At 38.5% G+C, this 51,328-nt stretch overlaps 2 protein-coding genes across 3 annotated transcripts; one reads left to right on the top strand and one right to left on the bottom strand.

Annotated features, from left to right (window-relative positions):
• Positions 1-6,497: 6,497 nt before the first annotated feature.
• Positions 6,498-12,286, bottom strand: LOC139740727 (protein ZNRD2-like). Of its 2 annotated transcripts, XM_071651294.1 has the most exons (5): positions 12,215-12,245; positions 10,043-10,418; positions 9,306-9,498; positions 8,641-8,725; positions 6,498-7,986 (listed from the first exon to the last, which is right to left on the bottom strand). In XM_071651294.1, the coding sequence occupies exons 1-5, from the start codon at positions 12,243-12,245 to the stop codon at positions 7,448-7,450; spliced, it is 1,224 nt and encodes a 407-aa protein (XP_071507395.1). In that variant the 3' UTR covers positions 6,498-7,447. The 2 variants fall into 2 exon arrangements, with proteins under 2 accessions (XP_071507395.1, XP_071507396.1); XM_071651295.1 differs by lacking the exon at positions 10,043-10,418 and having other exon boundaries at positions 9,306-9,478; positions 12,215-12,286.
• Positions 12,287-17,988: 5,702 nt separating this feature from the next.
• LOC139740716 (lactase/phlorizin hydrolase-like) lies at positions 17,989-45,635 on the top strand. Its single transcript, XM_071651281.1, has 9 exons — positions 17,989-18,284; positions 23,080-23,554; positions 23,792-24,353; positions 25,282-25,469; positions 37,194-37,203; positions 38,299-38,521; positions 42,227-42,701; positions 42,960-43,524; positions 44,165-45,635. The coding sequence occupies exons 1-9, from the start codon at positions 17,989-17,991 to the stop codon at positions 44,476-44,478; spliced, it is 3,108 nt and encodes a 1,035-aa protein (XP_071507382.1). The 3' UTR covers positions 44,479-45,635.
• Positions 45,636-51,328: the final 5,693 nt, after the last annotated feature.

Below are 51,328 nucleotides of genomic sequence, written 5' to 3' on the forward strand. Positions count from 1 at the left end.
GCAGTATATGCCACCAATGTCATCCTAGCAAGGACTATGAATGTTATAGAGATATACTATACTTATAATGTATATTGTGTATCTATTCTGGGCTGAGTTGACTACTTTGGTCTATATAGATCTGATAAATTATGACTGTATTTACCATTTGAGTCAGTAAGTATGGCCGTCATGTGTTCAAAGTGGTGACCTTATGACTATTATTTATGTGTAAAGCTTGATATTTGCAGCTGCATCCAAAGCAATGCACAATCAAATGTAAATAATGTAACATAATGATAGTAATTTATTTTAGAGCATTGCTGTTAGTCTCTCATCTGTGGATCTGCTCATTTAATATGTTGATACTTTGTTTACCCTGTACTGCTGTAGTTGTATGTGTAACATCTGAGAACATTGCCTTATTATGTACTCTTCCCATGTAATGGGAAACTCCATGCTTGGACAACTGTCATCCAAAAGTCTTGAATATATTGATTGCACTTTTTCGTACGAGCTCCTAGTAAATTTAGTTTTGTAATTGTGTGCTCTATGTATTTGCCCACTATGTGTTCATGATAATGAGAAAAGAAAGAAGGGGAAAGAGAGTTTTAGAGAGAGAGAGAGAGGGGGAGAGGAGAAAAGAAGATAAATTATGTCCTGTTCAATCTCTTGTCATTTTTAATGCATTATGTAATTAGAAGCTATTGTCCAGGAGTATACTCATTTTAATCGTGCCAATATCATTTCTACGTAAATCAAACGGTAACAATGTAGAAAGACCAGGGAATGCTAGAAACAAAATATACTTGACTACAGTTTAATCTTTTGAATATGTGGCCTCAAGTTATAAATACGTACAACAAATCAAATGGTATAGATTTTGATATAACGAAAAAAAAAAAAAACTGGCGGTGGCAAGGACTTATAGTGGGAGTCCACTATACTATGTACACACACAACAAAAATGACTGAACATAGAAAACTGGAGAAATTTTTGACTTACCGACCCGGTAGCCTAGGGATATACCGGCGGTACAAATGAATAGATCTTTTCTCACCCCCCACCGGGATACATTCAAGAACCACAACTGGTGCCCATGCCACATGTCAGCAAATATGTGCATTGAAGCATACACTCATCTGTAACGGTAGACTCCACTGGAGATTCTGTGGCTGTTTGTGTACAGGAGAAACTCAATATAATAAACACTTCTAAAATGAGATATCAGTTATTATGAGAACTGCTTAGTCCCGACCTTCTCGTTACATCGAGTTTCCCCTGTACTTCACTTGAGATCGGTGATATAAAGCTGTATACAATTTGTTGCAGAGATTCACGATCTTATCTGAGCCAGGCCATCCTTCCCATTCCATGGTATCCCAACACTACCAGGTCTAGAGTAAAACATAACTACAGTGGACTCCCATTATAACGAAGTCATCGGGAACGGCAGTTTCTTTTGTTATGTCAAAATTTTGTTATAACCGAACAAATAAATAATAGAAAAACATACATTTTACTTTGTTGTAACCAGAATTTTGTTATAACCGTGTTCGTTATAACAGGAGTGCACTGTATCACTGGGAGGCTTCAATTAACACTTTGCTTTGCAGCTCTTTCATACTAAGGGGAAGGGGATAGGGGTCTTTTTTTTTTTTTTTTTTTTTTTAATCTGAAGCATTTTCATATGACAGTGCTGGCTAGAATATGCTGGACATACTTGATGCCATGAAATCTTGGTACATACAAATACATCATGTCTACAGGAAAATCTCCAAATATAAACTACAGCACACAATTAAATATGTCAGCAAGGTGATTTACTTTGGCTTACATGGTTACATGTACCAATGCTCAGAGTTTTTTAGAGAAAGAAGAGGTGTGCAGTAAAAATACTGTTAAATGGATATTTTCGCTCGACTAATTTTTTGCGCTAGGCTGGGTAAGAAGAGTTTTGCGTGTATGTAATTCTGCGGAATCCAGACATCAACTAGTGGAACATATGGCAAGCAAAAATATTTGTGTACTTTTATTTTCGCGCTGGTTTTGGATTGTGCCAAATGCGCGAAAATTTGAACTCCGCAAAAATTTCCACTTTAACTTTAGTCATATGTTATCATTATTGTAAGCTCACACCAGTCATAACGAAGTAAAATCAGTGGTCCTTGTGACCTTGTTATGACAGGGTTACAATACATTCCTGGAATACTAGAAAAATGGCCACATATGGTTTGAAACCAGCACATTTGAATTTATCTACAGTCAGTTTATTTTCTCTGATATTTCAAACAAAATATGACATATACAATCTTCCACTATCTTCAGAAAATGTAGTAATATGTGCTAAAAGTTTTACCTGTATCAGCTGACCATCACAAAACTTACCCTGTATCTGCCCAACGTTGGAAATGATTTTAAGGAGAAATGCGTTCATGATCAGTACCATCAGCCTCTAATGCATCAACATAATCCAGGGCTGCACACTAAGCCATTTTTTCTACCGGTCCAACCTGTCTCTGTCGGACCGGTAAATGCCCCGTTTTACCATTATTTGCCGGTCCGAACAGAAAATTTACCGGTCAACAACAACAGCCTAAAAAAACATTAAATGACTTACAAACTTATTTTCTTGTTTTTTATGGACGTACCCCCCCCCCCCCCACCCATGTACATTTTACAGATTAATATCTTTTTTTTTTAAAACTTGCATTATTTATTGCACAAAAAGATTAAAAAAAAGATAGGAAAAAATAGAATGTTTGTTTGTGAATTACAGTGTGAAATGATAATGAACAAAATCAGATTGTATCAAATGCGTTTGCGACTTTTTCTAAACATCGGCACACGAACTTGCTGCGTAACCTGCTCTTGGTGGTCAGTTGGATTGCGACGATTTAATGAATTATTTTAGCTGTGATATTTTCTGATGCACGCGCTACAAGGGGTTCTTTATTTTTCTCCCGATAATCTATTCGCATTTGTGCATGCGTTCTTGAAAGGTACACGACAGGCAGGGCCGAATTCGCGATCCTTTTTGCGGCCATTTCCACCTCAAATATTAGCGGGATTGTGACGATTTCATAAATTACTTCGGCTGTAATATTTTCTGATGCAAGCGCCAAAAGAGGTTGAAAATGTGTCCTTTATTTTTTCCCGACAAACTTTTCGAATTTCGTAAGTGCGTTCTTAAAAAGATGCACCACATGGCCGAATTCATGATACTTTTTTCGCCTATTTCTACCTCAAATATCAGCGGGATTGTGACGATTTCATAAATTACTTTGGCTGTAATCTTTTATGATGCACGCGCCAAAAGCGGTTGAAAATGTGTCCTTTATTTTTCCCCAATAAACTCTTCGAATTTCGTAAGTGCGTTCTTACAGATGTTCCACACAGCCGAATTCATGATACTTTTTGCGCCTATTTCTACCTCAAATATCAGCGGAATTGTGGCGATTTCACGTATTACTTCGGATGTAACTTTTTGTGATGCACGCACCGGCAAGAATGGTTGAACATGTGTTCTTTATTTTTCTCCCCATAATCTCTTCGCATTCCGTACATGCGTTCTACGACACGGCCGAATTCACGATCATTTTTGCGCCTATTTCTACCTCAAATATCAGCGGGATTGCGATGATTTCATGAATAACTTCGGCAGTAATCTTTTATGATAAACGCGCCAAAATGGGTTGAAAATGTGTCCTTTATTTTTCCCGGATAAACTCTTCGCATTTCGTAATGCGTTCTAAACAGATATACGACACGGCCAAAAATCATGATTCTTTTTGCGCCTATTGTTTCCTTAAACTTCAACGGGATTACGATGATTTCATGAATTATTATTCGGCCGTAATCTTTATGATGCACGGGCCAAAAGGGGTTGAAAATGTGTCCTGTATTTTTCTCCCAATAATCTCTTCGCATTTCGTACATGCGTATACGACACGGCCGAATTCACGATCCTTTTATTGCCTATTTCTACATTAAATATCAGACAAATGGTGGCAATTTCATGAATTACTTCAGATGTAATCTTTTGTGATGCACGCACCAGCTAGAATGGTTGAAAATGCGTTCTTTATTTTTCTCCCCATAATCTCTTCGCATTCCGTACATGCGTTCTTGAAAGGTATACGACATGGCCGAATTCACGATCCTTTTTGCGCCTATTTCTACCTCAACTATCAGCGGGATTGCGATGAGTTCATGTATGACTTTGGATGCAATCTTTTATGATACACGCGCCAAAAGGGGTTGAAAATGTGTCCTTTATTTTTCCCCGATAAACTCTTCGCATTTTGTAAATGCGTTCGTAAAAGATACACGACACGGCCAAAAATCATGATTCTTTTGCGCCTATTGTTTCCTCAAACTTCAACGGGATTGCGATGATTTTATGAATTATCACTCGGCTCGATAATCTTTATGATGCACGGGCCAAAAGGGGTTGAAAATGTGTGCTGCATTTTTCACCCAATAATCACTTCGCATTGCGTACATGCCTATGTATATAAGTCACGGCCGAATTCACGGTCCTTTTAGCGCCTATTTCTACATCAAATATCAGCGGGATTGCGATATGTCATTAATTATTTCGGCTGTAATCTTTTGTGATACATTCACCAGAAGGGTTGAAAATGCGTTCTTTATTTTTCTCCCGATAATTTCTTCGTATTTGACGTTTTCAAAATTATACATTGCATGCAGGGCCGAATTCGATATTCTTTTTGCGCCTATTATTGTTTACTCAAATTCCAACGGGATTGCGAAATTTTCATGAATTACTATTCGGCTGTAATTTATATGATGCAAGCGCCAAAAGGGGTGAAAATGTGTCCTTTATTTTTCTCCCGCTAATCTTTTCCCATTTCGTACATGCGTTCTTCGTATCTACAAGGTATACGACACGGCCGAATTCACAATCCTTTTTGCGCTTATTTCTACCTCAAATATCAGCGGGATTGTGGCGATTTCATGAATTACTTCGGATGTAATCTTTTGTAATACACGCACCAGAAGGGTAAAAATGTCTTTTTTATTTTTCTCCCGATAATCTCGTCGCATTTGTGTATGCGTTTTTGATAACCAAGGTGGCATGCATGGACTGAATTCAAGATCCTTTTTTTGCGCCTATTATTTCCTCAAATTTCAACGGGATTGCGTTGATTTCATGAATTGTTATTCGGCTGTAATCGTTTATGATGCACTCACCGAAATGTGTCCTTTATTTTTTTTTTCTTTTTCTCCTCTATAATCTCTTCGCATTTCGTACATAATCTTTTGGAAGATACGACGCGGCCGGTCGAATTCATGATCCTTTTTGGGACGATTTCTACCTGAAATATGTAAGCGGGACTGCCATGATTTCATGATTTTTTTTTTTCTCCCTAGTATTATCTCTTCACATTTTGTGCATGCGTTCTTAAAAAGTACACGGAAGGGCCGATTTCGTGATCCTTTTTGCGTCTATCTTCGTTATGAGAACATTCTGAGAGAATGAAAATATTAATTTGTGAAATGACTGTGCAAAATGAAAATAAACGCAATCAGATCCATTTATTGTATCGCTGAATATCGAATGTGTTTTTACTTTTTCTAAAAATCGACACAAGTAAATTAGTTCTAACATAACTGCCACGCTGCTGCGAAGCCGGGATCGGATCGATTTTGCGTTAAAAAATCATGAGTAAAATGACCCAGAAATGCGTGCGCTTCTTTCAATGCTTCTTGTCTGGCATGACCGCCGATCGCAAGCAAACGAGAAGCAGTTACACTGTACATGCTTTGCATCGTTTGCTTTGCATGTATTGCATTGCATGGCAGTGCGTGAGCAGCGCCAAATGCGCAAGCGAGCACGAATTTAACTGGTCGACTGCTAGTGCTCAAAACTATGTTTACTGTACAAATTGCACCGGTAGACATAAACGAAAACTTGCGTAAAACTTGTTGAACAGTGCGATATCTTGCATTCTGTTTCTCCCTGATTGGGGCTGCTCTTTTCCTTTCTACTGACCCCACCAATGCTTTTTTTTTTTTTTACTGGTCATGTCGGACCGGTAACTTGTGGATTTCCTGAAAAGTTACCGGTCCGACAGTGACTTTTACCGGTCTTTGACCGTCGGACCGGCGCCAGTGTGCAGCCCTGCATAATCACAAACGCCAGGGACATAATGCTATAATTCTATAATTGATATTTCCTGCCTAATAATATCTTAGAAACCCTTAAACAAGGGCATTCTCGCTAGTGCAATGCTGATGCAAAGGTTGTTTATCAATACTTTCCACGAAATGTTGATGGAATTCCAAAGTGGGGAGCAACCGACAGGGTGTATTTGATGACATTTCAGGACCTTTTGGAGTGTTTGCAATGACTACCTTTCATTAAACACATGCCTACACAGGGTGTAACATAAGTGCTTGCCTGATTGCCAGGGGCAAGTGAAAATCAAAGTTGGGAAGTGTTTTGGAACAATGAGAAAAAAATGGCTGCCCAAACTGGGCAAGCCTAATGTTTTGAAGCCACCTTTTTTCACTCCCCTCCCCTTCAAACCAAAGAAGTCAACCATACAGAAGCCCAGAGATAATGACTGTGTAGAGTGTAGTGATGAAACACACTTTAATTTTATCTCAGCAATTTTCTAACATTCACGTGAAGAAGTCCCAATGCAATGCAACACCAACACTCAATCAAACCAAGTTTGTTCCTCCAATGTGTTTAAGCACGTGACCAACATAATTTGCTGTTTATTCAAATTATTGTTTTGTTATAAAGCTCTTGACTTCCAAGTGATTTTCAATATCATTTTCTTATATCTTTGGACTTTAAATTTCTGGCAAGTGAAATTCCTCTTCAGATAAAAAAAAAAAAAAAAAAAAGTTATGTAGCATCCTGCTCCATTTAGCTTGGTGTCAGAAATTTCCACATGGTTTGGCCAACATTAAGGCCCCTTGAGATTGGTGTGGTTGAATTCTGTCAGGGATTTAAATCCTTAGACTCATTTGTCCTTCCTCTTGACTCACAAGGAAGCACCTGACAAAGCTGGGTGATAATGATGTCAAGCCCTCTATGAGAAGAGCACTGACAATAACAAGGCCACCTTGGATGGCTACCAGTAAGCCAAATTATTAAGATGTGACCAAACATGGTTGTCTCAGCCCTAGTGGCTAGGTGGCTGACTTCTTGACTTTCCAGTTATAAAATATAACCAAGAACAAGACCAATCTAACTGTAACAAAGCTCCTACATGATAAAAGTGTCTTGTATTATCAGTTATTGATATTGAACACTGCTTGCTGAGTGCACAAACATTGTCATTAATACATTGTACCATTTATAAAAGCTAGCTTGATTATTGGCGCAGGTATGGAGTCCACAGCTGTTGCAGCACTGCATATGAATTAATACAGCTGAGACCCTATCGTGATGTGGTTGAATGCATGATGCTGTTGTCTTTAAGCCAGCTATCCAGTTTGTGAGGCACCTTTCAAGCTCTCCAAGGCCTCTGCGCATGCCTGAATTAGACGACAGAGCTGAGTGCTAGTGTCCACTGCTCCAGTCTTTCCCAGCTCCTCACTGGCCCAAGTCAGCTTGTCCAGCACTGAGTCCATAGAATGCTTGACCACAGCATCTGCCCTGCTGGGACCATTTGCTGTCCCCTCGGCTCTCTGCAGGGTTTGGTGGCTATGCAGTGGAGGGTTATCTGCTGGGTAGGCAGGTGCTGAGTTGGTGGCCAGCCCAATAGCCTGTGGCAGGACGGTGGCCTGTGGATTTGGGGACGGGGTTGCTAATGATTGTATGTGTTGAACCCTGAGGGCTGGAGTACCCAGGGTGGTCAGTTCAGAATTCTGCATGGCACCAAGAGATGCAGTGGACATACACAAGGATGGGGTGACCAGGTCTCCTCCGTTGTGGTGTTCTAAGATTTGAGCTGTCTCTGGAGGTGTGGCCAGGATCAGCTCACGTTCTCTCACCTGAGACCTCGCTGCTTCGGCACTCAGTGCTGCTCCAAGGTGAAAAGGGGCAGACAAGACATGGGAGAGTCACATCATAATATCTACTTCAACCTTGGTACTGGAAACCTGTGTGCTACAAATTCTTAGCATGCCACTACTTCGCTTCTCAAGACCTCTAATCATTCACTTTATTTCATTCCGAGTGTCATTCTTTCTTTTGATTATACTTGTACATTTCAAGTAAAGGACACTAGCTAAAGCATCATCACACAGTATATGACACATTTCATTGCCTTCCTTCTATACACACACAAACTGAAAAAAGAAAACGACCCGAGGTCTTAGACTTGCCTATATCTAACTCTGTATAGAATCTGTGAAGCGGCTCCCTCAGATTTTTTTCCCAGTAATTGGCACCTAGTTCATGTACCATTTACATTTCATATGGTATATCATCTCTTCAGTGATTCAATGATATAACGTATCATTTATAATGATGTATCATTTATAATGATGTATCATTTAAATGGTGTATCATTTAAATGGTATATCATTTATACGGTGCATCATTTAAATGATGTATCATTTAAATGGTGTATCATTTATATGGTGTATCATTTAAATGGTGTATCATTTAAATAGTATATCATTTAAATGGTGTATGATGTCATCAAACAGCTTGCTATCATTTGAGTACAAACCTGGATCATCCTTGGCGTGTTCTGTGTCCAGCTCATTACAAGCCACACAGTAGTCTCTCTGCTGTTTGTCCCTTAGTAGGATGTTCTGTAAGAGAGAAAAACATGACATCAGATCTTCAAAGTCAAAGAGCCACCCTTCACCTGTACGTCACACATACAATGAAGTCTTCGCCTATCACATCAGCCATACATTACTCCCATCGCACTTTCAATATATCATTCATTTTGTATTCCTCTTCATCAAGTTCTTGAATATGTAAAGCAACTGATGACCCAGGGAAGAATCAGACTGGTTTTGGTCTTCTACTACATCACTGACAAAAATTATATTAGTTTGTGAGTCACATTTTTTTTCCACTTTACATGTTATTCTATCGTAGTTCATTACATGATAAAGGAAACTACAAATGCATTATAGACACATACACTTCTCCTGTACCAAGCATGTAGTTATTTCAAACTACTGGTACTCCAAATCACATTGCGTTCGGGCAAATCTCTTACAAAGTTTATAACACATTTTAATTCACAGAGGTGACCTATCACTTCCCTGTTAAAGGTCAGTGACTAGTGAATTTTCACCAGTGCATCCAACTTCTGATGAGAGCATTCTTATATTCATGCCGCTGAAATAGCTAGTTCCCGACCACTACAGGTCTTCTTACCGAGCAGACCCCACAGGTGGTGGCCAGCATGCGGTAGCCTTTCAGAAGGTAGTCCCCCATCAGCTTACTAATCTTGTCTGATCTCTCCTTCTTGGCTTGAAGGACTTTCATCTCAGCCTCCGTGGGTGGAATCCAGTCTCCATTGCCACCCTCCTCCATCTGCTGCTCACGGCCTGAGGCATTGGGAAAATCACCACAAAAGACACAAGTAGTATAACGGCTGAACCAGGACATATATTTTCTCTATACTTCCAATAATTGCAGCATTTCTTTTTTAAACTGAAAGTAGGTCTCTTTCGAAGGCAATCTATCTGCTACTCTACATTATCACTCTACATTTTCGTTATCATATCAAAAATGAATATGATGCATTTGCAACAGGAGTGGTCAGTTCAAAGGACACATGCACACCACTTAGTTTCTCTGAATGTCTGAAATAAAGAGCAGAAAATACTATGTCTTTTGTTTCTGTTGGGTTGTCATATTTCTTTTCTCTTTTTTTTTGTTTTTTTTTTTTGTGTGTGGTCTTTTTTTTTTTGGGGGGTGGTAGTAGATGGGAGTGTAAAAAGCTACAGCAAATTGAATTGTATCATTTCTTCTTTTTGCCCTATCATCATGAGTGGACAAATGAAATCAAATGGCTGGGGGAAAAAAATGACTAGATGCCAAAATGAAATGCCTCCATTGCCCCAAAGACAGGTGTACAATATGTACCTCCCACTAAATGTAGACAAGGTTCTAGAGCCACGCCCCTTGATCTCAGCCCCCTCCTGGATCCCCCCCTCCGTCTGTCTCCCATAGACACTGCTGCCACTGTAGCCCCGCCTTCTTGGTGTAGCCTCTTCAGCTCTCTTGTGTAGGTTTTCCTGAAGCGCCACACACTAGTGACTGCCACCTTGTGGCCGAGCTCGCGGCTGAAGTGCTGGGCTGCTTCCAGGTCCCCAGCCATCATGGCGTACTTTGCGATGCGGGTGCGCATTTCAGGTGTGTATGAGTTGTATTTGCGGCCATGGGGCTTGATTGAGCGAGGCCCACGGGCGAGTGGAAGGGCATGCTGTACAACAATGTCCATGGCCATCTGGTTGGCAGCTGCCATGTTTATGCTCATCTCACCTTTAATGGAAAAGGAACCAACAAGAGAGGGAATGTATCTCTAAATATTCATTTTGGTGCGATACAGCTTTATTTCTCTCTTTGGTGGCTAACTACAGTTTGTATCATGCAATGACTCACTTTGTTAAAACGTGCCCTTCCACTCGTCACGACCACCACACTGCAGATGACATTTTGCATGTGTGTGTGTCTGTCATGGGCAATTTTTCACACTAACTGCTGACTTGTTCTACAGTATATGTCTTCAAGTATTTGTTACAGGAGCTGGGCAGGTCAAAACTACAACAGTACACGTACCATCAAGTCAACTGTTTATCATTTGCGTCCAAATGGAATGCATGTAGATCTACTTGATTGCAACTGCACATACTCATAGAAGTTTATGCAAACACATCATTCTTTATCGAGGAATACAGGCTTGTACTGTAAGTAGAACATTTAAAAGAAACAGGCTGGAGCTGTGGACTAAGATGTGCCTTGACTTTACAGAAGAGTCTTGATCCACAGTAAAGACATGATAAAGATCTATGCCTTACCACAGGGTGCCTGCACCCACGCTACACATTAGCAATCAAGGTTAGGTTAGGGTTACGGTTGTATCTATGGTTAAATTACTTGAAGGACACTAGGAAGTCTTTCAGAGAATAAAAGGATGAAAGAACAGAAAGATAAAATGAAAGAAAAGAACAAAAAGGAAAGAAGGAAGGACGCAAGATGCTATCCCATGGCCATACTGTGGAAATGGACCCGCTGCTGTATCAATCACGCCTAAACACCATTTGGCATTTTATTTGGCGGGTTCTTTTTCACATGCATAATATAAAGTTTTACTCATTTTACTGTGCAGCAAGAAAGTCTCACCACTCAAACTGTGCTGTACAGTTAAGACTATGTACAATGTAGGCACTACATGTACCATCGAACGAACAAACACACGTGTTTTAATGGGCGCTCTGCATCGGTTGATTAAAACTCGATTTTTGAAAAAAAAAACAGATAGGATTTTTTCTTCTTTTCATCATGGATAGTGGACATGTGTGTGTAACAAAAAATCACCGTGCAAAGTTGCGACAATTTATATGTCAGATGTGAGATGAATAGAAATGAATAGGGGGGCCTCATGAGGCGTTCCCCCCGGGCCTCATGAGGCGTTCTCCCCGGGCCTCATGAGGCATGGGGGCGGTCCTCATGAGGCGGGGCAGTCCTCGTACGCGGGAGCGGTCCTCATGAGCGGGTTTCCCGGACTGACTTAACACGTTACTGTCGTAGGTCTGCCTCTAGATCTCTTTCTAGTTAACATATTTATTAATAACAATAACATTTAACAGGTAAGCTGCCATAATATTGAGTAATTTTAGGCCTACAGACAGACAGTACAGTGGTGGGACCTATTACACGACTATGCCAATGCATTGCGGTCAGGTAAGTTCATGTTTTCATTGCTAATTCTGTCCACACAGGTCTAGGTGCAGCATAACCGCAGCAGCGACCCCATACGGACAAATACGTATGTGTTACAGCGCCCCGCGACGGGGTTAGGTGCAGCACATTCGAGGCACAGGCATGCATACACAACATTCACAGCAGAGCAGAGCAGAGCACACATTTGAACTCGGACCTCACAGCCGACGTATAACAGTACATTATAATGCACGAGTGGGACTAACGAAGGACTTCAATTAACATTTCCATTAGATTTTTTATTTAAAATCCTTTACTATAGCGACAAGTACGGCAACAGAAGGTATCAATACCCATCGGGGCCCCCATCGGTACAGACATGGGCAATTATTTACCTGATCCTGATGAAGATGAGCGGGTGTCCATGACGCCTTTCTCTTATGGTCCACTTTCGTCGTAAAATTCTGTGAACGCGATCCGTTTATCACGCATGCGTGGCCAGCTAGTTTTCGGCGAAAAACAAAGGAGATAATATTACGAGTACAATTAACTCTGTGAAGTGATAACAAAAACATTTTAATCAGGGAGGTAGGCCTATTCGTCTCTCTCCCTCATCTCTGATCTAGCTTGTTTGATCTGTACTGCCATTAAACCATTATTCCTGATTAACCTAAAGGAGAAAATAGTGCACCTTTGATGGTTGATTTTCTATATACATATATTCTTATCATCTAGTAAATTTAAATATCCAGAGATAGATGATAAAGTTGACCTCATGATTGTAAGGCTCATTATTTGTTATCGTTATCATACTGTCACCATCGTTATTATTGTTATTATCATCATTATCATTATCATTATTGTAATTGTTTATCAGTATTGTATTATTATTATGATAAGTGTAAATACACTTGTTTATAATGTAAATAATTTTCTTGTTGAATTTATATATTCTTCTTCTGTATTCAAGGGCCAACGTCCACTAGCGTTGCTATTTGTTGGACCTTTTTTCCAAATTTGTAAATATGTTTGTACTTTCATATTCATATTGTTGATAAGTTTGATTCTATACTTTCATGTCTTGTATTCCTGTTAATTGTATTATTATAATTGTATTCTCAATGATTGTATAGATTATCTGTTATTGCAAACGTGAACTTAAAAATTTGGTAATAAATCATTCATTCATTCATTCATTATCATTATTATTATTGTCATCATTATTATTGTTATCATCATCATCATCATTATTGTTATTATTATTATTATTATTATCATTATTATTGTTATCATTATCATTATCATCATTATTGTTATCATTATTATCATTGATAATATTAGTAGTAGTAGGCCCTACTACGCAGCGTAGCAGCGTATCAACATCTCATCAATATTGCGATAACGTCCTAAGTTCCCTATTACTACTTGACCTATATAGAGCCTACTAGTAGGCCTACTTCATTTCTTCTTAGATATTGAGCTTTTATCGTAAAGGTGATTTTGATTTGTAATGTAGCACCTACAACTTTCATAATCAAAGGCAAATCCAAGAAAATAAAGCTGTATACTAGTAATTCTCACTTGATCGTGGCAAGAAGCAAAATAGTCAACAAATTTTAGTTGTACGACAGGGTGTTTGAGATCCCATTCACACGAGATGCTATGATGAGATCTAGATCCCCCTGACCTAGATCCCCTTCCATAAACTGGTTTTATTGTGATTCAAATACTCTACTTGTATAACATATTTCTGAATGAAATATTATGTCAGTGAGTGAAATAAAACATAACAAATTGATCGTATTTCTCTCATTAGCTAGACTGCTGCAAAGAGTTACAAACTTTAGCAACAATGATTTTAAAGCGAACGGATGACGAGTTGAGCATAGTTGCTGATTTATTCGCGCATATAATAGGTCCTATACCATCTTCTTATATGACTTTTCAATTGGTCTCTGTTTGATTTCACTGTCTGTTCTTATGCAATCATTTGAAGTGAGAAGAAAGTTGTTCCAAGGAAGTGAAATGCCGGTTGAAGGCTGATTTTTTGAGACACGCACGTTATGAGTTGCGGGTTCAAGGTCAATTCATAGATCAAGGTCAAGTATATAAAATTTCACTATTTTTCAGAGTTATTCTCATTTAACCTGGTGTATACATGTATTGTCACAAAGATTTTCTAGGGAAAGATTTGGACTGGGCGGTCCAAAGTCCAGGTTAAAATGGGAAAAAATGCTAAAATTTCATCTTTACTCCATATCTTGGAAGTTGGAAATGGCGCATGGTATATCTCCATAAAACCTGTATATAATGACGCAGGTATATCGCCCGGCAACGACTCACCTTCGGAGCTATTTTCATATTTCATTAGAAGTTTTTCATTATGTCACAAAAACGTTGGAGACCTATACAGCCTGGCCACCTCGACCAAAACTATACCATCCACATTCACATCCTGAATGTCCACATTCAGTAACAATATCTTGCATCAATATCTTTTTTTATGTGTGTGTGTGTGTTGTTGTTAGGGTTTGCATGGTGAAGTAAATGAGGGAGAAAGGTTTGCGGTGACATTGTTCGTCGACTTTGTTCTTCGCTTGGTGTCATGAATCTTCACTTCTCTCTCCTATCTCCATGATTTTCCAACCTTTGACTCCTCCCTCTTCCTCTTCCCTTCCATTTCATCTTTCTCCTCCTAACGATGTCCGAACGTCTTACTTGATTCTCACTCTATTCTTCCTTACCACTCTCTCTGTTCCTTTCTCTACCGTCTCCATTAGTGCAACTTAAACTTCCAGCCCATTACCCTGTCCCCCACTCTTCACTTTTTGCCCTCCTTACAACCCCCATATGTCGCTTCCCTCTTCAATTCTCCTCTTTCTAGGCTCTTCTTCTGCCAAGCAACGATCCGGTAAAGGACTACATACACATGGTGTCACGGCAAACCTTTCTCCCTCATCTTTTTTTTAATGGGAATTTTTAGGAAACACAAGTTGTTATTTGCAATATCTATTGTTTATTTTCATTATCCTAGACTACTTTTTACAAAACAGAGTTCTCTTTTTTGTTCCATTATTGGCTGATTTAATGAGAGGGCAGTCAATATCCTCGGTTTGAATTAATGGGCTTCATTTGGATAATATAAAGATATAAGATATATATTGCCAGAGAGGATTTTAAGAACTTTATACAATAGCATTGTTCTTCCTTATCTGATTTATTGCAATGTTGCAAGGGGCAATACGTTTACGACCCACATTGATAATTTGAAAGTATTACAAAAGAAAGTAATAAGGCTTGTCACCAATTCCAACTTCCGACAGCCGAGTAAGCCATTATTCCTTCAGTTAAAGTTACTACCAATTGATGAATTAGTATCGTTTCATTGTTTGGTTTTTGTGTTTAAACTTTTTGTGTTTAAAGTTTTGTCCACAATTTTGCCAGTTAAAAGAATTATTTGCCCTGAACTCGCGGATTCATAATTACAACACACGTCAAAGAAACCTCTTCCATCGTCCTCATGTAAGGACTACTGTTTCCTTGAATTCTTTCCGAATCACTTGTATTTAATAAAGAGTGGAACCAACTACCTGTTGACATTAGGAACAGTACAACATTTTCTAGGTTCAAAGTTCAGTGCAAAAAAAAATGTCTATTAGACAATTTGAAATGAATTTGTTAAACTACATGTTAAACATTTATTTGATGTTATGTAGATTGGCCAGCCTACTTTAGTTTTGAGTGCTCTGTGTGGTGTGGTTGTGTATGGGGGTGTGAGGGTGTGGGTGTGTATGTGTGTGTGTGTGCGTGTGCGTGCGTGTGTGTGTGTGTGTGTGTGTGTGTGTGTGTGTGTGTTTATGGTCTCCTTTTTTATGTAGGTTTATCTGTTGCCATTACTATATACATCATGATTGTTCTGTTATATACTTGCCATATGTCCTATAGTGTTAGTGTGTGAACTTACGTGGTACCTTGGTCTGCAGTCGGTGGTTTCAGTGACTGATCTGAATGTTCACTCAACTGATTAATATGATGGGGAATGTCACTTTACATCATTGGCGGTTGGCCTTTGTGCTGCTGAGTCCCAACTTATTTGTACCTTGCATAGGTCCCCACTCACAAGCCTTGCTTCTTTCGGGGTCCTAAAAACCATGTGAATTTTTGTATCAGCGATTTGTGTTATCTTGTTATTTATGTTTGGTTTTTTGAATAAAATTGAATTGAATTGAATTGAATCTGAAAGATCCATTTCAGTTTAGATGAATAGGGAAGCATCTACGAAAGTACATTTGAAATTCAATGCGACAAAACAGAATCAAGACTTTAATTGATTTGTCATTAGGCAGGTCCTATGCTTCTGAAGGTGGACTAAGGATTAGATTTATATTGCACTGTAATCATATATAAATATGTATATTTTTTCATGTTGAATTCGAAATATTCTTCTTTTTTGGGGGGGCGGGGGGGGGGGGGGGGGGGGGAGTAGACCCAGAATGCTTTTATTGCATTGAGTAAACGTGTCATAGTTAGTGTTCTGCAATATTTGCAAGACGTATATACTGACATACAGTTATGGCAGATAGCCTATATACAAAATGAATACCTCCACTGTTAACACTTTGTCGTTGTTGTTTGCCGTGGGAGTCTCTTTCTGATTTGATTTGATTTGATTTGATTTGATTTGATTTCGTGGAGGGGAGAGACCAATTGATTGATTATGGGATGTTTTGATTGGTTGTCCTGTGTCCTGTGTGTATCTTTGGTCAGTTTTTGCTGGGAACCGACCTCTACTTATCATTCCCGACAGCTTTTCGACTGAATAATAAGAGGAAATGCCTAACCTCGTGGGAAAGGAAACTTATGTAACACGTGGACGTTTTAATCAAACATGAATTGCAAGTGAGCCCATGCTGAAGGCCAATGTATATCTAACTGCTATTATTAACCATGTTTATATGAGTTACATGTTTATGGACTATGCGATAGCATTGGAAAGACTATGCTTAATCTATTCTTTCTCAGCATTCAATCTGATTTTTTTTTCTCCTACAAGGTTTATCTGCAGACAGGAAAGCATGGTATCTTGCAACCTTAACTACCACTCACTGCTTCTCACTGGTCCTGCCCGCCCGTGGCTATGCATGGACTTCTTAACGAAGCCATATTAAAGCTGTATTTTCTTTATAAGCAGTATAGCCTAGGATAAATTTATGCTTAGTTTATTGAAAGATGGCATAGCGAGCGTCCATAATTCTCAGAGGAGTTGTGAACGCTAACGAACATGGTTTACACTTGAGTGATTCCAGGTTAGGGAATGATGCAAAATTCCTTCCATTATGTATTTCCTTGTAGATATCGTGGTTACAGTTTGTTACTCCGTAGATTCGGAGGTCAAGAGCGAGAGCCTTATTTCAATTTCAGATCAAAGAGCCTTTCGGATTAACGTCACGAGTCAATGTTCAGATTAACGAACCCGTTTCATTTTCGGACTATAACTAACATCTAGGTATATGAAATAGTGTATTTCGGAACGACGAACATCGTCCGTCAATCTTGATTTTGTCTTTTTATCCCCTTATGTGTTTTATTGATTCCCTTTCTTTATATATCATCATCTCCTAACAGGTGCCTTTGTTCTCAGAAACTTTCTTCATGCATGAAGAACAGTGTTCTTTTATCAACTTTTACAAAGAATTATGTACTTTTCTCATTTATCAAGTTCTACAAAGAATTATAATTCTTTGTAAAAGTTGATAAAAGACATGAATGAGAAAAGTACAAGGGCGTGTGTGCTTTCCTCATTATGCACTTTCCTCATTTATCAACTTTTTCAAAGAATTATAATTCTCTGTAAAAGTTGATAAATGAGGAAACTACAAGGGCGTGCGTGCCCGAGATCACAACCCTTCCAACAAAATAACGTTATCAATCTTTTGTGCGATAACGGGCGTTTCCTCCTCCAAATTTACTCGGAAACCGTAGCAAGGCCTACTAGTTACTCGTGGTGTTTTAAAACCACTATCACTAAATGCACTCAGTCCATGAACAGTGACGTATACTGGATAGGCCTATAAAGGGAAGACGGCAGCAAAGTTGTACAACTTTTAGTCTTGCTGGAATCTTGACAGACTGAATTTTCCCTCGTGCTACTTCGATACGCTAAAGCATCATGACGAGATTACCAATAGTTTTAGCCATTTCCATCATCTTCAGTGTCGCTCCGGCGATTTCCGACTATCCAGAGTTCGTGTATCCGGACGTGTTTAACGATCCCGCCAGGGACGCCCTTCTCTACGGGACTTTTCCCGAGGGCTTCGCCTGGAGCTCTGCGACGTCGTCGTACCAGATCGAAGGTGCTTGGGACGCTGACGGTAAAGGGGAGAACATATGGGACACATACACCCATGAAGGCGGGAATGTCTACAACAATGAGACTGGTGATGTTGCCTGTAAAAGTTACGAAAAGTAAGCTACTTTGACACCTGCTGTACTTCAAAAGATGATTATCCTCTGTCACACTCAGCTAAACCTGTCCGCAGCAATTTCGACTTTGAAAAAAAGTGCTACGTTGAATAATGAAAAAAAAAAACAGGTGAAAGTTTTATACATAATTCGAAAGAAAATTGTGCAACTACGGAAATTCGAAGTTAACGCTTTTCGTGAAGTAGCATCAATTCCCACATAGTATGAGAAAAGGTGTTTCTCTATACAGATGGAACTATCATGATAATTAGGTTACACCTCGTTATTCCGAAGGTTCGTTATTCCGAAGGCTCTTTATTCCTAAGATTCGTTATTCCGAAGGTTCATTGTTCCGAATTTCATTTTCGGATTAACCAATCTTCGGAATAACGAACCTTCGGAATAACGCCACAAATTTTCGGATTAACGAACCCTTTTTCATTTTCGGATTAACGAACCTTATATGTAGAGAGAATTTGCGTGTTTCGGATTAACGACCCTTCGGAATAATGAACCTTCGGAATAGCGAACCTTCGGAATAACGAACAGCACCCGATGATTATTATTCCCTTCCTCAGTGAATCATCTAGTAACAGTCTCTTTCTTTCAAGTCATCATTGAATCTTATATGAATTACTTCTTTAAATCTTTTGTCTAGATCACACTGGCCAAAATGTCTATCTTTAGTAGATGAATGTTACATTATACCCCAGAAAGTTGTCACGAACTAACAAAGTGCATAACAGAGGCATTGTTATTTTAGTTCATGGCAACAATTTCTGTCAAGATTAGCTGTCACAGATAAGAGTTTAAGTGATCGTGGATAACAAATACTTATCTGTAGTTTAAATCTATTCGCACTGAGCTCATAATTTGGGTTTAAAATAGTTCTAAAATGTGAGTTATGGATAGAAACAACCACTGTAAAATTTTTAATCCGTATAATCGATGTTAAGTATTGTTGAATACACAAAATGTGAACAATAGTTATAACAAAATGTTTCCAGACTAAACCGTCTACAGTTTATGGTTTAATAAGAAAAATACTGATATCTCCTTATATTTTAGGCTTTATTGCAAAATTTTCGTATGGTCGGATGTTTTGTGGTTCAAAAGACCTACATATGTGCATCAAATGTGATATCTTAAACATCTTTAAATCACATCTCCCAAAAGTAAACAGGAACTTTAATGAAGCCGTCGCTATTCCAGAGGTTTTAACATACTCTCATGGTTAAAGTCAACAAAGAAGCGGATTCGGATTTTTCCCCATGGTAGATTCGGTAACAGTTCGTTACTTGGAAGGTTTGTTAATCCAAAAAGGAAATAAGATTCGAAGGATCGTTATTACGCGCATTATTTCATTTCGGATGTACAAGTATTACGTCACTTTCGGATAATGAAGTTTGGAATAACGAGTCTCATTCATTCTTCTTCTTTTTTTTCGGATAACGAACCTTTGGAATAACGAACCTTATTTCATTTTCTGGTGAATGAACATTAAACGAACATTAAACGCCAAAAATGTCTGGGATTAACAAACCCTTTTTGATCTTCTGAATAGCGAACCTCTGCAATAAGAAAGATTATTAATCAATTTTCGAATTAATGAACCTCCGGAATAACGAACATCACCCTGAGACTCGGTAGATTTGATGGCAAAAGAATGTAGCTCACACAGAATGCCAAGATGTTTAAATTCATTTGACTCCTGTGCTCATGAGTCACGGGAGTCAACATTCAGCAATATCGTCTAGCATTTACCATCAGGCCTTAAGGCAAATAAAAACAAAGCTTGTTTCCTTCAAATGGTTTGATGGAAATGTACAACAAAAGTCGTTTATATACCAAAAACGTTAAATACCACAGTCAAGAGTGCATGGAACGAGTAGTTGCAAACAACGGAAATACAATCTTTTGGTCTGCCAGTAATATCATGTCTAGAAGTAAAGTTCGTTGTCCAGTAACTGTGTGTGGGCACTTTTCTTCATTTTTTGTTATTTCTGTGTTTTACGTTATTGTTGATGTTGTCGTTATTGTTTCATGTGGTCGCGTGTATATCTCCTCTTTTGGTCACATTTCCCTGGAATGCACGGCCAAATATTGTCTGTGCCATAAATTTGCTATTTCTATATATTCTATACAGTATGTTTGTATTCTAAAATCATAAAGTACTGTTTATAGTATCAGGATCATAATTATATCAATGAGCAAAAAAAATGGAATGTACAATGGTAAATAGATGTATTTAATACGAATATATTTTCTTGGTATAATAAATGGGTGCTGTCCTTGTTTTGTTTCCAGTGTTCCACGTCTTATATAAGCTTGGCTTTTTAGTGGAACACTGTTTTCCGTCATGGTAACTTACTTCTTCTTTTTTGAAGTGTGTGTTTCTTTTATATGACTTCATTCGTGCATATACTTTATGGTGCATTCGAAAAAAAAAACTGTTCTCCTCAGATGAATGACTAGAGACAACTTGTACCGCTTTGAATCATGTTTTCTTTTTCTTTTTTGATGATGGAAATAAACAAACTATTGAATTGAATTGAATTGAATTGAAATTCGAAGATAGGCCTATACAGGGTGTATCAAAAAAAAAGTTACACTTTTGAAAAAATTGTCTAAATTACATTTCAAAATATTTTGAGGATTTTTTCATATTTAAGGATTCCCAATATTCTCATCTATCAAGTGCAATCAACAAAACAAATTTTTTGTTCACGCTTGGCTGAACACTGACGCTCTTTGTCCAGAGTGTGAAAAAGGACTTGCGCTAAATTGAAAGAAGATGGAAAATTCAACCAGAAGCCCAAATAAGTGTTCTCATTTAAACAAATTGCTTTTTGCTCACAGTTTTGATTACTAGTATGCTATGTTAGTTTAAGAATTTTCTGGCAATTTTCTGTCACGTTTTAAATGATTCCATTGCGTTATGGAAGGTTGATTAACAACATCAAGATCTTTTAAGCACGGTCATCACAAATCATGCACAGACATATCGAACCCACATGCCAGTCACTCAGTCAAGAAGAAAAGTACAAATTAATGCATCCTTAGATCATTCAATCAATACAATCAATCCAATCAATCTAATCAATCTAATCAATCCAATCAATCAATCGATCAATCCAATCAATCAAGCATTCAATTAATCAATCAATCAATCTATCCATCAATCTATCCATCAATCAATCAAACAATCACTCAGTCACATTTGTATGTATGTTTTATAAAAAGTGGCAGATCGACGTACTTAAAGGCTAATCAATATTTGAAAAACTGATTTATTTGTTAATTTATTCATTCAATCAGCCGATTGATTATTTCAATGACTGAAAAGTGATTAATTGATTACTCAGTTTATTCACTGATTGATTGAACGACTCAATGACTGACTAACTGATATATCGGTTAATGTATTGATGGGTTGATTGATTGATTGATTGATTGATTGATTGGTTGATTGGTTGATTGATTGGTCAATCAATTGAAGAATGATTTGAATGTTGATGAATGTGGTACCACTACCACAATAATGAATAATTGGCATATGGTATTGATGTCTACGTGTATTGTGAAAACTGTGCTTTAAAGATCTTAAAGTAATTACACCCTCTAATTCTCACCAATTGATTTAGAAATGAAATCATTACAATTATGAAAAAGCTAACAAAAAAATCTCAGACTATCATAACATAATCAAAGCTTCAAGCAAAAGAGCAATTTGTTTGAATAGGAGCACTTATTTGGGCTTTTGGCTGAATTTTCCATCTTCTTTCAATTTGGCGCAAGTCATTTTTCACACTCTGAACAAAGAGCGTCAGTGTCCAGCCAAGCGTGAACAAAAATTTGTTTTGTTGGTTGCACTTGATAGATGAGACTATTGGGCATCCATAGATATGAAAAAATCTTCCAAATATTTTGAAAATTAATTTAGACAATTTTTTCAAATGTGTAACGTTATTTTTGATACGCCCTGTATACAAGGCGTGAAGGGTTTTTACTAGCATAATGATTCATGTATATGAGCCATATCTATCACGATTGTTACTTTATCAGTCAGTACACATTAGGTCAATATATACTTTGCGTTGGTAAATCGTCTTGACCCCTGCGTGGCTATTGATGCTATTTCTAGCGTCTATACAGGCAGGTTGATATAAGCAAAGTGGATATACCAGAAGTAAAATACAACAGTACCGGAGAATAGCTGTCGTATTTTCAACAGTCATTCGAGTTAAAAAAAAAATGAAACAAAGATGCAAAAGAACAGTCCATGTGCAATTGATACGCAATCAATGTACGATCAATCTGCGATCATTATGTGCAATCGATAATGTGCAAATTAACATTCCGACTTCCGTCCTAGTGTTCTATTATGTACAAAAACGTTTCTGTGCTTAATAATTCACAAAGTTTATGAAAGTTGAATATTTTGAAAGATGGAACAATAATTTGAATCAGACTCTATCTTACACTTTTTGATAAAAACTAGAGTTGGCAGGTTAGTCAAGTTACTGCTTAAAAAAACACACAATCGAAAACCAAGAAAAAGATAGAAACAATCCTTATATACGGGTCTTTGATTCTTGCTGTCATAATGACGTCCAGATATAAATCTACATTCAACATACCAACAACAAAAAAAAACGCAAAAAAAAAATAAAACACATAAGACATCATACGCCACTATAAGTTGATGATGGAAATGAAGGATGACCAGTCACAGTTTACGGTTGGAGTAAGCTCTTAAAATGATTGTTTACTTTGTCATGTTGACAATGCACGACAGGTATGCTAAGGACGTGGATGCTATGAATGCCATTGGACTCAAGTACTATCGATTCTCGATCTCCTGGGCGAGAATCTTACCCGATGGAACCATCAACAACGTCAACGAAGCAGGCATCGCCCATTACAACGACGTCATCAACGAACTCGTCCAAAACGGGATCACACCAATGGTGACGCTCTACCACTGGGATCTCCCTCAGGCCCTCCAAGATATCGGAGGATGGGACACCGAGGACATCATTGACATCTTCAACGACTACGCCAGCCTGTGCTTCGACAGGTTCGGTGACCGTGTGAAACTGTGGCTCACCTTCAACGAGCCTTGGGTCCTCTCGCTGCTGGGTTACGGCAATGGTACGAACGCCCCTGGAATCAAAGACCCTGCTGTTACCGTCTACAGGGTGTCTCATAATATCATCAAGTCTCATGCTAAGGTCTACCACACCTACAACGACACCTACAGGAGCACGCAGGTTAGATTTCAATTCTGTCTTGATCCGTCCGAGAACAACAAGTTGTAAAACAACCAGCGGAATCAACATGTTGACAAACAAAGAATATATCAGTATCAATTAATTCGATATAATCATACAAACCATCGCTGTCATATTCCGCAAGAAAATTTTGATTCCATCTTTATACATATTCGGTACATTATTCTGTATCCTAGAACTTATCATTGACTCACTGTTTTTATTTTCTCTTTACAGAATGGTCAGATAGGCATCACTCTGAATTCAAACCATGTCGCGCCGTTGAATAAAAGCAAGCCGTCCGATGTCGAGGCTGCTGATCGCAACCTCCAGTTCAACCTCGGTTGGCATGCTCATCCGATCTTCATCAACGGGGATTACCCCGAGGTGATGAAAGTTAAGATTGGTCGAAAGAGTGCTGCCCAGGGATACAACCAATCCCGCTTACCTGTGTTCACCGAGGATGAGAAGGCCCGTATCAAGGGTACTAGCGACTTCTTTGGCCTCAATCACTACACAACCAACTATGCCGTCGATGGTGGAGAAAACCTGAACTGCACACCAAGCTATTGGACTGATTCGGACGTCATACAGTCGCAGGATCCTACCTGGCCCTCAACGGGCTCGGTGTGGCAGAAGGTGTGTCCCTGGGGAATTCGCAACCTGCTGAAATGGATCCACGACGAATACAAAAAGCCCATCTACGTCACCGAGAACGGCGTGTCGACCGTCGGAGTCCAGCTGAACGACGTGAGCAGACAGAAGTTCCTCCTAGCCTACATCAACGAGGTCTTGAAAGGTTTGTTCAGCGATTATATACAAAGTCACTCTTATAGTCAAAATCAATGTATTTCTGAAATTAATATTATGCTGCATTACAGAGTAAGATCTGTACTCACTCTTACCGTATAAGATAACTGGCTGGTATGATTCGAAGGAGCAATTTAGTGCTTTTATGATTTTCCCATATATTCACAAGCTGAATATTCCCACGTCATGTATACTGCCCTTACTTGATTCCATGGAGTAGAAATGAGCTATTATAGTGTCAATTCACTTTTACTGATTACATTGCTGCCTACATGTAGAAACTTTCAGCGCAAAATTTTTGATCAAAGTATATGCATGGGGTTTTGAGACATTATTAAAGAGTGTACTATAAACTTCTTGATGCATCATTCGTTGAAAGGGACAGGAGTCACAAGATGGCAGCAACTTAGTGATAAACAGTAAGAATGCACCAGAAAGGGAAAGAAAATGAGAAGCAAATGTGGTTTTGGTGTTACAGCAAGCCTATATCCAATTGTGGACAGCAGCATCCAGTTTCAACCCTGCATGGGTAACTTGTATTTTCTTAGTGACTTAAATATATAGTGCATTCGTATTACTGCCAATTTGCCTCGCCTGTCCCAGCATTCTAAGAATTAGCTGTTGCTTTCACACACACCAGAAACCCCCCCCCAAAAAAAAAACAAAAAAAAAACAACCAAACAAACAAACTAAATAAATCAACTTCAATGTATATTCCGCGTATGTGTGCCTACAGACGTAATCGGAAAAGAAGTTACGTGAACTTCTGATATTAACCTTGGCGGGCGCAAACACAGTGTGATAAATGTATCAAACAAAAAACAACAGACACAATCATAATGAAGGCCCTTCGTAGACAAAAGGACACAAATATTTTATAAAGTAAACAATCCCTTGTTATCATAATTATCTTTTAGCCGTCAATATTGATGGATCTGACGTCAGGGGGTACACTGTGTGGTCACTTATGGATAACTTTGAGTGGGCATCGGGTTACACCGTACAGCTTGGACTGCACTACATCGATCGATCCGATCCGGACCTCACCAGGCAGGCAAGGCAGTCGGCAATTACGTACAGCGAGATCGTCGCTCAGAACGGATTCGTGCGGGAAAACCTGGGCGAGACTCAGGAACCATCTGGGGTCGTGGTCGTCAGGGCGTCGCTCCTGTGGAATGTACTACTACTAGCATTAGTTCTTGCGCTCTTTTGAGTACAGTGGCTAGTCAATGAACGTGATCAATAGTGGCTGAACAGTGACTGCACTGTGGAGATTAATGATTTCAGGACATATGTTTTGTCAAAAGTTAATATAACAGGTAAAATGCTTGGGGATGGTCCTTTAGAATGCCTTTTAGATTCACATTTTTGGTACATAAACTAACATCTATAACACTATTTTCCCGTGTGTCCTGTCAATCGTTCAGGCATTTTGTTCTCATAATGAATGGATAGATTTTACTTTGCATAGTGCAGCGAAAAATGAAAACGAATTGATGAATCAATTGATGAATGAATAAAACAAAATATAGTCTAGAATGAATAGTGTATGAATATGTAGACAATATTGAATTACGTGTTTGTATACTATATGTCGTATCCGGGCAATTACCCCCAGAGGGCAATTACCCCCCCCCCCCCCCCCCCGGGCTAAATACTGGTTAGTGGTAAGGATAGAGTAAAGATTAGGGTTAGGGTTAGCTTTAGGATTAGGAGTTTGGTTAACGGTTAAGATTAGGTTCAGGATTAGGATTAGTATTAAGGCCAGTGGAAGGGTCCGGGGTAATTGCCAAGAGGATAATTGCCCTAGACCAATATGTCTATGTGTATAATGCATTATTATGACATACACAAATAAAAGGACAGAGCACTATAACTTGAACTCTGAGAAATATCGGACAAACAAAAATAGAAGTGTTGTAGTTTTGATACAGTGGAATTTCATGTTTTTATATCGGTATCAAATTATAGAACCCTATTCCTTCTGTGCTTTTTCATTTATAACCATACCAGGAGTTACTGAAAGTTATCAGCGAATCCTATACAGCTTATACTAACATTATACAGAACTAAAATTACTGAAAATAATGTGGGGAACTGGGGGGGGGGGGGGGAGGAACGCTAACAAAGGAACGTGAGATAATTATATTTAGATGAATGAAAATGTCACATTAATAGCATTTTTAGCTTCTTGGTTGATTCTTTCCTTTGATTTCATTCAAATCGATTTTCTGTGGACATTATTTCCTCCCTGAGATTGGTAGTAAATGGACTCCAAATTAGACGTACAGCACATGGGCGTCACCAGGGGGGGTGCGTTGGGTGCGAACGCACCCCCCTTCAGATCCTTAAAAAAAAAAAAAAAAAAAATCAGTCTGCGAGCGACCTCAACGCCGGATGCTAGATGATTACTCTTTTCTATTTTTTTCTTTATATTTTGCACCAGGGACACACACACACACACACACACACACACACACACACACACACACACACACACACACACACACACACACACAAATCAATTCGCACCCCTGGTTCTGGCAGCACTGATTTTATACATATCTATTAGTATTCTACAGTGTTTACTATTTATCGACCGTACTGTACATCCGTACGATACGGAGATACGTGTGCTACTTAGGGTCTATGTACGTTACTTCTGACCAATCCATTGCCAGCCCAAGAGCGAGCCCTAGCCTCACTAAAAAAAGATGAAAAAATGGAGTGGCAAGCGTATCATTTTGCCCACCCCCCTCCATAATTCCAGAGACGAGAAGATTTTCTTATCTCTTTTTTTGACAGAAAAACAAAAAGTTACCCCCATAAAAATATTGGAGGGGCAAGCATATTTAAATTTTGCCTCCCCCATAATTAATAATTCCCGAAATGAGAAGATTGTCTTGCTTTTGAAAGAAAACAAAAATGTTGCCCCCATAGAAATGTTGGAAGGCAAGCGTACCATTTGCCCCACCCCACATAATCATAATTCCCGCGATGAAAAGATTTTCTTGTTTTTTTGTTAGAATTCAAGAAATCTGTCCAATTATTTCACCCAAAAGCAGTGGCGTAACTACGGGGGGAGGGGGGGGGGGGGGTAGGGGTGCGCCCCCTCCCAATCCGCTGGTAAAAAAAAAAAGACTTACCGAAATAGTAATTCAAGTGTTAGTAAACTGCTTTTGAATGAAAGGGTGATCAAGAAATAAGATATTTTTCTATGATTTCTTTTAACCATAATTAGATAGGTATAGATACAGTGTGAAACATTGTTTAAAAACCCCGGACCCGATAAAAGATTGTGATTCAGCGTGATTCCTGGTTGGCATTCTGCATATAAGCAGGATGTGCGCAGTGTACTCGGTACATCCGAACGAAGAGTCGCTACAATGTTGCGCAATGTGATGTAGAATGTACACCTTTGTACCTTACGCTTCGTTATATCAAAGCTAGATCATTGATTTTGCAGTGTTGCGTTACATACTAGTCTATGTAAAAATGTCTTGCATTGCCAATGAAAAGACTTGACCTGGGCTAATTCCTAACTTTTCCATGTACATTATAATACACACACACAAACAAACACGCACAATTAGTTTAGGGGATGCTCTAAAGTGCAGATTTTGGACATCCTTTCCCCGCTTGGTCACTTCGACGCCACCTCGCTGGTCATACCTCCCCCAGTCATGAACATAAACCCACACCCTTGACTACCAGTGGCGGATCCAGGGAGAGGGGCGCACCGGGCGTCCCCCCCCCCCCTTTAATTTCCAAAGCGAAAAAAAATATAGCTTCAAACGGCAGTTTTTGGACAGTAAAATGTCAAAATTTTCAAGCTCGCTCGCTCCTCTCGCTCGCATTTAGTCGTAATGCCATTCTCCTGAAGTTGCTGCCAGTAATTTCCGGCAGTTGCGCCTGGTGCGCCCCCTTAATTTCCAAAGCAAAAAATATATAGCTACAAACGGCAATTTGGGGACTGTAAAATGTCAAAATTTTAAAGCTCGCTCGCTCCGTTCGCTAGCATTTAATCTTTATGCCATTCTTCTGATGTTGCTGCCAGTAATTGCCTGCAGTTGCGCCCGGTGCCCCTCCCCCCTTAATTTCCAAAGCGAAAAAATATTGCTAAGAAAAGAACGGCAGTTTTTGGACTGTAAAATGTAATATTTTCAAGCTCGCTCGTCCCGCTCGCTCGAATGTAATCATTACTAGTATGCTCTCCTGATATTGCTGCCAGTATTTGCCAGGAGTTGCGCCCGATGCGCCCCCTTAAATTCTAAATCGAAGAAATATAGCTACAAACGGCAGTTTTGTTTGTTTTTTACTGTAAAATGTCAAAATTTTCAAGCTCGCTCGCTCGCTCGCTCGCATTTAATTGTTATGCAATTCTCCTGATGTTGCTGCCAGAAATTGCCGGCAGTTGCGCCCGGTGCGCCCCCCCCCCCCCCCCCACCTCCTTTATTTCCAAAGCGAAAAAATATGGCTCCAAATGGCAGTTTTGGGACTGTAAAATATCAAAATTTTTAAGCTCGCTCTCTTCGCTCGCTCGCATTTATTGTTATGCCATTCACCTGATGTTGCTGCCAGATATTGCCAGCAGTAAGATGCGCGCGATGCGCCCCCTTAATTTCCAAAGCAAAAAAATACGGCTACAAACGGCAGTTTTTGGACTGTAAAAATGTCAAAAATTTCAAGCTCGCTCGCTCGCTCGCTCGCATTTAATTATTGTTATGCAATTCTTCTGATGTTATTGCCACTAATTACCGGCAGTTGCGCTCGTTGCGCCCCCACCCCTCCTTTATCTCCAAAGTGAAAAAATACGGCTCTAAATGGCAGTGTTTGGACTGTAAAATATCAAAATTTTTAAGCTCGCTCTTTTCGCTCGCTCGCATTTAATTGTTATGCAATTCTCCTGATGTTGCTGCCAGTAATTACCGGCAGTTGCGCCCGGTTCGCCCCTACCCCTCCTTTATTTCCAAAGCGAAAAAATATGGCTCCAAATGGCAGTTTTTGGACTGTAAAATGACAAAATTTCCAAGCTCGCTCTCTTTGCTCGCTCGCATTTAATTATTATGCCATTTACCTGATGTTGCTACCAGTAATTATACCAGCAGTTGCGCTCGGTGCGCCCCCCTTAATTTACAAAGCAAAAGAATATGGCTACAAACGGCAGTTTTTGGACTGTAAAATGTCAACATTTTCAAGCTCGCTCGCTCCGCTCGCTCGCATGTGGTCGTTATGCCGTTCCCCTGATATCGCTGGAGGTAATTTGTCGTTTCACACCGTCATTCTATAATCCATTTATAAGGGGTACAACCCTCTCCGGCACTTCCACACCCTCACCCCCCCCCCCCACCCTTGCTCGCTCCCTCGCATATTACCCCCCCCCCCCCCCCCCAAGATGAAATCCTAGCTACCGGTGCGCCGGTTTCCCTAAAAAAACTGTAAGGGATTGAGAGCTTCCTATATTCCAAATGTCTGTCCAAAAAATATCGTAAACATTTAGTGTCAAAACGCACCCCCCTTGAAAAAAAGCTGGTGACGCCCCTGACAGCAGCAGTGTCAGAACAACGTTGAGGTGCGCTGATAGCATCGGATAAATCAAGCATGTATATGCATATGTAATCGTTATCAAGTGATTTAACAATTCTTTGAGTGAAATTCATTCTCATGTAGAAACTGATTAAATGAATGTTCAATAAAGCACACCACATTATGATGTACAGGATGTCGGGTTCATTATCTATTGTTTTGTGTGTTCAGTGTGTGTTGTATGTCTGCTTGTGTGTATGTGTTTTCGTATTTCATGCACTTATTCTGCGAGCCTCATGGGATCATGCGTCTTGTATTCCTTTAAAAGTATAATGATATTATCTTCAACGCACTTTTTATTTGGCATGACTTAAATCGACGTCTGCTGTAGTGTGTCAAACAATGCAAATAAACAACATCAATGGAACAAACAATGAACAAACATATTAATGAAACGTATTATGTAATGAACATTGATACCTATACTTTTTCGAGAAAAAAAATGGTGCCATTATCAACGTCGAATAGATCAAGCATGTATTCAGAAATATGTGCAAAGATTACGCGATATGATCATTGTCAACGATTATAGTTATATCAATTAATACTACTTACATATAGCCATGGACTGAGCGGTGTAAGGTCCAGGTTAAAATGAAAAATGCTAAAATTTCGCCCTTTCTTCATATTATTTTGTAAGTTGGAAATGGCTCATGGTATCTTCATGAAACCTATAATGATTCACCTAGATGGCTATATGGGTCATGGCTTAAAGGTCAGGCTGAAATGCTAAAATCTATTTACTACTCAGTGGAATTACACTAGTTGTATTTTCCCCATATTATGGAAATGATTGACTTTTTACACTTGATTAAAAGTATATAGTAAATGGCCATGAATCACCTCAAAATAATTCTGGAGGAAAAGATTTGATCCAAGGGGTCAAAGGTCAACGTTTTGTAATTTCGTGCAATTGCAATGAAGTATATGCATTCCATTTGGACACTTATTAGTTGGTGGTTCTGCTGTAGTTTTGTAATGCCAGGGAGGTGAGAAGAAACCCAACTCCATTTTCGATGTGTACTTGAAGACCTATTGGGAGCATGAAGAGGTATAGCAGTGGCGGATCCAGAGGGGGGCGCAAAAGGCACACGCCCCCTTTCTTTTTCGTAAAAAACAAAAGAAATAAAAAGAAAAACAATGAAATGAAACCCGGAAGTGGCACCAGAAATATTAGTCACGCCCCCCCCCCCCCCCTTTACAGAATTCCTGGATCCGCCCCTGGGAAGCATATCATAAAGCGACGTTCTGTAGTTTATTATGTCGTGACAAACTTTGCATGATGCAAATACAGAGACCACGGGACCTTCAAGCCAACAGGTTCATTGGGTTACTCGGCAACCTCGCACAGAGACAATTATCTAGAGCATCAGCAGATAGTCAGCATGTCAGCCAATGATAATTCAATCGGGGGGCATGACATAGCTTTTTTCTTTTCTTTTTTACCGCTGATGTAAGTATGTGTATACTACTACAGCGTGTGTGTGTGTGTGTGTGTGTGTGTGTGTGTGTGTGTGTGTGTGTGTGTGAGGGGGGGGGGGTATTAGGAGTTAGTGCTCGTGGTTGAGTCAAAGGTCAATACTCTCCCCTCTCCCAATCCGATTTCGACCTTTTTGTCTTCACTTGTCTTACCCTTTTCTTCAATGAAAAAAAAAAACACGCTTTACTGCTCATCTTTCACAACTGATTTTTTGGCGTATCATATCTTGCAGGGCGATTACCCCACGGGGGTAATTACCACCTCCCCCTCCCCTCCCCCCCCCCCCCCCCCATGGCCAAATGCTGGTTAGTAATAAGGTTAGTTTAAAGATTAGGGTCAGGGTTCGGAGTTTGGGTTTAGGATTAAATTCGGGATTCGATTATGGTTAGGGGAAGGGGAAGGGTCCGAGGCAATCCCTTTAGACCCGTTTTTTAGGGTTCCATTGTGACGACATTGTGGTTGCAGCAAATATCGCTGATGGTTAAAAACATGTTGATCTCTACAGCGTCATTACTAAATATACTTTCCAAATCCAATTTTGATGAAACTTCTGTCAGTCATTTTATATAAACACTACTAAAGTGGAATATGCCTCCCATTTTCCGTCCATTGTCGTTCTTTCAAAGCGACGAAGATAGGCCGACAATCTGTGAAATGAGTGCAGAATTAAAACACACACACACACACACACACACACACACACACACATTGTTATCGTATGAATTATCATCGACGAAGAATGTTGAGCATATAGCCTACACTCCAGTGAACTGTAGTGTTTTGTTTGCTTTCATTGGAGTCATCATTTATTTTGTTCTTTCTTTTCTCTCACACCCGTGATGTCAAGAACATCACTTGTCATTGAGACACAGAACACGATTATACACACATTCAATATATTTTTAGTTTAACCACCTGTCACTTATAAGGTCACGTGCCACTTCAGTCTGCAGTTCACCACCAGGTCAATTACCGGTATCGTACCATCAAATATTGATGCTCTTTAAACATAATAAAAGATGACTATGCTAGTTCTTATCAAAATGTGACAAATGAAATCAACAACGCCGTCCACTCTTATTGTTGAAATGTAGCAACACAAATATTGCAATGTAATGCCCATTCTTTATCTATAACCATCGGAAGATTTTTTTTTTGTTTCAGCTGATGAACTTTCAAAGCATATAGGCCAATCAATACCAAATCTTCATGAATGAAAAAAATAATACTACACGGCCTATGTATGTGGTAATGGACGCTTTTATTCACGAAAAATTAAATTATAACGTTAGAAATTGTTTGATAACACAAACTAGTTTTCGTACGCATTTTTCTTTTTAGATTTCTCACAAGATCACAACATTTCGTACTTGTATGAACGTATAGATTAATTTATATATGCAAACTCTGCTGAGGATAACATGAAGAAGACAAACAAATAAATTGGTAGATAGCTAAATGAATACAGAAATAGATAGACAAATAAAAATTATATTCAATCAGTGTTGTGGAAACTTGGTGTGAAGAGATCTAATTGATTAACGTTAGACTCTTTCGGTCATTCCGACTGGATTACATTCCTGTTTGGTTTAAATTGTCTTCGCTTCTGATGTAAGGAAATTAATTGGTCCAAGGAATCTCTTTGTATCAAAGTTCCCTGCAATGCTATCAAATTGCCAGAAAATCTGACTATGCTGGTACAGGATTGTTCCGTTTTATCTATTACGCTTTTACCCGGGTCCTATTTGCTGTTTTTTTTTTTTCATTTCATGCTAATATAGTGTAAAAGGCGTTGATAAGGATAAGAATGATCGTATCATTCTCAGCATGCCTCTATACGTGTGTAGGCAGGTAGCACTATATAGGAGAGGAATGTCCGAGTTCTGGTGGGAAATTCTCTGTTGGAATATTTCGGTTATTTTATGAGCATGCGAGACCTGTGCTGATCAAATATCTTTGCTTCCATTGACCATAGCTTTCTCTTAATTCGTTCATTTGAAGTTCAGCGAGAATCTTTATCACATCATATTTCCGCTGAGCAATCGCATCTGGATAGTCGAACTCCATCAACGATTCTGAGTCGGTTTGGCATCTTGGAATCGATGACTGCAAGATATTTTCAACAATGTCTGCATCGCTTCTTTCCAGATATCTATTGTTGTCATTTTCAACAAATTCTGGTGCAGAAACTAATTCAAGATTCACATGATTACTGTCATTGCTTTGTACTCCATCAATTTGAGCCGTCAAATTGGGCTTCGATGCCAGACTTTCGACAATTAATGTTCTCTTCGTATCATCTGTGAATAACTGTTCGCTTGAGCTGTCGATACAAACACGATTAAATGTGGACGGCGTAGATGGCTCTGTAACTTTTTCATGTAGCCTTTCGTCACCAGCAACCTTCTTCTGTTTTCTGCAAATCTCACTAAAATTCTGACTATCAGGCATATCCAAGTGCGTTCCTGAAACCATGACTTGGTCTGTAATGACCCGCTGGAGTTTATCAGCTGCCATAGTATGGGTAATAGAGTCAGCATCGTGTTTCCTTTCTTGATCTTTCCTTGCAAACTCGACGGCTGGCTGCAAGTGGACTTTATCGGCATGTGTGGTAAACTTAGCAGTCTGACTCCAGCAAACCCTCTCTCCATTTCTTTGTCTTTTGACGTCATCTTTGATTTCCTCATCATATCCCAGCAATGCGACATCTTTAGATGATACTGAATTTGAACATTGCGTGGAAAAGAGATCCTTGAAAGGTCCGCACACATAGTTATCTCTTGAGGAAGAGGTTTCCTCTCCAGAAATAAAAAGGGAGGGAATTGAGTCAGGTGAATGAGAGATCGCATCGGCACATCGCTCGAGTTTCTTTTCCCATTTACTGATTGCCCTGCCAAGAAAAGAGATAAATAAAGGTTCCGTGGTGAATCAAAATAGTAGTAAAAAAACCTTGTGTCGCAAGTACTAGTGTATAGATCTGTCTAGATCAATGATTCTTAGGGGCCGCCAAATAAGACGAAATTAAAGATCTAAGAAAAAAAACCCACTTTGAGAGTACAATGATTCAGCGTTTTTCTTTTCTTGTTTTTCTTTGATAATTGTTATCGCAATTGTTTCACTATCAGTAAAAATTCGAATGAAAACAATGACTCCTGATGTACAAACATCTAAATTATCTTGTCTTCGTCCGTGACCTTCTTGAACAAACAAGAATCCATACTTCAGTCAAAGCACAGACGCTTGATAATATGATCGATAGTTGACTGAGCACAGCATAAATAAGAACAAGATTGAATGGAAACCTTTTCAAAATCAGATCCACTCCATTGGTCAGCCTGTCGTTCTGGCTGATGTTGCTGGTGGTCTGGTCCCCTTGTGTCCTCCAAGACGGTGTTCTGGGAGTATGGACGGGGTGTGACAAACTATTTCCCTCTAAACGCAAAAATGGAAAAAAAAAGTTTTAACAAATCGTTAAACTGAACATTTAGCAAGAATAAGCTTATCTAATTGTGTAACATTGCTAACATAATAATATTATTTCTTTCTTTTCCTCTTAGTGAATGCGTTATCAAAACGCTAATATATCATTCAATGATTAACAAAACGTAGACTTGGTGAAGTATGCAAGTTGTATATCTAACTTTTCATGTCTTATAATCATGGTGCTACTTAGCCTATAGCTCCATGTCTAATATAATAATTATCAACTCAATATTCCCAATACTTACTCATTTTATGAAATTCTGTAGCCTCTTTGAGCATAAATATATTGCGGCAAATGGTGCAAACAATGGCACGCAAGAGTAACGTGAGTAGAGTGATGCACTTTCAGTGTGTATGAGCAAGGCCCGAAGGAGGTATCACACACTTCTCTCTAGTACACGTTACTCCATGACGTCCACGCATTGTTAGATAACCAGTATCTTCGCAACCACCACAGTCACGCGCATCAGAGCTCGTGACGTCATAATACTTGATTCATATACATGTACATGTAAATCATACATAGTAATTGGTAGTGTAGTGTTGTCTGCATTCCACTTAGAATTTGAATAATTACGCAGTAGCCTTGTAGAGCCCACATATATAAAAATCGTCCACTAATGTCAAAATTACCACAAATGTCATAACACGTCAACCACAAATGTCATATAGCACGGTGACCACAATTAAATGTCAAAATTTCCATTTTACTGCAAATGTCACAACGCCTCAGCCACAAATGTCAAAACTCATTGCTCCCATTAGAATAATGAAAAATAGTGAATCATACTACAATTCGATCAACGTTTATCTGTCCAGGGAGGTGGGAAGAGTCCCACTCTTAGAGATGGGATGAAGGTTGATCCCAGAATTACCCGCAAATGTCATAATGCGTCAACCGCAAATGTCAAAACTCATTGAATGCATTATATACTACTGACTTTTGGTGATTATGACATTAGTGGACGAGTTTGACATTATTGTGGGTTCTATGCAATGCCTACCCGCTGCAAATCACAAGGATTAGAACCAGCACTGGCTGTCGGGTGGAAGGAAGCTCGGTGGTCTAGTGGATACGCCTATCCGGGGATCAGGAAGTTGTAGGTTCGAATCAGATTATGGTCAAACAGTAGTGCTTGGTTTAGGTCTGACAAATTTAAAAGAACACACAAGAGGCTATGGTAAAGATTAGTATTCATGAATCACGAATAAAAAGGGAATCGCTTCACAAGAGTATTATGAAACCTTAGAATAGTTTAGCAAAGCAAAAACAACAAACAAACAAACAAACAAACGAACCAACCAACCAACCAAAAACTAATAGATGGGCCGAGTGCATGTCTACAATTTTTGAACTGGTTTAAACAAGCTTTGGAATGACGAACCTATCAAGTTTGACGCCACCTCACCTGGCCATGACCCAGCCTACCCTACGCATCGACCAAATTTGGATCTGAATATAGAGGTTGCGCTCAGAGTCATCCATAGCCCGTAGGCCTATCCATTATGTAGGTATACATATCCCTGTGTGAGATGTTGCAACGCGAAATATACGATAAGTAAGATTCTTGGAAATTCAGACGACTTCTTACATTTCATGGATAGTCCATCATGATTCTTGCTCGAACTCTCGAAATACTTTTGATTAAAAAAAATCGAAACACGAAAGGGATACGCACAGAAGGGTTATATCATGTATCAGTGTGTGATTACCATGTTCATCATTCTTCTGATGTTGTGATGAACAACAAAGTATCTTAAAGCCTTTAGTTCTTCATCTGTTAGCACAGTGAACAGCATAAGCCAAACAGAATGTGGCGAACCATAACTTGATAAAACTACTCAGTCTCATCGCACACAAGCATTATAGTGACTATGTTGGAAAACGCTACCATATTATTTGCACTGTTATGTTTACATCATTTCACAATTGCAGAGATGAAAATTTCTATAGGAATTCCGTCATTGAAGAGCAACCCTCATGGGAGTCGCAAGCAGACCCACCCCCTTCGCTTCAAAGTAGAAGTTCAGGGAATAAGTTCCATTCGATGATCTCAATGCATTATTTTATGCGGAGAACAAAAGGCTTCGCGCAGACGCAAACAGGTTCTTTTTTTTATTGAAAGGTTTATTTATTCATATCACATCTCGTAGCCCAAGGGCTAAATTGCGTGTAATATAACATAAAATATGTACATACAAATTCAAACATTCAGACAATTACAGAATAAAGTATTTACACGTGTGATAGAAATAAGTGGGAAAATATCATAATTACAGAAATCAATAAGTTGAGCATTATGCAAGATAAGAACATATTCCGCATTTGTCAAAACAAACAGAATTACACAAAAAATACTGTGACGACTGATTTGCCTCTACTCCATTAAAACTACAAAACATCATACACAAAACATCAGGTTTACATGACTGATAAATAAAAGGTATTTCGAAATGTGATTGCACAACCCCAAATATAATTAAATCACTGTTTTTACATTTCATAACAAAATTTCATTCTGATGGCTGAGTTATCACATATGACTTATATACCCTACATATAGCACTCTCAACCGACCCTTCCAAAGCCCCGTAACCCACATTCTTCTTTAAACATCATCAAAATAACATCAAATTCACAGAAAAATTCGTCTAACTGTACAAAAGTATGGATACAAATTTCATATTTCTCCATTCAGAATTTGCAGAAATATGGGGAAAAGATAACGTTGTGAGAGTGATTCTCAACGTAAGTATCAATATTAGTATCAATCTTATCTCCGCCATTATTTGAAGAGATGAAAGGTCACTAGGTCAAAGCCCCTCCATTTACTCTTCAAGGTTGTATTGACTGTTGCTCGATAGAAGCTTGACATCTATCAAAAACTTGGGTTCCATCGCCATGGTTACTCTTGAAGAATACCCAAAGTTCGTTTGAGTGTGTAATTCTTTGTAAAAGTTGATAAACAAGGAGGGTACAAGGGCGTGTGTGCCCGAGATAAATACGACCCTTCCAACAAAATAACGTTATCAAATCTTTTATGCAATAAGGGGCGTTACCTCCTCCAAATTTACCCGGTCGCCTAAGCAATGTGAAGTAGTAACTATAGCGGTCGGGGGTTTGAAAGCATTATCAATAAATACACTCGGTCTATGAACACCGATGTATCAATAGGAAGGACGGCAGCAAAGTTACACATTAATAACTTAGAAACTGAGAAACATTTTCCAGAAGTGGTTTGCTGGCATCTTTGACAATTTGAATTTTTCGTTTTTGCTACATTGATACATAAAAGTATCAAAGTTGTAATCATGACAAAATTACTGATAGTTTTAGCTATTTCCGTCATCTTCAGTGTCGCTCCGGCGATTTCCGACGATCCAGAGTTTGTGTATCCGGACGTTTTCAACGATCCCGTCAGGGACGCCCTTCTCTACGGGACTTTTCCCGAGGGCTTCGCCTGGAGCTCTGCGACGTCGTCGTACCAGATCGAAGGTGCTTGGGACGCTGAAGGTAAAGGAGTGAACATATGGGACACATACACCCATGAAGGCGGGAATGTCTACAACAATGACACTGGTGATGTCGCCTGCAACAGTTACGAAAAGTAAGCTACTTTGACATCTGCTACTTTAAACCATGATGTGATTCCAGAATAACTGTTTTTGTCTGTTGTTTTCGAGAGGTATGCGTTATGAATATTTTGCCCATTTTCTTTTTTTTTTCTCTTTCAAGGCTGTCGCATCCTCAAACTATATGCTTATTTGACGACAGTCTTCTGCATTCACACTCCCAATACATGCGCCATCAGTGAGCTTACTTGATTCACTTTATCCCGACTGGTTACCAATGGACGTGTTCTCTTATTCTTTTCTTTAATCTGTACAAGTATATCTCAGTTATGTTCGGATGTAGCCTACACTCTGTATGTTTTATTGTCTTGAAAACTCTACATTGTATTTCATTTGCAAAAAAAATTCCCAATAAATTCATTTGAACTGATTTGAATGATTATATGCCACTCATACTCAACTGCACTTGTCGATAGGAACCTATGTTACGTATAGCACGATAGATTACACTACACTCTGCGTTCATTTGACTTCGTAAAAATGTGTTATGCTGAATCCAAATGAATACAAATTTTGAATTATTCGGAAGAAAATGTGTGTAAGTTACGAAATACGTTTAATGAAGTAGCGTCAATTAACACGTATTATGATGAGAAAAGGTATCAATCTGTACCTGAAATTATCATAAAATTCCTTTTCTCAGTGAATCCGTTACTAACAACCTCTTTCTTTTCAAGTCCTCGGGGCGTTTTTGAAGTCTTTGTCTTTTATCTACTTTTGTGGATCATAGTCACCAAAAAAGTAAATCTTTAGTAGATCAATGTTGCATTACGCCATAAAGTTGCATAAAACTAACAAAGTGCATCATGTCAGAGGCATTGCTATTTTAGTTAAAACAATTTCTATCAAGATTAGCGGTTACAGACAAAAGTTTTAGTGAATTGTAATGAATACTTGTCTGTAGTTTAAGTCTATTCACACTGAGCTTATTTGGGTTGTGGCTTACTGTTTAAAATTGCAAATAGATGATTATCTTATAGGGAGTATCTATCACATCATATTATTCTGGCTGTTCTATTTTGCCATATACCGGTGTTGTATCTTGCATAGAAGTTCCAGCGCTGAACGATTTAATCTAGACAAAAAAAAATTGTTTTCATATAAATTCAAATACGTACAATTTAGAAATACAGGACAGCACTCAAAACACCCTTAATTTTCTTCGGACCTGTTTTTAGCATTGTGTAATAATGTGTAGTTTTAACTGGCGTGAGGTATCATATCACAAGTGGTAAAGCGTGAGAAAGATGAACACCTGTCTTGACTGATACTTGGTTCCAAAGTCTATGAGAACAAGCCAGACTGGTGGGCACTTGGAATTTATTACCGACATACACTCAAAGTAGTATGTAGTACGGTTTTCGGACGTAAGATAAGAAAGTTGTAAAAATGTGAGGTGTCACATGTTTCTACACAACAAAGATATCGGTTGCAATCGCACATGCAAATTAGATGAGGCTTTGACATCATCGCTATGAACCTTTTTAGCTTTATTACAAAACAACCAGAGTTCATTTTTGTTTATGTGTGTGTGTAGGTTTTGACAACCCTACTTCTCCCTCCAAAATGGTCACTACTGCTCAAACTTTAGTCCTCACGTTACGCAAATCCACTACTCCAATTTTGAATCAGATTTCAGGAAATCAAAGTCGTGAAAGATTTGTGGACTTGGATTATTTTTGTGTGTCTGTGTCTCTGTCTGTGTGTGTGTGTGTGTCAAAAAAGGCAGGACTTTTATACTATCCAACAACTCTCTCTCTCTCTCTCTCTTTGTCTCTTCGTGAAGCTATTGATAAAGCTGTCGATATTTTAGAGGTTTTAACATGGGCCTACTCTCTTAATTCAACGTCATCAAAGAAGCGGAGTTCTCGCTTTGGTAGATTTGTTTACAATTCGTTATTTCGAATGTACGTAATTCCGAAGGTTCGTAAATCCCTGATGAAATCAGATTCTTATTCTGAATTGCTAAGGTTCGTTATTTACACGAACATTTTATCATTTTTGGATTTACGAACATTACGTCATTTTCGGATAACGAACCTCATTTCATTTTTCTGATAACGAACCTTTTGGATAGCGAACCTCGGAAGAACGAACCTTCGGAATAAGGAACCATATTTCATTTGCGGATTAATGATCCTTGGGAATGACGAACCTTTGGGATAACGCCACAAATGTCTAGGATTAACAAACCTTTTTTTTTCAATTTCGGATTAACGAACCTTTAGGTATGGGGAGTATGTGTGTTTCGAAATAATTTATATCCTTACGAGGAACCTTATTAATTCATTTTGGATGAACGAACCTTTAGGCATGGGGAGTATGTGTGTTTCGAAATAATTTATATCCTTATGAGGAACCTTATTGATTCATTTTTGGATGAACGAACCTTTGGGCATGGGGAGTATGTGTGTTTCGAAATAATGAATATCCTTATGAGGAACCTTATTGATTCATTTTTGGATGAACGAACCTTTGGGCATGGGGAGTATGTGTGTTTCGAAATAATGAATATCCTTATGAGGAACCTTATTAATTCATTTTTGGATGAACGAACCTTTAGGCATGGGGAGTATGTGTGTTTCGAAATAATGAATATCCTTATAAGGAACCTTATTAATTCATTTTCGAATTAACGAACCTCCGGAATAACGAACATTACCCCTGAGACCCGGTAGATTTGATGCCAAGAGGATGTAGCGTACACAGAATGCTAAAGATTTTGTATTTCATAAGACTCCTATGCTCATGATTCATGGGAGTCAAAATTCAGCAATATCGTCTACCATTTACCGCCACTGGCTAGTAAAAATAAAAACTAAGCCTGTTTCTTTGACGTGGCGTGATGGAAATGTATGGCAACAAAAGTCAGGTAACCGTTTATACCGAAAAGCGTTCAATATCACAGTCAAGAGGGCATGAACGTGTCGTTGCAAGAAGGAAAATAAAAAAGGTCAGGTCTACCAGTAGTATCATATCTTGAAATAAAGATAGGCCTACAAAGTGTGATAGGGATTGTTTTCAGCCTTTTAAGGATTAATATCTAGCGCGACTATACGTTTATCTTTCAGTAAACGTTAATCAATATGCAATCATTATACATTCATGTACAATCATTGTGCAATCAATGTGCAATCAATCGGCAATCATTGCACAATCAATCCGCGATCATTGTGCAATCAAAGTGTAAATGAACATTTCGGCTTCGTCCATTCTGGTGTTTTATAATGTGCAATAATGTTTCTCTGCTTAATGATTGGCATAGTAGTTTGATGAAAGCTGAACATTTTGACACAGAAGAAAGATGAAACAATGATATATATGAGACTCTATCTTACACTTATAGATAAAAACTATAGACATGATAGAGTTGACAGGTTAGCCCAGTTACTCACTGTCTAGAAAATTTATAATTAAAAAAAAACAATAAACAGATCATTATCATAAATATACCTTATATTGGTCTTTAATTCCTGTCGTTATGATAATAGTCAATCATTACGTTGATATGAATACACATTCAATAGACTGTTACAACGAACCATTTACATAGCAATCACATAAATCCGCTCTAAGCTGATGATGGAAATGAAAGATTTGTTTTGTTACCAGTCACAATGGCCACATGTTACGGTGGGAGTACGCTCTTAAATGATTGCTTACTTTGTCACACACAACAGGTATGCCGAGGACGTGGCTGCAATGACAGCGATGGGACTCAAGTACTATCGATTCTCGATCTCCTGGGCGAGAATCTTGCCCGATGGAACCATCAACAACGTCAACGAAGCAGGAATCGCCTATTACAACAACGTCATCAACGAACTCGTCCAAAACGGGATCACACCAATGGTGACGCTCTACCACTGGGATCTCCCTCAGGCCCTGCAAGATATCGGAGGATGGGACACCGAGGACATCATCGACCACTTCAACGATTACGCCAACCTGTGCTTCCAGAGGTTCGGTGACCGTGTGAAATTCTGGATCACCTTCAACGAGCCGTGGATCGTCTCGCTGCTGGGTTACGGCGAGGGTACGAACGCCCCTGGAATCAAAGATATGGCTTCTACCGTCTACAGGGTGTCTCATAATCTCATCAAGTCTCATGCTAAAGCCTACCATACCTACAACGACACCTACAGGAGATGGCAGGTTAGATTCCGATTCTGTCTTGATCCGTTGGAGAACAACAAGTTATAAAACAACCAGCGGAATGAACACGTCGACAAATAAAGAATACATACATCGGCCATTGCATGTTGGCTGCGATATCAATGGACTTGATGTAATCATGCCAACCATCGCTGTGAAATTAATGGAAAAAAAATGATTCCCTCTTTACGCATATTCTTGATACGTTATTCTGTAAGAGGTTATCATTGACTCACTGATTTTATTTTCTCTTTACAGAATGGTCAGATAGGCATTACCCTGAATTCAAACCATGCTGAGCCGTGGAATAAAAGCAACCCGTCCGACGTCGAGGCCGCTGATCGCAACCTCCAGTTCAACCTCGGCTGGTATGCTCACCCGATCTTCATCAACGGGGATTACCCCGAGGTGATGAAAGAGAAGATTGGTACAAAGAGTGCCGCCCAGGGCTACAACGAGTCGCGCTTACCTGTGTTCACGGAGGATGAGAAGGCCCAAATCAAGGGTACTAGCGACTTCTTTGGCCTCAATCACTACACATCTAATTATGCCGTGGACAACGGAGAAAACCTCAATAGCAATCCGAGCTATTGGGAGGATTCAGACGTCGGAACGTGGCAAGATGCTGCCTGGCCCTCGTCGGGTTCATCATGGCTTGCGGTGTGTCCCTGGGGAATTCGCAACCTGCTGAAATGGATCCACAACGAATACCACATGCCCATCTACGTCACCGAGAACGGTGTGTCGACCGCCGACGTCTACGAGCTGGACGACGTGAGCAGACAGAAGTTCTTCCGTGCCTACATCAACGAGGTCTTAAAAGGTTTGTTGAGTGATTACAAAGTCACTTTTAGTAAAATGTATTTCTGAAATCAATATTATGCTGCATTACAGAGTAAGATCTGTACTCACAATACCGTACAACTGGCTGGTATGATTCGAAGGATTAGTACTTTTCTAATTTTCTCTAGCTGAATAATCATGTATACTGCCCTTACTTGATTCCATGGAGTAGAAATGGGCTAGTGTCAATTCACTTTTACTGGCATCATTGCTGCCTACATGTAGAAACTTTCAGCGCAAAATTTTTGAGCTAAGTTTATGAGATTTTGATACATTTCTACGGAGTGTACTATGGACTTTTGGATGCACCATTCGTTGAAAGGGACAGAAGTCACAAGATAATAGCAATAGTGATAAACAGTATACTAAAGAATGCACCAGAAAGGGAAAGAAAATGAAAAACAACTTTGGTTTTAGTGTTACAGTAGGTCTTCATCCAAATTGTGTAATACAGCGGCATAATCGTGCTGGTCAAGTTACTTGAACTTCAAACACACTGTGATAAATGTGTGAAAAAAACAAAACAAAACCAGACACATACTAGTAATAAAGGTCCTTCGTAGACAAAAGGACGCACATATCTTATAAAGTAAACCGTTCCTTGTTATCATATCTTTTAGCCATCAATATTGATGGAGCTGACGTCAGGGGGTACACTGCCTGGTCACTCCTGGATAACTTTGAGTGGGCAGCGGGTTACAGCGAACGTTTTGGAATGCACTACATTGACTTCTCCGATCCGGACCTCACCAGGCAGGCCAAACAGTCGGCAGTCATGTACAGCGAGATCGTCGCTCAGAACGGATTCGTGCGGGAAAACCAGGTCACGACTCAGCCCACGGAGGAACCACCTGTTATGACTACATCAGGGAGCGTGGCCGTTAGGGCGTCGCTCTTCTGTAGTGTACTAGCTTTACTTCTCGCGCTCTTTTGATCGCAGTTAATCAAAAGGGGCTGAACATTGACTGTACTGTAGAGATTACTAATTTCTGGAAAGAAAAAAATCTTTCATCAAAAGATCTTCTGTCAAAAAAAAATCACTATGACAAGTAAAATGCTTGGGGATGGTCTTTTAGAATGTATTTTAGAATCATATGTTTTCTTAAGAAAGCTGACATAACCGTTGAATCAAAAGAGTGATCATTGCAATTTAATCACGACACAAGTTAACATGTACAGTATAACACTCTTTTCCTGTATATCCTGTCAGTCGTTAAGGTTTAATTGTTCTCAAAATAGATGAATGATTAGATTTTACTTTGCATTGTGCAGCGAAAGATTTAAATGATAAATTAAAAAAACTTAAATTGAGTTGATGAATATTGATTAATAAATCTAAAGAAGAAATATTGTATAGATTGAATCGTGTATGAATATATAAGCAATATTGGCTTACGTGTTTGTATATATTGTATATGTCTATGTATATGATGCATTATGACGCATTTAAACATTTAACTGAATAATACAGAAATAAAAGGACAGAGCACAATAACTTGAACTTTGAAAAATATCGGGCAAACAAATATAGAAGTGTTACAGTTTTGAGACTGTCAATGGAATTTTGCGCTTTCATCTAAATATCAAATCATAGAACCCTATTCATTTTCTGCTTTTTCATTTACAACCATACCAGGAGTTACTGAAAGTTATAAGCGAATCCTGTACAGCTTATAAAATTATAAACAACTAAAATATTGAAAAGGATATGGGGACCTGGGACGAAGGAATGCTAGCAAGGAAACGTGAGATAGTATTTAGATGAATGAAAATGTCACATCAATAGCAACTTTCGCTTCTTGGTTGATTCTTTCTTTTGATTTCACTCAAATCGATTTTCTGTCGACATTATTTTCTCCTTGAGATGGTGGTAGGGAGGAAAAAAGTAGACGTACAGCAGCAGTGTCAGAACAACGCTAAGGCGCGCTGATGAAAGCCGTGTACCCCTGTGTATGGCTGGAGGGGTAAATAGCGTCGGATATATCAAGCATGTACATCGCGTGGTCCAACGATTCTTCGAGTGACATTCAGTTTCATGTAGAAAACAATTAGACGAATGTTCAATAAAACACACCATTAAGATGTACAGAATATCGGGTTCATTGTCTTAAAAGTGTGTGTGTGTGTGTGTGTGTGTGTGTGTGTGTGTGTGTGTGTGTTTATTCGCGTGTGTGTATGTCTTCAATAGATACTCTATAAGCTGTTATTTTCGCGTACAGATATTTCAAATAATATATTCAATATTCAATGTTCACAAATATCAAAGAAACAAAAAGAAAAAAACACAAAACATCAATCGTGAATATCAATACAATGTACCATGTTTACGCAAAATAACTGTGCCGTTGATATCAAATAAATCAAGCACTTTCATATTGAGAAATAGAAGTAAAGATTACGAGATATAATCATTATCATAGATTCTATATCCGTTAACAGTAATTACATAGCCATGGAGAAGGACAGAGTGAGAGAAAGTGAGATGGAAGGGGGAGGGATAGCGTATCAATGCTTAGATTCTTCCTCCGAATGCAATAGAAAACACATAGGCACACAACATGGTCTTGAATATTTAGCACAGCTAGTACTTCAGTCACTAAAACCGAGTCGGCATGATCACACGTCAATAACTTGTTAGTCTTTATCTAAATTTTGTCTTCTCAAGGGGAATTCCAAAGAAAGTCATAATAAAAAAAAAAGAAATAAATTAACAACAATTAGCCGACGTGGAATAAGTGACCCAGCCGCGCTGGATACAAGGTGACATATTAACGGCGCTGTTAATGATTCAAATTCATGAAATTCTTCCGTCGAGATGTTTTCATTGCAAGTGATTGACAAATTGCCCTACATCGACGTCGATATAGGGCAATTTGTCAATCAGTCACTGTTAATGATTGTCATGAAAGCTGAGAAACAAAGCATGACAAAGTGAGTCACTATAATCATAATTATCATGTTTGTATGTTTTGGGATGTGGTGAGGACTCGTCTCATAAAGAGACTTTTTAGAAATCTATGAGTAGTAACAATTTCCTTTCCACAGCAACAATGAAAGTTTTCATAAAGCTCGTATAAATCGCTCTTATTGCCAAGTTGTCGCCATGGCATTATTGCAACTAACCATTGTAGAGTGTTAAACAAGTCTAATATGGAAGAGTTAAAATTGATTATAAAGTTGATTTCTATCATGAGTCTATGGCAGCCTGTGTGTTAAGGAATTTAAAATCGATTATATCTTATGATAAAACAAGGCCACTTCGGATATCTTCGCATGGCCAGCTGCGATCATCGAATTGTCCTGAATTACATTTTTTTTTTTCGTATGCCAGTATGCTATGGATTCAAGAGACCTCAATAATCTCCTTCAACAGAAACCAGAATCCTCCACAATACATGAACTTCTTTCCATCCTGATTCTGATACGATATTTAGAAGCAACAGTAAACAGTTTTTGAACAAATGATCATACTATTCTATCACGATTTAGCATTATCAAGTGTTAATCATTATTTTGAAGATTTGGAATATCAAATACAAATAAAGTTTTGCTTTTCGTTGAGACAATTTTATCATATTTTCACTGTAATCTGAAATTAGGATTTTGTTACAAAATGCATATCTCCCAAGGCTATATTGTTCTCTTCCTCATATCAACAAATTACACTGGAACAATATTTTCTGCGTCTATACGCTCATCAACAATTTAGTTTCGATTCGCCTTTGACAGAACTGCAACCAACGCGGTGAAAAGGAATGAGTTACAATTATGTCACCAGGACTTTGACCTCTGTATAAACCACAACGCGATACCGTTGTCTCATTGCAAACTCCTCCAACACCCCAAAAAGCTTGTTAATTATCGACCAGTCTCGGTTGATATATTGATTAACAAGATACTTCCTCTTCACGCACCGTGACTATACAGCGCGTCACCGACAGGGTATCTACATGCACCGAAACTGTAGACAATAAACAACTTTGCTCTTCCTTCTCTGACGTAGATGTTAAAAGATTACGCATGACTCGTTTACCACCTGTACCCGGTAGTTACTATACAAACACTCTAAATAAACCCATTATGAAATCCCGTGTTATAATAGAATGGAAGTTTGACCACAAAAAAAAGAACAAAAACACCACCACCCAACAAAAACAAAAACAAAACAAAACAAAACAAAAAGCAAAGGGAAACAAAACAAAATGAAACAAAACATAACATAACATTTTCTAGCCTCTTAAAGGGTGTCGCTTGAAAATAATCCATGCACTCCTAAAGTATACAGAATCAAACTATAGGCCTATAGCTGTAAAAAGCCGAAAACTAAAGAATTTCGTTAAGAATCCCTTCGAATGATCTTTAGTTTCTCAAGTATCAACATATATACCGATATCTGTGTCATTCCTGTTTATGTACCAATGTAATATATTCATAGATAAAGCCCAGTAATATCTTCTCTGTCTCTCCCTTTCCACAAGCATACAATAAATAGTTATAAATATGAGTGTGTGTATGTGTGAATTTAGAAAGAGAGAGAGGAGGGGGGGGGGCAACACCAACAGGATTGAGACAATCACATGCTTTAGCTACAAAGGCATGTATGACAGTTCAATGAACTTGCTTTTCGTATAATTATACAAAAAAACATATAGACTTGAATGCGGATCGGCTGCAGCTGTGACTATAATCAAGTTAACGATAAGAAGTATTTTATACATGGTGCTACTACTTTCCTAATCGCGTATCCCAGTAACTCTACCCAGCTCTACGTGTCGAAGTTAAGCCTTCTTTTCGGAGTACACTTTCTGTGGTTGAGAATAGAAGATCTTCATGGGTATACTTTGAACAAAAAACACCGACAGGCATACACTATGTAAACAAACAACAGGCCGAAAACGAACGATTGTGATAAGAAAATAGTCTCGTTTTGTTTGCTCTCTTCACAAGTATCCGAATTAGTAACGGATAAAGTCAGGTTTAATGGGTCACTTGGCAACCCCGCACAGAGACAATAAAGCGTCATCAGATAGTCCAGTCAATGATTATTCAATTGGGGCATTAAGCAGCTTTTTTTTTTTCCAACAGCGTTAAATGATGCATATGAGTATGTATGTGTGTGTGTGTGTGTGTTTGAGTATGTGTGTGTGTATTTATCAAAAAGTTCGTGGTTGTATTATGGTGCACGAGGTGATTTTTTATATATTCTTTTAATACAAAATTCTTACATGAAAAATATTTCTTTTTCATCATTTTGTAGTATTGACAACGTGGAATTTATGTTGTTATAATGACATTTGTGTTATCTTGTAATGAATTAATTTGTATACTGTTTATATGACAAAGAAAGAAAAATAAAAGATTGACAAAAAAAAACAAAAAAAAAAAAACACACACACACACAAATGGGGCCGGGAGGGGGTCGGGAATAAGGGTAGGATTAAGGAATAAGTGGGTTAGGGGGCACAAAACAAGGTGTTTTATGGTGAGGTGTATACAAAGGGAGGATTTGATTAATTAATGATAAAGAAAGGTAGATTTTTGTATGTGTTATGCGGAACGGGAAGTTTGGGATTTTTATGTAAAAGATTCATTCATGTTTATTTTTATGCATTTATCGAGGAGTGGATATATATTCCTTATATATTTGAAAATTGGTACATTTGTTTACATGAACACTCAAGTAGCAATATTCAAATGCACTCCTTGACACGAGATATTGGGTGAGAATATAGATATATTTTTCTTGCGTATATGCGAGTATCTAGTATAATATGTGCCTATTTGAACATTCAAATAGACCGATTCATATGCACTCCTCGTCAGGAGATATTCTGTATCGTATATTCATTTCGTTTGTGTACACATTTAAGCGGAATGTATGGGGCCTTCAGCAGCGAATGAAATTGAAATAAAACAAAAAATTGGAAAAAAGAAGAAGTATTGTTCCATATTGATAGGCTGTGTACACGAAAGAAGACTCTCACTATAATACGTTTTAGACAGTGGATTACCCACCTGTTTCAATTTCATCAAAAGAGCAACTCTGTTCTCCGATTTCTTCTGCTCATTTCTAATTTAGCATACTTCAGTGCTTGCCTTCTATCTATATGAAAGTAAAACAGTCATCAAAATCATAAAATACCCACTACGAATAAGCACTAAAAGAATTTGGAAGCATGCTTACTCATCATGATTATCAATTCACTAATATTTTCTCCGAATAAATATTTCGAGATTTTGTAAAATACTGCACTCTTTTGTTCAATATACACTGAGAGTGAAAATGCTACATTTAGGATGAAATGTAAGAGTCTTTCTTCCTTTAAAAAGAATCAAAATGTTTATGTTGAAAGGCATGCTAAGACACGTGTGAGGAACCCAAAACGTGCACGTACATGTGCGAAGTTAACCGAATTACATGTACATCTGTTTGGGTATATCACAGGCCAATATTTTCGATGGTTGCTTCTTGTCTATATATTTACCAAGCATAAGAATAAATCCATTTAGTTATTGTTTGGCAAGGATAATGACATTTACAAGCTGAGAATGGGGACCTCCTCAAAGTGATGGAATCTTTTGACTACAAAGTCATCTAATCAGAACAATGATAGACCAATTCTATTGCTCATTCAAGTGACCAAAGTCTACAGTTGCTGTTCAAAGTTCGATAAGACAGGTAATCAATTCACACAACCTTCAGCCTGACATTGAGACATCTAAGTTGGCAGCTCTTGTCTCCATCTGGTCATAGAATAAATGATATTGTGTTGATATGTTTAGATGACCCCTGGAAAATGCTTCTGCTCTATAATGTGTATATAAAATACAATGTAAGTGAACTGTCGGCTTTGTGGTAGTTTTGTGTCATCTCTATCATTTTTAAATAATCATTAAGGTATGTTTATTCTTTGAATGCATAATCAGCTACAGCACAGTATTCAAACATCATCACCCAGTATAAAAGAGGATGAAAATTCATAATTTAACATTAATGTTCAAGTTAGTTGTCTCTAATCCACAGAGTAAAATCAAAATTAACAGAATGGCAGTGGTTTCATGACAACCGGATTTGACATTAAAAAGTTGTAAAATTTTTAAGTATTAATTGTTTCAGGAGTGTAGCAAAAAACTGTGTGGTATGTGACTTATGTGGTTGCAAACAATTTCACGATTTGCTGATAAAATTCAAGACTTTAAAAAGCTACAACTTTGATACTTTCTGTCCAATTTTGATGAAATATCCACCATTTCCCTCCTCTAATTTTACTGTTTATTACAATTCATTTGAACTCAGTGTGAATTTGCTTTTCAGTGCTATTGCAGTGTATGACAAACAGCCAGATACAGGGACAAATCGCACACTCACAATTGCATGGAATGGAAGCTTTATTTACATACTTTTAGCTCATACAAAACAAATCAAAAAACAAACATTGCAGACAATGAAACCAGCTTACATCATGAAAGAGGCAGCTGACAGAGGCTGCCATTACTGACACAATATCCCCGCAGTCTAATAAAGACAAAACACAATGCTTGGGTGCAGATAAACTATGTGCTACATCATCGTTACCCCAGTTAGCTAGTGGCTAGCAGATTACCTGCATAATAAGATCAAAGGGCTATTTGCATTCTGATATTGCTAGAAAAGGTGATGCATAGAAACAGCAAAAGTAAAAATCAAACATTTTGTGAATCACAATTAAGTTGGCAGCGAGGTCCCATGTTAATCAGTGGGTAATACCTAAATCACTTAACAGATGGAGACACACACATAGTCT

The sequence above is a fragment of the Diadema antillarum genome, unplaced genomic scaffold (assembly GCF_040938485.1).
Source record: "Diadema antillarum isolate AM-2024a unplaced genomic scaffold, OU_Dant_1.0 seq00000876_RagTag, whole genome shotgun sequence".
NCBI classification, from domain to species: Eukaryota; Metazoa; Echinodermata; class Echinoidea; order Diadematoida; family Diadematidae; genus Diadema; species Diadema antillarum.

Coding starts and splice junctions, on each gene's coding strand:
- LOC139740727 (XM_071651294.1), bottom strand. CDS start 12,245: ATGGACACCCGCTCATCTTCATCAGGATCAG. Junction 10,419..12,214: donor CTCATCTTCATCAGGATCAG/GTAAATAATTGC, acceptor TTTCCATTAAAG/GTGAGATGAGCATAAACATG. Junction 9,499..10,042: donor TCAAGGGGCGTGGCTCTAGA/ACCTTGTCTACA, acceptor TGTCTTTTGTGG/TGATTTTCCCAATGCCTCAG.
- LOC139740716 (XM_071651281.1), top strand. CDS start 17,989: ATGACGAGATTACCAATAGTTTTAGCCATTTCCATCATCTTCAGTGTC. Junction 38,522..42,226: donor GCCTGCAACAGTTACGAAAA/GTAAGCTACTTT, acceptor CACACACAACAG/GTATGCCGAGGACGTGGCTG. Junction 42,702..42,959: donor ACACCTACAGGAGATGGCAG/GTTAGATTCCGA, acceptor TTCTCTTTACAG/AATGGTCAGATAGGCATTAC.